Raw genomic sequence first — 72,089 nt, forward strand, 5'->3', positions numbered from 1 at the left:
GGGTATATTCTATCATATAGACCCCTCAAAATGACTTCAAATGAGATGTGGTCCCTAAAAAAAAATGGTGTTGTAAAAATGAGAAATTGCTGGTCAACTTTTAACCCTTATAACTCCCTAACAAAAAAAAATTTTGGTTCCAAAATTGTGCTGATGTAAAGTAGACATGTGGGAAATGTTACTTATTAAGTATTTTGTGTGACATATCTCTGTGATTTAAGGGCATAAAAATTCAAAGTTGGAAAATTGCAAAATTTTCAAAATTTTCGCCAAATTTCCATTTTTTTTGCAAATAAACGCAGGTAATATCAAAGAAATTTTACCACTATCATGAAGTACAATATGTCACGAGAAAACAATGTCAGAATCGCCAAGATCCGTTGAAGCGTTCCAGAGTTATAACCTCATAAAGGGACAGTGGTCAGAATTGTAAAAATTGTCCCGTCATTAACGTGCAAACCACCCTTGGGGGTGAAGGGGTTAAGGTCATGAATGTGTGCATATTCATGACCTAATGAGCGGTATCACATGACCGCTCACCCAGGAAGAAGGTGTGGAGCCGGGAGTCGGGACACAGCGAGAGGGATGACCGCGCGGTGAGGAACAGGTAAGTATGAGGGACGGGGAGGGGGGATGAAGGAGGACGGTAAGCCGCGCCGTCGCCATTCAAGATGGGAGTGGGGGGAGGGGGGGAATATGAGCCATGCATACAGGAGGGGGAAATATGAGCCATGCATCCAGGAGGGGGGGGGAATATGAGCCTTGCATACAGGAGGGGGGGGGGGAATATGAGCCATACATACAGGAGGGGAAATATGAGCCATGCATACAGGAGGGGGGGGGGAAATATGAGCCATGCATACAGGAGGGGGGGGGAAATATGGGCCATGCATACAGGAGGGGGGGAATATGAGCCATGCATACAGGAGGGGAAATATGAGCCATGCATACAGGGGGGGGAGAATATGAGCCTTACATACAGGAGGGGGAAATATGAGCCATGCATACAGGAGGGGGGGGGAATATGAGCCATGCATACAGGAGGGGGGGGAAATATGAGCCATACATACAGGAGGGGGGTCAGTATACAGTATTAAGCATCATGTGGGATCATTTTACAGTATGGAGAACTGTGTGGCCATTATACAGTATGGAGCATCATGTGCAGTCATTATACAGTATTGAGCATCATGTGGGGTCATTATACTGTATGCAGCATCATGTGCGGTCATTATACAGTATGGAGCATCATGTGTGGCCATTATACAGTATGGAGCATCATGTGTGGTCATTATACAGTATGGAGCATCATGTGCAGCCAATATACAGTATGGAGCATCATGTGCAGTCATTATACAGTATGGAGCATCATGTGCGGTCATTATACAGTATGGAGCATCATGTGCGGTCATTATACAGTATGGAGCATCATGTGCGGTCATTATACAATATGGAGCATCATGTGCAGTCATTATACAGTATGGAGCATCATGTGCAGTAATTATATGGTATGGAGCATCATGTGCGGTCATTATACAGTATGGAGCATCATGTGCGGTCATTATACAGTATGGAGCATCATGTGTGGTCATTATACAGTATGGAGCATCATGTGTGGTCATCATACAGTATGGAGCATCATGTGTGGCCATTATACAGTATTGAGCATCATGTGTGGCCATTATACGGTATGGAGCATCATGTGTGGCCATTATACGGTATGGAGCACTGTATGGCCATTATACGGTATGGAGCATCATGTGTGGCCATTATACGGTATGGAGCACTGTGTGGCCATATTTTTTTGTTTATAATTATTGTATATGAAAGAGTGTGATCAGCAGTACTAAATAGGTGTGGTTGGGACGTGGATATGGGTGTGACTAATTATGAATGGGTGTAATCAGAGGCGTGGCCTAAAATTTGCCGCGGCGCAAACTTTGTCCCTTTTTCCCATCTTCAAAAGTTGGGAGGTATGGTAAAATGCCTCCTTTGTACCCTCTAGAATGGTAAAATTGCCCCTAGGATATGATAAGCCCTGTGCAAATGACCTAGAAAACAGTGCTCACTTTTTGCTCCTATTAAGAAATAATGTCCCATGTGCACATTTGACAGCCCCCTGATACACGGTATGGTGGGTACACAGCTCCCTTATACAGAGTATGTTGAGCCCACAGCTATCTTATACACAGTACGCTGGGTCCACAACTCCCATATACAAAGTATCATGTTTCCACAGGTCCCCTGAACACAATACAAGGGGGTCAACTGCTCCCCGTTACACAGTATAATGCCCCCAAAGCTCCTCTATACACAGTATGGTGTGCCCACAGCTCCCTTATCACGGTATAATGCGCCCACAGGTTACCCTATACACAGTATAATTTGACCACAGCTACCCCTAAACACAGTAAAATAGACCCACAGCTCTTTAATACACCATATGATGGACCCACAGCTCCTGTACACACTTTGTGATGTCCCCATGGCTCTCCTATACACAGTGTGATTGGCCCACAGTTCCTCTATATACAGTATAGTATTCCCTCTGCTGCCTCTATACTCAGTATAATGAATGCCACAGTAGTCATCACACTGTATAATGGCACTCACACTATATAATAGCACCCACAGTGTAGAATAGCCTTCACAGTAGGCCACACACTGTTTAATAGTCCCCACAGTAGCCCCCACACTGTTTAATGGCTCCCACAGGAGCCCTACACTGTATAGTGGCTCCCACACTGTATAATGGACCTCCACACTGCAAAATGGCTCCCACAGTAGCCCTCCAACTGTGTAATGCCTACAACATTAGTCCTGAAATTCGATAATGGCATCTGTATTAGGTCTTACAATTTATAATGGCCCCCACAGTAGTCCCCATACTGTATGATGGTCCCCACGGTATGCCCCAAACTTTAGAATTCACCCCCTTGCTGTATAGTGGTCACTCTACACTTTATTGAGGTCTCACACAGTATGATTCCCCCCACAGCAGTCCCTATGATATATGAGGGGCCACTCACAGTACACCCACACTGCATGAGGTCCACAGTAGTCCCCTGTATGAGGGCTCTCACAGTAGCACCCACACTTTATGAGGTCCCCCCACAGTATCCCCCCTCACTGTATGAGTGCCTCCCACAGTAGCTCCCACACTGTATAAGGTCTCCCTACAGGGACCCTCACTCTGTAAGAGGGCCCCACCCAGAGGCGTAGCTAAGGGTTCAGCTCAGGGGGGGCGAACCATCTGAGTGGGCCCCTAACCCTTGATTACAACTATGGTGGCACACTTTAATCATGGGTATAAGGGGAACCTCAGCAGATGATCCTGCTGTAATCGAAAATGTATAATGGCCCCCGCATTAGCCCCCACGTTGTATCTCCCTTGGATTCTGGTCTCTGTCCCTTTCTGTGGGCTGCAAATTGCAGAAAATAAAAACAACTAAGGCTACGTTCACATTTGCGTTGTGCTCCGCAGCGTCGGCGACGCAACGCACAACGCAAACAAAAACGCAACAAAACGCACGCTAAAACGCTGCGTTTTGCGACGCATGCGTCCTTTTTTGCCGAAAGTTGGACGCAAAAAAAATGCAACTTGCTGCGTTATCTGCGCCCAACGCTTGCGGCCAAAAAAACGCATGCGTCGCAAAACGCAGCACAACGCATGTCCATGTGCCCCCATGTTAAATATAGGGGCGCATGACGCATGCGGCGACGCTGCGGCGCCGAACGCTAATGTGAACGTAGACTAAATGCGCATAGAGTCCATCATATGGGAATAGGTCCCTGAATGAATCCAGGTAACCCTAAAAGGAATACTCTTGTCTGGACAAGACCCTAAAGAGGTGAATGGAAAGAAAGAGGAAAGCAGAAGAAAGGGGGGAGATAAAATATCACACAATGAAAGAAGAAAGTGCACCCCCCTGTATGTCATCTCTTCTTTTTTTCCCTTCTCCCCATTTGCGGGCCATGTTATTCAGACTGAGTATACATATGCATCTATATGTGATTGTGATTATCTATACTCAACTACTGGCTGTTCCCATTTTTATTCTATTTGGCTCTTCATCATATACAGTATATTTGTCCCCAACTTTATGGGGATTCTTATTGTTTATATAAATGGCATTTTCATGTTTGTTACCTTGCATTTACTGATATGAGATCACACACACTGAACTGCTAGGACCCTGACCCCAGCTACAGGACCACATTACAAGAGAGAGTCTCTCTCTGTCTCTCTCTCTCTCTCTCTGAGAGACAGAGATAGACAGAGAGAAAGACAGAGACTGACAGAGAGACTGAGAGAGACAGAAACAGACTAAGAGACAGAGACAGTCAGAGAGAGACAGAGAGACTGAGGCAGAGAGAGACTGAGGCAGAGAGAGACTAACAGAGACAGAGAGACTGACACAGAGACTGAGATCGAGACTGAGAGAGAGCAAGACAGAGAGAGAGTGAGACTGAGACAAACTGAGAGAGTGAGACAGAGACAGAGAGACTGCCAGAGTGACAGAGACTGAGAGTGACAGAGACTGAGAGAGACAGAGACAGAGACTCAGAGAGAGACTAAGACAGAGACACAGAGCGAGAGAGAGGGCGAAACCTTGACTGAGAGAGACAAAGAGACAGAGACTGAAGAGAGACTGACAGAGAGAGAATGACAGAGAGACAGAGAGATTGAGAGACAGACAGAGAGACGGAGAGACTGACAGAGACTGAGAACGAGACAGAGAGAGAGCGAGACAAACTGAGAGGGAGACAAAGACTGGGCCAGAGAGAGACTGCCAGAGAGTGACAGAGAGACTGACAGAGACAGGGACTGAGAGAGACAGAGACTGAGAGACAAACAGAGAGAGAGCGAGACAAAGACTGAGACAGAGAGAGACTGACAAGAGACAGAGACTGAGAGACAAACAGAGAGAGAGACAAAAACTGAGACAGAGACTGACAGACACAGAGAGACTGACCCTGAGAGACAGACTCAGAGACTGAGAGAGAGCGAGACAGAGCTAGATAGAGCGAGACTGAGAGAGCAAGATAGAGAGTGAGACTGAGAGACAGAGAGTGAGCGAGACTGAGAGAGACAGAGAGCGAGGGAGACAGAGAGACTGACAGAGACAGAGCAAAACGGATGCAAGAAACCTCAGGGACATGTCAGGAGGGGACCAGTGTCCTGCCTCCTCCTCACTGCACAGTGCAGTCACCTCCAGCCCCCTGCAGCCTGAGCTCCTACTCCGTCCTATCTCCTGTCCTGCTCCTGTATGCAGGGCTCAGGGAAGAAGCAGCGTCCTGAAGTCTCTTCAGCAGACACCACACAGCCGGCAATGTGTGCGTCTGCAGTATGCTCTGCTGGAGGCAGCAGGTACAGTGCCGGCACCCAGCGTCCCCGGGTACATGCTCCTCTACAGGACAGACCGCGGCAGTGCAGGGAGATTCTGTCCCTGCTCTACCGCAGAGCTCAACTATATTGGCGTGCACAGCAGGCTAATGTAGTTAAGGGTAGCGACTAGCGAGGCTCCAGGTGGGCCCCCTCTGAGCTCCGGGCCCGGGGCGACCGCACCCTCTGCCCCCCTGGTAGCTACGCTACTGGCCCCACCACAGCAGCCTTCATACTGTATGAGGGTCCACGCACAGTAGTCCCTACAATGTATGAGGGGCCTACATACTTTATGATATCCCCACAGTTACATCACACATTTTAATTAATATAAAAAACATTATATACTCATATAGTCCAGGATCCTGACGAGTCTACCTGCAAAGCGCAGGTGCACGCACTGAATATCAGAGTCAGAGATTATGTCACCGCGCATGGACTCTGATGTATTGTTTGTGCGCTACCCCTTGTTTCACACTACCGTTCTTCATAAAGTGACCTGTGGTTTACAGAACGGAGAGCGATAATGCAGGGTAGATCATGTCTCCATGCTCTACCATAGAGCTCAATTGTATGGGCGTGCTGCCCATGCCGGTATAGTTAAAAGTAGTGTTAGCCCAGTGTGGGCTCCTGTAAGTGCAGGGCCCAAGGCCAGGGCTGCCACTAGAAATTTTATACCACATACAAGGAACAAATACCACCGCACCATGACCAGATCACATATTACCACCACATAGTGACTGAATACTAAAATACTGATCATTAATAAAAAAAAACACAATACTATACTGTATTTAGTATGCAGTGTCTGTGTACAGGTAACACACTGACTCACCAATGACGTCTCTGGGTGAAGTCCTTCAGCTTCACTATTCATCTTCATCCAGCACAGACCGCCATCACGTTTTCCAGCCAGGACTCGTCTCTGCAGGAAATAACACAGTTATGTAGAGCTCCGCTTGCAGAACACATTGCTTAATTTTTTCCCAACTTCTACACTACACCAGATGAAAAAAAAAAGGCGACATAGTGTCGCTCTGCACAGTAACAGGACCGTCCCCCATTTAAAAAGTATCCTCAAAAAATAAAATAAATACATCACTGCAGTAATAATACCCCTTAATTAGCCCTTATGGTAATAATATCCCCCATCCTGGCCAGCTGTATCTCATTCCTGGCTCCAGCCATTTGTTCTCCCATCCTGCCCTCATGAGTATCCATTCTGCCCCCATATGATCTCCCCATGATCCTGAGCCATCTGTCCCATGATCCTGCCACCCCATCTGTCTCCATCGTATCATTCCTGTCCCATGATCCTGCACCATATGTCTCCATCCTGCCCCCTGTGTCTCACATTCTGCCCCCTGTGTCTCACTGTTAGGTGTTGAGTTCCCGCCTCTGCACAGGAGGAATCTTGAACCATGTCCGCTGCAGTCTCCCATTCTCCTCCAGCCTCAGTGGAGCCTGCTCAGCAGAGACGTTGGTCCCAGCTTCTGGCTCAAGCTGATACTCTGCGCTTGGTTACTGCTGCTTTTCCAGGTCCTGCCTTTGTAGCCAGCACTGATCAGCAGCGAGCAGGTGTTTCAGGGACTAATTCCTGCTTTTCCCATACTGAGCATGCCCACGGGTCAACCTCTCATTGGAGGTCGGGGGTCACATGTGACTCCTATTGGACAAACAGGATAGTCCCGGAGTGCAACTACTATAAAAGGTTTGCATGGCCGCTCCGCCATGCGCTAGTATAAACTTGCTAATGTGTGTGTGTGTGTGGATGTATGCCTTTCGTTGGATGAAAGCTTCGAATCATTCCCATCTCTAGAGTTGTTGACTGCTCGTGAATGGTGGAAGATGCCTAGCGCCTGACAGTGCTTTTCCGCACATCTAGCACATGATACTGCGTCTGTTTGCAGTGGCCGCCAGTGTGGCGCTGTGTGCAATCAGTGCGCTTTCCTAGCCCTAGTTAGGGTGGTTAGTGGCGTCCGCCAGAGCGGCGCTGTATGCACTGTAGCGTAGCGCCTACTATTTGTCTTGGGGGACACTCGCTTGGCACGGGATAAATGCACTCAGGCACGGTTTTCTATCAAAAACACAGTCTCTTAGGTTTATTTCGGACAACATAAACCACATCCACAGGAACTTAGTAACAGTTTGAACACCATCTGGACATATTCAACTTCACCACAGTTCGTCTCTGACCCCGGTCAGCATTACAAAAAATACATACAATGAGATACAGCCTTCCCAAAACCCTGTCTGATGACAAATGCACACTTAGCAGGATGCAGCAGGCCTCCACTGATAAAGGCTAGGAGCGGCACAAGTGCAAACTACTTGATAAAAACAACCACCCCCACCCTCCAAACACTGCAGGGGTTGGCTGCCTAGTAGAAAAAATGCACATTGATATAACTCACATAGGACGCCGGTCACACTGATAAGTGTGGTGCACAGTGTCTGGTATGCAACCTATTAATGACGCCCCTTGTATTAACAGGCGGGCTGCCCAGCACTATAATATGCAGCACACAGTGACAGATGCCCCAGAAAAACCTAACCAACATAAAGAGGCCTGGCCACATCCTGCAAAAAAGGATATGATATAGTGCAAAAAAATGTATATATATGATAAACACATACACTATATGAGGTAATGGTTTAATATTTTGGCCAAAATAAAGTAAGCCCGCAACCCAACGTCAAGGGTCCTCATAATATTGCGGGTCCTACCACTAATATCAAAAAACAGCTAACATAGAAAAAAACTCAGAAAAAATACATACAATGAGATACGGCCTTCCAAAAACCCTGTCTGATGACAAATGCACACTTAGCAGGATGCAGCAGGCCTCCACTGATAAAGGCTAGGAGCGGCACAAGTGCAAACTACTTGATAAAAACAATCACCCCCACCCTCCAAACACTGCAGGGGTTGGCTGCCTAGTAGAAAAAATGCACATTGATATAACTCACATAGGACGCCAGTCACACTGATAAATGTGGTGCACAGTGTCTGGTATGCAACCTATTAATGACGCCCCTTGTATTAACAGGCTGGCTGCCCAGCACTATAATATGCAGCACACAGTGACAGACGCCCCAGAAAAACCTAACCAACATAAAGAGGCCTGGCCACATCCTGCAAAAAAGGATATGATATAGTGCAAAAAAATGTATGTATATGATAAACACATACACTATATGAGGTCAGCATTACACACGGTTTTCAGACCGTTACCCGTTGGCAACCTTCACGGGTTCCTGGACACCTCTTGGCCTCAGAGGTGCCCCATACACATAGTCTCTCTCTTCCTTTCACTCTGACTCCGGTCAGTACAACATGGTTCCTTCCCGTTACCTGTGGGTGCCGCACAGGTCCTCGGATACCTCTCTTCCTTAGAGGCATCCTGTAGACATTCACACTCTGTCTTTCCTTTTCTCTGACCCCGGTCAGTACAACACGAATCTCCATTCGTTACCTGCCATTGCCGCACAGGTTCTCGGATACCTCTCCTCCTCAGAGGCATCCTTCCGACATTATCACTCTGACCCCGGTCAGTACAACACGGATCTCCATCCATTCCACAGTCTGGTCTGTGCGAGGTCCAGAGCCCCCGCCATGTGCTCTTCAGGGAGCCGACACACCCAACACATGGGGCTCTCTCCAGGACCTTCCAGCACAGACCATTCAGGTCCACACTCAGAGCCCATGTGACCATCCCTCAGTCACATTATATAGTACTAACCACTCCCACAGGTGGGAGTGTGGATGTGTGGCTAGTTTGTCCCACCCATCTCACACAACTAGCCTAATAAGTCTCCATTACAACTACACCATATATATACACAGAGACTACAGGTCCCAGAACAACAACATTGCATCAGACTTACCACGCAGACTCCCTCTGCGACACATATCGGCCATTCACAACACTGCCAGTCACTGTTTCACCACCATTATCATAACAAATATGCCTCCATGCATATCCCAAGGAGCACACACAGCACCCCCTAGCTGCCACAGGGGTCACTACACCACAGCACTCTGTGCAGTAATCTTTAATCAGTCCTGACAACAGGTCGGTTTTGGGGCGGGAACTCCCGCTTGATCTCAGCATCTGACTCAGGGCGTCCTCAGGCGTGGGCTCAAAAGCCACCGAGGGTCAGAGCGAGATCAATCACCAGCGTAGTGGGGGTGAGTTTCAGGGATCCCACTAGCGTACATCTGCTGCACCCTGTGACTGCTAACAGGGCACAGCGTTTCCTTTGTTTCCCTGTGACTCTGCGAACCAACAGAGTTCGCATCAGTTCATACCAGGTGACGAAACCCATGTCTATTCTGGTGTAGTACCGCCATATAGTGCCACCATTACCTAGCAGCAGGTTCCATCTCTGCTTGGTGGACCCCAGGCTGCGAACGCACCTTATTACTATCTTTATATTTATTCGGTGCATTTCGCCAGCCCTAACACTCACATCCTGCTCTGTGTCTCACATTCTGCCCCCTGTGTCTCACATTCTTCCCCGTGTCTCCATCCTGCCCTCTGTGTCTCACATACTGCCCCCGTGTCTCACATACTATCCCCTGTGTTGTTTCCATTCCTGCCCCCCTGTATCTCATTCTGCCCCTGTGTCCCACATTCTGCCCCTGTGTTGTTTCCATTCTTGCCCCCCTGTGTCTCACATCCTGCCCCTTTTGCCTTACATTCTACCTCCGTGTCTCCATCCTGCCTCATGTGTCTCACATACTGCCCCCGTGTTTCACATACTGCCCCCTGTGTTGTTTCCATTCCTTCCCGTGTCTCACATTCTGCCCGTGTCTCACATTCTGCCCCTGTGTCCCACATTCTGCCCCCTGTTTGGTTTCCATTCCTGCCATCTGTGTTTCCATTCCTGCCCCTGTATCTCCATCAAGCCCCCGTGTCTCCATTCTGCCCCAGGCTTGCCGCATTCAGGAAGATAAAAAAAACACCTTTCTCCTTACCTGGCAGCTGTCCAGCGCCAACGTCCATCCCAAGAATTTCAGCGCGGACTCGCTGGCAAATAGCAATGACGTCATATGCCGGCGACATGCACGCTGACATCAGCTGCCAGCCTCCAATTGGCTGGTGGCTTTAACTACTGCCTTGCGGGCCCGCAAGGCAATAGAGTAACTGAACCTGCGTCTCAGATGCAGGTTCAGTGTACCATCAGAAGCCTGCCGCTGGGGCCCGGGCCCGAAGGGCAAATGAGATGGTGCCCGATGCGGGCCCCCTCTGCCCACTGGTCCCCAGATGCCAGTTAGGGCAGTAATGCCCTGATGGCGGCCCTGCCCAAGGCAACCACCCAATCTGTCCCCTGGTAGCTACATTACTAGAAATGACAGTAAAAGGGACAGTGGCGAGTAAAACCTGCCCAGGACCTGGTAAGGTCTAGTCATCTGAGATTCATGGTCCCCAGCTGGCTTTTCAAAGAATGTGAAGCAAACACTGCTGCAATATTGCCGCAGGTTTTATTCATGAAGCCCATGGCTCAACATAGTAATAGCTGCTTTTTTCAAGAACGCTCTGCTATTGTTCTCTATAAGCCAGTAAGTTTTGTGCTCTGTAAATTGCTAAAAATTCCACACCGCGCAGACAAGTTATATAAATTGTTATGAGGCTGCTTGAGCTTGAATTAGGTGCATCTTCATCAAAATGAGATATTTCATACAGTACACAAGATTGTTTATCACAAAGAATTGTATGATTATTTGCACAGTTTTCACATTTCATCTGACTTAACAATACATTGTTTTATATTTCTTGACATATTCATTACTGGTAACTCATTTATGACTTAGACAAAAAAACAAATAAAAAATCATGAAAATATAGCCAGTTGACAAAAGAGAATTAAAGGGTTAGTCTGAAGTTTTGTGCTGAGCAGCGCACAGCTTTCAAGTCTCCTTACTTTCTTGTTGTTGGGGGCAGGTACTATTCATTAAGTAACAGTTCTCATTCAGTAGCTTTGTCCTACTGCTACTTTGATAGATTAATGGTCTGTCACTGCTTGCTATGGAATGTAGCTACTGCGCACACTCTGCCAGGTTCTGGTGGCCGATCTCCTTGACAACAAGCTGAACATTATGTAGGATAAAAGCTCTCACTAATTGTACCAATTTCATACTATGAGAATACCCTTTTAAAGATGAACTTGTTTAGGATTGTGCTACATGTAGATTCACACCTACATTGCAGCTATCTATATGAATCCATTGCTTTTTAGTCCATAACTAAGAGTTGACGATTACAACAAACCTCATCATAGCAAGAAGAATATTATGGTGATCTCCTTATAATCTAATAATAATTATGATGACACTTAAAAGGCTAAACATTACATGTCATCGGGAGTAATGGCTACATGTTTCCATAGACTTTGTTGATATAATAATCATCTTTATTTGATCTATATGTGTTAGTTGTGGTTAAAAGATAGGGAAAACCTGAAGTGCTATCAATAGTATGTTCCAATATGCAGCTGGTGAGCCTAAAATAGTAAGTGTGAGAGGCCATGGCAGAAAAATGCAGAATGATACAATGAAATGTGATGTGTAGTGTCCGATGGATAGGTAGCATTTTATACTGAGTTCTTTAGACCGATGTAATTAGCAGATGAGAGAGGCAGTATAGCTTAGACATGCGAAGACACACGGATTAGAACTTAGATTACTTATTTAATTGTAGTGATCATCTGATTGCTGCAGGTCTAACTCTCAGCAGCCCTAGCAAAGAACTAATGATGCCAATTAATATTTTGGCCAGGCAGCCATTTCTGTGTGTACATGGATGGATCAAGTTTGGCACAATGGGAGCTTTTCTTATAATGCATCTCTCTTATTGTTCATATAAGGGCTCCTGATCCTCTCACCTGGAGAGCTATAGACCCACAATTCGCTCATGTCATGAGGAGGTGGCACATCTACATTTTTAGCTCTTTGTATTATTACTTCATGTATATTTAAGGGTCATTCCTCTATCGGTTTATTTAACTTCCCCTGCTCCAATGAATGGTTTCGGCTTCTCTGCTGGAAAACTTGTGAAACTTTTCGTAAACTTCCTGCCTCAGAACCAGTTGCTTCAAATAGTTTGGCCATGAATCCCACGCCAGCAGTCCTAATGAAGTTGCCACCAGCAAACGCATATAGAATAGGGTTAATGCTGCTACTGAGGAATACAAGGGCTGTGGCATTAGGCCTGAGGAAGTCGGTCGCCTCTTTGAGTTTTCTCGAAGAAGATAGTTCTCCTACAACTTGAACTATATTCACCACATGGTATGGAATCCAGAAGAAAGCAAAAGTTGCTATGATCATGATGACCAGACGGCTTGTCTTATGTTTGGTCTGAAACTTTACAGTCCTCAACCTTAGCCCAATGAAGACATAGCAAAACACTATGATGGTGAAAGGTATAACAAATCCCATTATGGTTTCAAAAGTGTACTGGAAGACGATGTGCTGGGAATTCCCGTCTACTGCTTCGACGGTAATACATGTTATTACATCACCTCTACTTACTGTGCGATTAATTGCTATGGGAATTGCAAGCAACGATGCTACTACCCATACTGCAAGAACTATAATCCTGGCTGCCAGCTTTGTCCTGATTTTCTGAGACATGTAGGGTTTAGCAACAGCTAGAAAACGGTCCATGCTCATGAAGGTAATTAAGAATATACTGGCATACATACTTAAACAGCCAATGTAATGACACAATTTACACATTAAGTTCCCAAAAATCCAGCTTCCAGAGGAAAGTAGATGGAGGAAAAACGGTGCTGTAAGAAGGACAATGATGTCTGCCATGGCCAGATGTAAAATAAGGATGCAAGTCACTGTGCGTTTCTTCATTCTTGTCAATATTGTCCAAATGACAAAGGCATTTCCTGGGAATCCAAGGATGAAGGCAAATGAAAGAATTGCAATGCCAAGACTGGGGGATGACTTAGATGGTGCTGAACTGGAATTTGTAGAGGCAGTAGCGGTAATAATGGAAACATTGACAGTGGTCATCTGTTCTGTCACAGTGTGCTAGAAAAGAAAGAAGCAATGAACTGTAATAATTATATTAATTGTGACCTTACTTAAAGTACGCAGGTAAGAACATACTATATCTAGAACCTGTGCAGCGGCCCAGGGGCTCGGCAGGCAAAGGGGCCACTGATACTGAAAGGGAACCTCAGTTAGTGATCAGCATGCTCTGAAAAGGTGTTATCTGAGCATGTCTTCTGCGTGGTCTAATACTATTTTCAAGTCTCTGTGGCTGAATGTCTCTCTGCTGTTAGACAGATGCAACACAGGTGGGGATTGTCTGTTTATTAGGCAATTCCTGCATGTGTTGCGGCTGTCGAGCATGCCGAATACTCTATTAGCACTCGAGCATGCTCGAATAATACCTTATCTGAGCATGCTCATCACTACGAACCTGTCTTCTCGCTTATGCTGCACTATTGGAGAGCAATGTAAAGTAGTGAGTAACATACTGATTAAATTTCTGAGTCCCCCACATTTTGTCTTGTAGTACCTTTCATGAAATCACTGTGTATTAGCTGCACAGTCCTCCTTACTAGTGAGTGACAAGTTAGCCCCACTTTCCTGATGCCAACTGACATCTTTGCCCTAATATATGCCGATGGATGGGAGAGCCAGCAAGCAACTCGTGAATATCGGGGGCCCCTTCATGATTTTATGAAAAGTACTGCAAGAAATAATGTAAGTGATCCAGCAATGGAATCAGGGTCTCGGCCACTACTTTATGCTTCCCACAGATAAACATGGCAGCCTAAACTTGGTGAAACATTCCCCCCAAGAATCAACACATTGCTCCTGTCATCTCAGCTTCATATTGTGATTTTATTCTGAAAACTCTTCTGGTACAAAAAAAATCACATTAAACACTTTTCAGCCCCTGAATAAAGAATTAAGGCTTTTTCACGCACATTGGCTTTGCCAACACTTCTTTGCTGCAGTGTAATGTGTCGCAGATTGACATTCAGTGGGGCGAACGCACTGCATTGCTGTTTGTGCAATTTGCAAAAATGAGCCGCATTATACTTATTCTGTTGGATTTTCTTCAAAATAGATTTTCCCGAATGACAAAAACTTTATTCACATGCATTAGCCGCAGAGTGTGACCTTAACATTCTTTTACATAATAAATATCGGTACATGACTAATATTGGCTGTGTGGGTAGAGACTCCTAAATCGAAATATTTCATTTAGATCTTCATTAGTCATTACAGATCTTTTTTGCTTTTTTTTCCTAGTTTACTATTTCTCTGGGAACGGTAGAAAAAAATTGTTGCTGTCTGCAAACTGTTCACATGCTGAACAATCTATGACCGTAAGTTTTCTAAAGGTTTTTCTTTTATTTCATTCATATGACGTGGTTACTTTATGTAAATCAGATAAGTAACATAATGGTCCAAGTAACCTAATTAAGCAGTATTGCACATGATGTAATTATGGGTCCAATATGTAGAGAGCTGTAATAATGCTCCAATAGAGGTGTATTGGTCTTTACTCTGCTTCCATATGCCAATGATTTCCTACCAAATACTGGGATATTGTTACGGTAGAATAGCTCTGTACATGGTGCTAGCTGGTGCCCGTATGGCAGCACACGGAGGCATTGCGGTATACGCGTCACACATTGGCCCTGCTGTGTGCACTAATTATAATATAAACCTGCATTGTGTATGTATGTGCTAGATGAAGGGATATAGGGGGCTTACAAGCCACTCAGACCCGCAGTTTATTTGTATATGGGCTTGCTCATATGACTGAAGATTCTTTCATCCAAGAAAATCAGGTCGATCATACTAATGACACTCTTATAAACTTGTATCAGAGTTTGATCTGAGTGTCAGCATGTGATACGATTCTCTCGGATGAGTGAACCGGGACACAGTGTGATGAGACAATGGAGAACTAGATTCTCCATCTTCTCCATCGCGTGAGTCTGCGGAAATCAAACTGCACACATATGTCATCCGAGTGCAGTCCGATGTTTTACACGTGCCCATAGACTTGAATGGGTGAGTGACAGCAGTGTGCTGAGATTGTCTTCACTGACAGATCCTGTAAGTGATAGAATCATGCATCACCCTGCCTCATTGATGCGAGTCCTATCCGATAAAAAATCAGATAGCACTCGTCCGATGTATACGCTCGTGTGAGCGAGCCCTATGAGACATAAAATAACAGATCCATCAACAGCAACTTGTTTCCATTTAGTGTATTTTTCTATCATATAAAAATGAAAATTAACTACGTATAAGTGAAACATCAAGCAAGCATCAATATTCCAAATACGTTATAAATATATATATATATATTTGATAACTAAATAGCCAAAGTCATCTTTAGCAATCAAATATTGACGCTGTACTTACATTTTCAGCCATCATGTACAAATCTTTAAGAGTCGACATTGATCAGCTCAAGTAAAAGACTGCAGACACCACTTCTCCAAAGTGTGCAGATGAGGATCTATGTGGTATATTTCAACTGCATCCTTCAAGTATTGCAAGTAAAGCTTCCTGCTGTCACAATCTTCTCTGCTAGAATACGATAGTGCCACTGCAGCACCCCAGAGTCCTGGTCGTTGCAGTACTGATGCTCCGCCGCTAAGGGGAGTGATGGTACGTCTGATGGCACTTAAGGAGTTCACCTGACCAGGTATCACAGACACCAATACACTTCATAGTCTGGCCTCCAGGGGGAGCTAAGGGTGCTATGTATTAGGCCACTCTTCACAATCCGGTAAAACTGGGGGTTGGATAGAAAGTTAGAGAGAAGCTGACTGGGTTGGAACCAGGCAACATCCTGTGGCAGAGGGTGTTGCAGGGGAAGATTCAGGGGGGTCCCTGTCAGGGGTGGGATCCTGACAGAGGCCTAGCGAAAAGGACAGAACGAACGTTAAGGAACCGCGCCTGCACTACATCGCGGCGGTATCTCATGAAAGGACAAGAAGCGAGGTTTATTGTGGAGAGTGAGAAACGAGATCAAAGCAAAAAGGAGATAACACCAGTAGGAGTCGTGCTGTAAGACCGAGGCAACATCCTACTGAGGTGCGTAGCCGGTGGCCGGAACGCCGAGGAAGTATTGGGCTCCAAGCATTACTTCAAACCAACGGCAGGACAGTTAATTATAGGTTGGCTGTCTCACCTAAATCACCTAAGCAGACATAGGGGGCAACTGCGGGAGAGAGGCGTCACTAGGGTCCTGGAAGAACTCCAGGCCTACCCGTCATACGGGTGCGTCCTATCCATATCATCTGGGGGACGCAGAAGAACATCAGAACAGACATAAGTTGTGGGAAAGAACATCAGAAACAGACACAACAGTTGTGAGGACTATCCCGTGGTGCTCAGCAGGGAAGTACTACAACGCACAGGCACTAGAAGGTAGGCACAGATTTCCACCTGCAAAGGGAACTCTGGAGGTGCCATCGGACCGGCCGGTCTCAGCCAGCCCTGTTAACCGTACTCTGGATTGAGGATCTTGAAGCCTTCAGTAAAGAGGTAAAGAGACTGCAATCCTGTGTCCTCGTTATTCATTACGACCTGCACCACGCACCACCACCTACACCTTTCATTGGACGCCCCTTAGCAGGGTCACGGACCGGGTCTAGCCACCGTGACAACCCCAGAACTGAGACAGAGAGGCCCGGTACTGAGTACCTTGTGGCCCTGCATCTGGGGGCGCTCCAAACTTGGCGTCACGAACAGGATCTACTTAAGCCTGAAGAATCAGGTCATGTGTGCCGTGGAACTGTGATTTATTGTGCTTGAACTGTGACTTATTGCAAAGACTGTGGACTGCCACTTGCCGCCAAAGGTTCCCGCCAAAACCACCGCCATTACAGCGCAACAAGGAGCGCAGGAGAAGAAGAGGGGCGTGAAAGTGGGCGAAGACAAGTTGGAGAGCGCGAAAGACAATGGCCGCCCAATCTAAGTATTGCTGTATCCTGAGGACGTGTCCGTCAGCTGCAGAGGTCCGCCTCCTCATCCTCTATGGAGGGTGGAGACCATGGAGACGGGGCCACCCCCGAAAAAGAGCGCGGGAAGAGGACTCAGAAGAGGGGACAAAGATGGCGACGTCCGAAGCACCGCATGGGGACGACCCGACCCAGCGTGAGGCTGCATCACCCGTAGCAGACTCGGAGTCGCCGTCGCTGCAAGGACTGGCCCTCACGGAGCTGCCGATGAGAAGACCCGGCTGGCAGCCATCTGAGGAATGGGTGGCTGCGGCCGAGGCCCGGCAGTTTGCATGCCGTCGGGAGGCCGACGACCGTGTGACCTCCCGGCTGGGCCAGCCTACGGAGGTCCGCCTGTCCCCAGTGTCCCCCGTCCTATCCATCCCGACCGCGGCGGAGTGTGAGCTGCAGATGCCGGACCTGAGGATCCTGCCGGCGGCGGAACATCTATGACGTCTGGCAGCAGCCTGGAAGAACAGGCCCCAACCCGCGGCCTTGGTCGACCTGATGGGTGCTGCGGAGGTCCCACCGTCACACTGGAGCGTAGTGGTTTTCTTCAACTCCCGGGAAGGAAGGGGAGTTATTCAGGAGATCGGAGAGCCGCTGCAGGTCCGCGTCGACCGGAGGCAAGTGGAGCCTTGTGGTGGAAATTTTGATGAGGGCCGCTTGCCAGGTAAGGCCCAGAAGGAGGCCACCTCCTGATCAGTCAGCCTGAAGCCCTAAAGTTCTACAAATTGTAAATAGTTAACTGTTCGTCTTTTGTGTCTTCTGCTGCTAGTACCCGACCAGGGTTGTTCTTAAAGGGATCCCTTTGTTTACCCGGGATCCCTATTGCTTTTTATTTTTGCTTTTGGTTTTTCTTTTTACTCCTTTATACCCCCTATTTGGAAAAGACTGCCGAATCATGGACGGTGAATGGTTCACAAACTGTGTTGTAAATAGTTTGCACCCTATTAAGGGTGCCCTCTACTGGCTTTACAAGAAAGAGAACTCTTTGCGAAGACACTGTTCCTGGAAACAGTATAGGAGTTCCTGCCTTACACGGACTTGCAACTTGAGCAGTTGCACTACCTCGAAGAGACTTGGTCCCCTCTTAAAGGGGAAGTTCACCAGTTGCACTTAATATACAATGTTGCCTTAAGAGAAAGTGAATAATGTTTTACATAACAAGTTATATGCAGCCAGTTAGTTAGTTATAGAAAACTAGACTGTGGCCCGATTCTAACGCATCGGGTATTCTAGAATATGCATGTCCCCGTAGTATATGGACAATGATGATTCCAGAATTCGCGGCAGACTGTGCCCGTCGCTGATTGGTCGAGGCAACCTTTATGACATCATCGTCGCCATGGCAACCATTATGACATCTACGTCGATACTGTGCCCGTCGCTGATTGGTCGAGGCGAATTCGCGGCAGACTGTGCCCGTCGCTGATTGGTCGAGGCAACCTTTATGACATCATCGTCACCACGCTGTGCCCTTCGCTGATTGGTCGAGGCCTGGTGGCCTCGACCAATCAGGGACGCGGGATTTCCAGGACAGACAGACAGACAGAAAAACCCTTAGACAATTATATATATAGATGTTTGATAATGTTGCTAGAAATTGAGGACAGGAAGTGAACCAGTAGGGGTTAGTGGGTGAGTCCTCCTAGGAGCCATAGAGAGATGGCTCAGTAGTCCTGTGCTAAGAAAAGAGGCAGTAGGCCTGGGCAGATAGACAGGCGGTCCTGCATAAGACAAATCAAGAAATTAAGAAGAAGGTGTTGCACTTAGAAGAGAGAAATGAAGAAAAGTTAATTTATATTTTAGGAGTTTTATAGTAAGCCTTTAGTGGATCCAGCTTATACGTCCTTAGAGGCAAAGTTAAATTATTGTTCAGAATTTGCACTTAGTAGAATACCCGGCTGGGTAGTAAAAGTTATTTATAGTGTGTTATTTAAAATATTTAACTATGTTTGTTTGTAACGTTTAAGAGTCCTCACCTCCCATAAAGGGAAGCACTGTTATTATTTCCTATTACTTGTTTATTGCATTCCAAAATTTGTATGTCTTTTGCTGACATGTATTGTTGTTTTCTTCCCAGTCCGGGAGTTCTGGATTTAACCGGGGGGGAGTGCAGCGCCCCAGAGTCCTGGTCGTTGCAGTACTGATGCTCCGCCGCTAAGAGGAGTGATGGTACGTCTGATGGCACTTAAGGAGTTCACCTGACCAGGTATCACAGACACCAATACACTTCATAGTCTGGCCTCCAGGGGGAGCTAAGGGTGCTATGTATTAGGCCACTCCTCACAATCTGGTAAAACTGGGGGTTGGATAGAAAGTTAGGGAGAAGCTGACTGGGTTGGATCCAGGCAACATCCTGTGGCAGAGGGTGTTGCAGGGAGAGATTCAGGGGGGTCCCTGTCAGGGGTGGGATCCTGTCAGAGGCCTAGCGAAAAGGACAGAACATTAAGGAACCGCGCCTGCACTACATCGCGGCGGTATCTGTTATGGTTTCCAATGGCAAGGAAACATCAGAAGCATAGAATAAACGGACAAGTTCTCGGGTGATGGAAACTAGAGCTGACCGCGATGCTAAACCTACACACCACACTAGAAGTAGCCAGGGGGCATTCCTGCATTGTCTCTAGATGCCGTGCGCCAGCCGGAGAACTAACTACCCCTGGTAGAAGAAAACACAGTCCTGGCTTGCCTCCAGAGAATGTCCCCACAGGAGATAGCAGCCCCCCACATATAATAACGGTGAGAGCAGATGAAAAGACACACGTAGTATGAAAGCAGATTTAGCACAGAGAGGCCCGCTAACTAAATAGCAGAAAGATACAACAGAGGACTTCGCGGTCAGCTGCAAAACCCTTCAAAACACCATCCTGAAATTACCTTAACTCATGTGACAACTCATGACACCGGAGTGGTAATTTCAGCCCAACAAGAGCTTCCAGCTGCAGAGATTCACATAAATGCAAACTGGACAAAACATACAAAAATAGACTTAAGGACTAAAGTGTCCAACTTAGCTGAGCAGGAAACTGGGAGCAGGAACATGCAACAGAATCACTCTGGATACATTGATGGCCAGCATTAGAATGACTGAGGAGCAAGGTTAAATAGGATACTCCCACATCCTGATAGGAACAGGTGAACTGAGAAGGCAAAGCTTGCAGGACACCAGTACCACAAGAGACCACCGGGGGAGCCCACGAACCGAATCACAACAGTACCCCCCCCTTAAGGAGGGGGCACCGAACCCTCACAAGAACCACCAGGGCGATCTGGATGAGCCCTATGAAAGGCACGGACCAAATTAGAAGCATGAACATCAGAAGCTGTAACCCAAGAATTATCCTCTTGACCGTAGCCCTTCCATTTCACCAGATACTGAAGTCTCCGTCTGGAAACACGGGAGTCCAAGATCTTCTCCACCACGCACTCCAATTCACCCTCAACCAGCACAGGAGCAGGAGGCTCAACAGAAGGCACAAGTGGTACCTCATACCTCCGCAATAATGACCGATGGAAGACATTATGGATAGCAAAGGATGCTGGGAGGTCCAAACGAAAAGACACAGGGTTAAGAATTTCCAAAATCTTATAAGGACCGATGAACCGAGGCTTAAACTTAGGAGAAGAGACCCTCATAGGGACAAAACGGGAGGACAACCACACCAAGTCCCCAACACGAAGACGAGGACCAACATGACGATGGCGATTAGCAAAACGTTGAGTCCTCTCCTGGGACAACTCCAAATTGTCCACCACCTGCCCCCAAATACGATGCAACCTATCCACCATGGTATCCACTCCAGGACAATCCGAAGACTCCACCTGACCAGATGAAAAACGAGGATGGAACCCTGAATTGCAAAAGAAAGGGGAGACCAAAGTGGCAGAACTGGCCCGATTATTAAGGGCAAACTCAGCCAACGGCAAAAAGGAGACCCAGTCATCCTGATCAGCAGACACGAAACACCTCAAATAAGTCTCCAAGGTCTGATTAGTACGTTCCGTCTGGCCATTTGTCTGGGGATGAAATGCAGACGAAAAAGACAAATCAATGCCCATCATGGCACAAAACGCCCGCCAAAATCTGGACACAAACTGGGATCCCCTGTCGGAAACGATATTCTCCGGAATACCATGCAGCCGAACCACATTCTGAAAAAACAGGGGCACCAACTCAGATGAGGAAGGCAGCTTGGGCAAGGGCACCAAATGAACCATCTTAGAAAAGCGGTCACACACCACCCAAATGACGGACATCTTCTGAGAAACAGGGAGATCAGAAATAAAATCCATAGAGATGTGTGTCCAAGGCCTCTTAGGAACAGGCAAGGGCAACAACAACCCACTAGCCCGAGAACAACAAGGCTTGGCCCGAGCACAAACATCGCAAGACTGCACAAAAGTACGCACGTCCCGAGACAGGGAAGGCCACCAGAAGGACCTAGCCACCAAATCTCTGGTACCAAAAATTCCCGGATGACCTGCCAACGCAGAAGAATGAACCTCCGAGATGACTCTATTGGTCCACTCATCCGGCACAAACAATCTACCAGGCGGACAACGATCAGGCCGATCTGCCTGAAACTCTTGTAAAGCACGTCGCAGGTCTGGGAAGACAGCAGACAATATCACCCCATCCTTAAGTATACCCGTAGGTTTAGAATCACCAGGGGAATCAGGTTCAAAACTCCTAGAAAGGGCATCCGCCTTCACATTCTTAGTACCTGGCAGATACGAAACCACAAAATTAAACCGGGAGAAAAACAACGACCAGCGCGCCTGTCTAGGATTCAGACGTCTGGCCGACTCAAGATAAATCAAATTTTTGTGATCAGTCAAGACCACCACCTGATGTTTAGCACCCTCAAGCCAATGACGCCACTCCTCGAATGCCCACTTCATCGCCAAAAGCTCCCGATTACCGACGTCATAATTTCGCTCGGCGGGCGAAAATTTTTGAGAAAAGAACGCACAAGGTCTCATCACTGAACAATCTGAACTTTTCTGCGACAAAACCGCCCCCGCTCCGATCTCGGAAGCATCAACTTCCACCTGAAAAGGAAGAGAAACATCAGGCTGGCACAACACCGGAGCAGAAGAAAAACGGCGCTTAAGCTCCCGAAAGGCCTCCACAGCAGCAGGAGACCAATCTGCAACATCAGCACCCTTTTTAGTCAAATCAGTCAAAGGCCTGACAACGCTAGAAAAACCAGTTATGAATCGACGATAAAAGTTAGCAAAGCCCAAAAATTTCTGAAGGCCCTTAAGAGAAGTCGGTTGCGTCCAGTCACAAATAGCCCGAACCTTCACAGGATCCATCTCAATAGAAGAAGGGGAAAAAATGTACCCCAAAAAAGAAATCTTCTGAACCCCAAAAACACACTTTGAACCTTTAACAAACAGAGAATTGGTCCGCAAAACCTGAAAAACCCTCCTAACTTGTTGAACATGAGATTCCCAGTCATCCGAAAAAATCAAGATATCGTCCAAATACACAATCATAAATTTATCCAGATATTCACGGAAAATATTGTGCATAAAAGACTGAAAGACCAAAGGGGCATTTGACAGACCAAAAGGCATCACCAAATACTCAAAATGGCCCTCGGGCGTATTAAATGCGGTTTTCCACTCATCCCCCTGCTTAATTCGCACCAAATTATACGCACCGCGAAGATCAATCTTAGAGAACCACTTCGCCCCCTCAATGCGAGCAAATAAATCTGTCAGCAATGGCAAAGGATACTGATACTTGACTGTGATCTTATTCAAGAGTCTATAATCAATACAAGGTCTCAAAGAACCATCGCTTTTAGCTACGAAAAAGAACCCCGCTCCAAGAGGAGACGAAGAAGGACGAATATGTCCCTTTTCCAAGGACTCCCTAATATGCTCTCGCATGGCAGCATGTTCAGGTACAGACAGATTGAATAGACGACCCTTAGGAAATTTACTGCCAGGGATCAAATCTATGGCGCAATCGCAATCTCTGTGAGGAGGAAGAGAATTAAGAGTAGGTTCCTCAAAAACCTCACGATAATCGGACAAAAACTCAGGAATTTCAGAGGGAATAGATGAAGCAATGGAGACCAAAGATGTGTCCCCATGATTTCCCTGACATCCCCAGCTTAGTACAGACATTGTTTTCCAGTCAAGGACTGGGTTATGAGTTTGCAACCATGGCAATCCCAGCACCAACACATCATGTAGATTATACAGTACAAGGAAGCAAATCACCTCTTGATGGTCTGGAGTCATACGCATAGTCACTTGTGTCCAGTATTGTGGTTTATTACTAGCCAATGGTGTAGAATCAATACCCTTTAAAGGTATAGGAACTTCCAGAGGCTCTAGATCAAACCCACAGCGCCTGGCAAAGGACCAATCCATAAGACTCAAAGCGGCGCCAGAATCCACATACGCATCCGCAACAATAGAAGATAACGAACAAATTAGAGTTGCAGACAAAATAAACTTGGACTGCAAAGTGCCAATAGCAGAGGATTTATCAACTTTCTTTGTTCGTTTAGAGCATGCTGATATAACATGAGTAGAATTTCCACAATAGAAGCACAAATGATTTTTGCGCCTATAAATCTGTCGTTCGCTTCTGGACAGAAAGCTATCACATTGCATACTCTGTGGTGCCTCTTCAGAAGACACCGCCAACTGGTGCACAGGTTTGCGTTCCCGTAAACGCCGATCAATCTGAATTGCCATTGTCATGGACTCATTCAGACCAGTAGGCGCAGGAAACCCCACCATGACGTCTTTTACAGCATCAGAGAGACCTTCCCTGAAAATTGCCGCCAGAGCGCACTCATTCCACTGGGTAAGCACAGACCATTTTCGAAATTTTTGGCAATATATTTCGGCTTCATCTTGCCCCTGAGAGAGGGCTATTAGGGCTTTCTCAGCCTGAATCTCCAAATTTGGTTCCTCATAAAGCAACCCCAAAGCCAGAAAAAACGCATCCACATTGAGCAACGCAGGATCCCCTGGTGCCAATGAAAATGCCCAATTTTGGGGGTCACCCCGCAGTAAAGAAATAACAATTTTTACTTGCTGGGCAGGATCTCCAGCAGAATGAAATCTCAGCGAAAGAAACAATTTACAATTGTATTTAAAATTTAGAAAACAAGATCGATCTCCAGAAAAAAACTCCGGTATAGGAATTTTAGGTTCAGACCGAGGAGCATGTAACAAAAAATCTTGTATATTCTGAACTTTAGAGGCAAGATTATTCAAATTGGTAGCCAGACTCTGGGGATCCATATTTCAACAGATAAAGTCTGAGCCATTCAGGGGTTAAGAGGAGAGGAAAACAGGAGACTGCAATTAGAGCTGGAGTGCAACTTCAGAGGAAGGAAAAAAAAAAAAAAAAAGATTTCACACAGTTCCTTTTCTCTCCTGCTTCAGCCTATAGATTAAACATTTTGGCTGGCCATACTGTTATGGTTTCCAATGGCAAGGAAACATCAGAAGCATAGAATAAACGGACAAGCTCTCGGGTGATGGAAACTAGAGCTGACCGCGATGCTAAACCTACAAACCACACTAGAAGTAGCCAGGGGGCATTCCTGCGTTGTCTCTAGATGCCGCGCGCCAGCCGGAGAACTAACTACCCCTGGTAGAAGAAAACACAGTCCTGGCTTGCCTCCAGAGAATGTCCCCACAGGAGATAGCAGCCCCCCACATATAATAACGGTGAGAGCAGATGAAAAGACACACGTAGTATGAAAGCAGATTTAGCACAGAGAGGCCCGCTAACTAAATAGCAGAAAGATACAACAGAGGACTTCGCGGTCAGCTGCAAAACCCTTCAAAACACCATCCTGAAATTACCTTAACTCATGTGACAACTCATGACACCGGAGTGGTAATTTCAGCCCAACAAGAGCTTCCAGCTGCAGAGATTCACATAAGTGCAAACTGGACAAAACATACAAAAATAGACTTAAGGACTAAAGTGTCCAACTTAGCTGAGCAGGAAACTGGGAGCAGGAACATGCAACAGAATCACTCTGGATACATTGATGGCCAGCATTAGAATGACTGAGGAGCAAGGTTAAATAGGATACTCCCACATCCTGATAGGAACAGGTGAACTGAGAAGGCAAAGCTTGCAGGACACCAGTACCACAAGAGACCACCGGGGGAGCCCACGAACCGAATCACAACAGGTATCTCAAGAAAGGACAAGAAGCGAGGTTTATTGTGGAGAGTGAGAAACGACATCAAAGCAAAAAGGAGATAACACCAGTAGGAGTCGTGCTGTAAGACCGAGGCAACATCCTACTGAGGCGCGTAGCCGGTGGCCGGAACGCCGAGGAAGTATTGGGCTCCAAGCATTACTTCAAACCAACGGCAGGACAGTTAATTATTGGTTGGCTGTCTCACCTAAATCACCTAAGCAGACATAGGGGGCAACTGTGGGAGAGGGGCGTCACTAGGGTCCCGGAAGAACTCCAGGCCTACCCGTCATACGGGTGCGTCCTATCCATATCATCTGGGGGACGGAGAAGAACATCAGAACAGACATAAGTTATGGGAAAGAACATCAGAAACAGACACAACAGTTGTGAGGACTATCCCGTGGTGCTCAGCAGGGAAGTACTGCAACACACAGGCGCTAGAAGGTAGGCACAGATTTCCACCTGCAAAGGGAACTCTGGAGGTGCCATCGGACCGGCCGGTCTCAGCCAGCCCTGTTAACCGTACTCTGGATTGAGGATCTTGAAGCCTTCAGTAAAGAGGTAAAGAAACTGCAACCCTGTGTCCTCGTTATTCATTGCGACCTGCACCACACACCACCACCTACACCTTTCATTGGACGCCCCTTAGCAGGGTCACGGACCGGGTCTAGCCACCGTGACAACCCCAGAACTGAGACAGAGAGGCCCGGTACCGAGTACCCCGCGGCCCTACGTCTGAGGGCGCTCCACCACCAGGTAGCATTTCTATCATTTTAGAATCCAAATCCATAGTGAGACACTTCCTATATATGCGCTGATTATTATGTAAGTTCGTTTAGAAGCACTATTCATTGATATGTCCCTCAATAGTCCCTTCAGTGCAGGGCATATTCAGGAATATACTGTAAAGATCAAAATAATGTCATGAAATCAGCATTAACAATTATTTGATTTATTACAATGAAAGTTTTCTGTTTTACAGAATTAATTTTCGAATACTATCATGTGGACAGACAAACAGAGGAATTTGCCATGAATTAATTGATTTAAAGCAGTGAAGGAACAACTTAAAGGGGTTGTCCTCTACTTAACCTAAATGTTTGGCAAATGTTCACCCCCCTATAAAATAATAAAGCCTATACTCACCTCCTGTCCCGGCACCGTTCCCGCGTTGTAGACACTTGCTCTCACTCACTTGTTATACGGTATTGTGATACGTGATGCCGATGCCCAATCAGCGCTGGCATCACTGTCTCCACCTTTGGACAAACTGAACATGAAGAGAAAATGAGTCGCCCTACCAGGGCAGCGGGGTACTCGGTACTTAAAGGGGATTTCACGGTGGCTGCGACCCGGTCTGTGGCCCTGGGTGCCCAATTACAGGGAAAGGTCTTTAAGAGGATTAGTGAATAAAGACTATTGTTCGTGACGCCACCTGTGGTGTTCAGTCAGTGGGGACCGACGCTGCTTAAAGGGGTCCTCTGGGGTGATGGTATGCAGCAAGATGGTGACGCTTCCCACAGGTGAAGCGGGGTCCCCAGGGCTTCCCAAGTGTAGGGCACCGATTGTGTGGTGGATGGTATAGCAAAGAACGAGGACACAGGTTTGCAGTCTTTACCTGGTTTACTGATTGTAGCAGTCAGCCTCAGTCCAGGGTACCAAGTGCAGGGGTAGCTGTGGTCCGGCCGGCTTGGAAGCAATAGGAGATCCCTCTCCCAGGTGAGGTCCGTAAGCCTTTCCTACTAGCTGTTTAGTTGGTTAGGTCGCTGCCACTTGATGCTTAGTGCAAGTCCCCTCTCTCCTGTCCTAAGACAGATGTCTGTACGATAGGCAGTTTGAGCCTGTTTATAGGGTCTCTATCATGACCCGGCTCTAAGGTTACTGCCTCACCTCAGACTTGATGCAGGCAATTGACATACAGTCCAGTTCTGCCGTGTGTCCAGGAGACAAACACAACCTCGGGCTCCCAGTACCCGGCTTCTGTGCTCTGGCTCCTAGGGTGTCCTTTCGCTGTTCCCCTCCTGAGCCTCTTCCTCCTCTGTGCTTCTTTCCTCTAAGCTCCTCCACAATTCAACTCTCCTTCTGCTTCTCACTCTTTCCAGGGGTAGCTACTCCCTCATGGCTGCTCTGCTCCTACGTCTGCTCTAGACGTCCTTCTGCTCTCCTCTCCTCTCCTCTCTCAGACTGGCTAACTCCTCCTCCAGACCAGGATACATAAAGTGTAAGGAAGCTCCCCTGAATCCGGGTCCTGAGCTCCCTCTCCTGGCCAAGATTTAGATGTGTTGAATGTGAATGCCTTACCTCATAGAGAAAATCTCCCTTGCCTCCAAGCGTGACATCACCCTCCCCGAAAGGAAGGCAACATCACTGCAACAACCGGTTACCTGGGGTGTTGCAAAAGCCAGGGATCAGCTGCAGCCCAGATGCCCGCCTCATGTTTGATTTTTCCGAAGGCAGAGACAGTGACGCCAGCCCCGATTTGGCGCCTGGCATCATGTGTCATTTCACCGTATCACAGCCCTGGGACCACGAGTGCCGACACCGCTGGACTGGAGCCGGCACGGAAGGTGAGTATAGGCTTTATTATTTTATTGGGGAAGAACATTCAGTTTAAGAAGGGGTTGTCCTCAACCCTCCACCACCCATAATACTATTCTTTTCAAATGTTCACATTAAATATGGATGTGGAGGATTGCTTTCATGAAATAAGTCAGAATCACAAGGGAAATGGAAACCAAGTATAATTTTTCTGTTCAAATAATTTTTATTATAACTTTGAAATTTAAAGGGCCACTGTCACCCCCCCCCCCAGCCGTTATAAACTAAAAGAGCCACCTTGTGCAGCAGTAATGCTGCAGTCTAACAAGGTGGCTCTTTTAGTTTTTGATTCATTTATTACCTCAAAAAAGCGTTTTAAAAATTGGCCACACATACCAGATATTGTACCAGGAGGCGGTCCGAAGCGTCCTGTATGAATCCCCCAACTGCCGTCACTCTTCTCTTCAGGGCCGATGGTACCCGCCCCCTGAGCGCTGTTATCTTCTGAAATCCGGCGCCTGCGCTGTGCGTGCCTGCCTCGGGCCTGCGCAGTGTTCATTGTCAGTGCGGCCACCCTGTTGCTGAATCCCCCGCCCCGCACTGTTATTCATTATGCACAGTGCGGGGCTGGGGTTCCTGGGAAGGCGGGGGAGCTGGGGAGCGTCTAAACAGCGCAGTGCGCATGCCCAGGAACCCCAGCCCCGCACTGTGCATAATGAATAACAGTGCGGGGCGGGGGATTCAGCAACAGGGTGGCCGCACTGACAATGAACACTGCGCAGGCCCGAGGCAGGCACGCACAGCGCAGGCGCCGGATTTCAGACGATAACAGCGCTCAGGGGGCAGGTACCATCGCCCCTGAAGAGAAGAGTGACGGCAGTTGGGGGATTCAAACAGGACGCTTCGGACCGCCTCCTGGTACAATATCTGGTATGTGTGGCCAATTTTTAAAACTCTTTTTTGAGGTAATAAATGAATCAAAAACTAAAAGAGCCACCTTGTTAGACTGCAGCATTACTGCTGCACAAGGTGGCTCTTTTAGTTTATAACGGCTGGGGGGGGGGGGGGGTGACAGTGGCCCTTTAATATTAGCATGTGGAAATAATCATATAGTCAGCTCGCAAGGGAATAGGGGTAAGGAGAGGGAGGGAGGTAGGGGGGATGGGTTTGGGGAAAGGTAACCTGTAATCATACTTATTCAAATAATTTTATTATATCTTTGAAATTTAATATTAGCATGTGGAGTCAGCTCACAAGGGAATAGGGGAAGGAGAGGGAGGGAGGTAGGGGGGTGGGTTTGGGGAAAGGTAAGAACAACATTGTGGACACGCTGTCCATTTTAAACAAAATTTGATAATGATTAACAATTGTTTAACAGATTAACATATAGTAACATATAATAGCATATAATAATAGCATATAGCATATAATAAATCGTAATATCCTCACAGGTATGTAGAAGCCATCATCTTTCCTTTTAATGCGATAGGTTAGCGTTTACCTCAACCCATTTCTTCCATTTCCTATCATGTTTCGTATAGTAATTATTTGCTATTGCGAAGTTTTCTTTGTGTTTCTTGTGTAAGTTAATTTGGTCTATAATTTCAGTAAAAGCCGGTAAAATCGGATTCTTCCAATGGAAAGCTATGATTTGTTTGACCACAAGGCAGATATGGATGATAAGAGATCTTACATTTGTGTCTATTTTTTCCCAGTTCAGGGACAACAAGGCCATTGCAGGGGTAACTATAATATTACCTGTTAATAATTTGTTAATTAATTTTATGGCTTGCCTCCATAAGGGTTTTACCCGGGGGCATGACCAAAACACATGTAGCAAACTTCCACGCTCTCCACATTCTCTCCAGCATAATGGAGATCCTCCTGACGGCAGATGAGAGAGGCGAGCCGGAGTATAGTACCATCTTGTTATTATTTTATAGTAGGCCTCTTTCAGTGTCATGCAGATGTTTGATGCATAAGTAAAGTGGATTGCATTTTCCCACTATTCTAGAGTGAACGTTACATTCAGATCCCCTTCCCATTTTATCATATGAGCTAACTTATTAAATTGTGTGTCATTGTTAAACCACCGATATATTTACTTGTTGCTCCAAAATAAATTGTGTGTGGGGTTTTTTAGTAAATAATAGTTGCTTCAGATATTTTTGGTTTGTTTGTAATGAATTTTTGAGCTTGGTCCTTTAGTATCATGTAAGGGAAAAAGGCTGAGGAGGGTATTTTAAAGTTTTGTTTAATAGAGCTGAAGGTGAGAAATTTAACCCCATCATGGATATCATTTAATTTTTGAATCCCATTGTCTCTCCATATGGGGGAGGGGTTAATATTTTGGGTAAGCATGATAATCTCTATAGGGGTATTTTGGAGGAGGACTTTCCTGTTGGATCCTCTCTTTCGTTTGGACAATTTATTCCAGGCATATATAATGGGAGAAAAGATAGGGTGATGGGCGTAGGCCTTATAAGGTCTGTTGAGAATATGGTCAAAAACCAATTCTTTGGGAGATTTCCTATTGTTAAGTTCAATTTCAAGGTCAAGCCAATTCGGAGGGTCTTCTTTCATGAACCAATACTGGCTTTGTTTTATTAAATTCGATAGATATAAAGCTGTAATGTTTGGTAAGCCTATGCCCCCAAATTCCTTGCATTTATATAGAATGTTTGTGGAAATGCGGGCCCTTTTTTTATTCCAAATAAACGTATTTATTGTTGATTGGAAGCTAGTCAGGTAGGAAGTGTTGATTTTTAGGGGAAGTGTTCTCAGTATATAAGAGATTTTTGGGACTATAAAAATTTTAGTTGCCAATACTCTGCCCCACCATGAGAGGTCTTTAGTACCGAGGAAACCCAGGTCTTTGTTTACATTTTCCAAGAGTTTGTTCAAGTTTTTCTTCATTAATGTGTCTAAGTTTTTTGAAATGATTGTACCTAGATAGTCTAGGTCTCCTTCCGACCAACTGAATGAAACTATATCTTTTATTTTCTTTGTTTCTAATTCCGTCAAGTAAAATGGCAATATTTTGGATTTATTTTCGTTTATCTTAAAAAAGGTAATAGTTGAAAAAAATTGAAGGGTTTTTTGTAGCTCCGAAACTGATTCATAGGGGTCCGTCAGGGTAAACATCATATCGTCGGCAAAGAGCCCTATCTTATAATGGCGTGTTCGCGTTTGTAGACCTTTTATGGAATTATTTTGCCTAATTGATTGCGCCAGTGGTTCCATTGATAAAATAAAAAGCAGCGGAGATAAAGGGCACCCTTGTTGTGTACCATTTGAAATGTTAAATGGTGTAGAGGAGTAATTGTTTGCATAAATTTTGGCTGTTGGTTTTGAATAGAGTGCCATTACGCTGTTGATATATTTTTCATTAAACCCAAATTTTTGAAGTACTGATGTTAAATAAAGCCAATTTAATCGGTCAAAAGCCTTTTCGGCTTGTAATAATTACAGATGTCACTTTAGAGGAATGAATCAATTTAATTGAGTTGATAAGTCTTCTAGTACCATCTGGCGCTTGACGACCTGTTATAAAACCCATTTGGTCCCCATGAACCAATAAGGGCAAATAGGATTTGAGCCTATTTGCCAGGTATAATTTTTCAAGAAAAAAACATTCTTTTGGTAAAATCCAGTATCTGGTATTTTAATACATACACACATTAGATCAAAGTCAGCCAAAACTGCCTATTTCAGCAGGATTAGTCACCTTTTAATGTGTTTGGGGGCCATCTCATAGTCTCCCGACAGATTATTTCAAAGGATGTAAAGATCAGGTAGTTGGACTTCAGTCCTTTTGTCTGTCTTCAGTGCTTTTGCCTGTCTTCAGTCCTTTTGTCTTTCTGGCATTGGCTCTCCCATAGATAATACAGGAGCTCCAGCCTGAGCCAAGCCCTTGTGTATATGTAGGAGTGGAGAAAAATAGCTGTCGGTCCAACTATGCAATGTGTATGTCCAACTTTAGATGCAATATGGAGAACAGCCATCTATGTGGAAGCAAGGTGACTACCATGTCTGTAGACATGGCTGCCCACTGTTGCAACCTCACTAATTCACACAGCACTATGGAAGGAAACAGTAGCTTTGTAATGCTGCATATAAGAGCAGGGCTTTGGTAATTAAGTTTTGGTAATTATGTAGGAAATATTATTTTCTTTAGCTACAACATTGGCATAAAAGTCTTGGTATGAAAACCCTGGTATGTGAATGGGGTTCTGTTCTGAAAATGGCTGCTGGTTAATGTGCTGGTATTAGTGTGGGTCCCCTCACTAGTCCCACACTGACCACAAGAATAGGAGCCAATGCTCTCAGTAGAGGGGCTATGAACTGTGGGTTTTACCAGTCACATTCTCAGTTTTCTCAATGTATTGCGTTTTCATACTTGTGATCAATGTAGTTCATAGTGGTCACAAAGCAACTCAGATCCAACAAAAAAAACCCTGGAGCCTTCTCACAATACTATAGCTAGAAAGAATCCTAAAAATAAGCTGATTACAGGACCCCAAATGACCAGCATTAATCTGCTGGTAGCAAGTGTTCAGTTCTGCTGCAGTGAAAACTGAAACATTAGAATTAGATCAGACGGTGCGGATGTCGGTGTGGTGAAAATTTCACTCAACCGCGGTGGCTTATTACTGCATAATTTAGTCTAAACATCATGTTTTCATTGTTCCCCTTGGTTGGACAGAATTTCAGCAGCATAGTCGGCATTAGTGATGAGCGAGTATACTCGTTGCTTGGGTTTTCCGGAGCATGCTTGGGAGGTCTAGTTGCTTGGCTTTTTTTCTTCACTAAATAGCTATGCTTGTTTAAAAGGCAATAGAAAGCCCCTTGGAAGTTGGCATGTTTTTACTAAAATTTACCCCTAAGGCTACTTTCATACTAGCGTCGTGCACTGCACGTCGCAATGCGTCGTTGTGGAGAAAAAACGCATCCTGCAAAGTTGTCTGCAGGATGTGTTTTTTTCCCCATAGACTAACATTACCGATGCATTGCGACGCAATGCCACACGTCGCAACCGTCGTGCGACGGTTGCATCGTGTTTTGGCGCACCGCCGCTACAAAAAAAGTTACATGTAACTTTTTTGTGCATCGGGACCGCCATTTTCGGCAAAGCATGCGCGGCCGAAACTCCGCCCCCTCCTCCCCGTACCTTACAATGAAGCAGCGGAAGCGTCTTAAGACTGCTTCCGCTGCCCACGTCGGGCATTTTCTTCACAGTATGCGTCGGTACGTCGGGCCGACGCAGCGCAACGGCCCCATACCGACACTAGTGTGAAAGCAGCCTAAGGGCTCTTTCACACGTCCTGATATTTCCGGTACCGGGAAAAACCGGTACCGGAGATATCCGTGTCCGTATGTCCGTGTGCTCAAGTGGCACATACGTGCGGCATCCGTGTGCCGCCCGTGTGCCCCCTGAGGACCACACGGACCGTGCAGGAGAGACAGCGCTACACTAAGCGCTGTCCCCCCGCATGTGGTGCTGAAGGCAGAATTCATCTCTTCTTCCCCGCCGGAGAGAAGAGATGAAAGATCTTTTTTTTTTTTTCTGGGGGGGGGGGGGGTGAAAAATAAAGTTTGCATGTGCCCCCGCGTCCCCCCCCCCCCCCCAGTGCGCCGCCTGGCCTCTTGCCGCAGAAATACTCACCCGGCCAGCTCCTGCGATGTCTCCTGTGTCCTCTCCGCGCTGCCAGCTTCTCCTGTGCGAGCGGTCCCTGACTGTAATGAGCGGTCCCACGTGACCGCTCACACAGGAGAAGCTGGCAGCGCGGAGAGGACACAGGAGACATCGCAGGAGCTGGCCGGGTGAGTATTTCTGCGGCAAGAGGCCAGGCGGCGCACTGGGGGGGGGGGGACGCGGGGGCACATGCAAACTTTATTTTTCACCCCCCCCCCAAAAAAAAACAAAAAACAAAAAACAAGAAAAAAAACCTTTCATTTCTTCTCTCCGGCGGGGAAGAAGAGATGAATTCCGCCTTCAGCACCACACGCGGGGGGGACAGCGCTTAGTGTAGCGCTGTCTCTCCTGCGGGCGGTACGTGCACACGGAGGAGAGTGCACACTGTTCTCCGTGTGCACGTGTGCTGTCCGTATTGTGGTCCGTGCTGCCGGTGGAAAACGGACATGTCGACGTGTTTTCAGCACGGACATACGGTCCGTGTGAAAACACGCACATGTGCATAGACCCATTCATTTGAATGGGTCTACGTGTGTCAGTGTCTCCGGTACGTGAGGAAACTGTCACTACACGTACCGGAGACACTGACGTGTGAAAGAGGCCTAAGTCACAGATCTGTCAGACACACAAGTGAATAGGAGGCCTGTTTTCTCTTGCCATCTAGTGACGTTGTGAAGCACTGCTACTTTTTAGGACTTTTTTCTGTGTCATATTGCGATTATTTTATTGAATACTTATTTATTCATCCTTCTTGTGTGAACAGATGCTATTTAGGTTTTCATCTACTTTACCTCTGATTTATTTTGGCACCTCATCGTGCGCTCGCCTCCAGCTTATTGCACCTCATTCTCTGTTCCATATAATCATGTGAACAAATTGCATCCTCTGTTTCGTTCTCCTCGGATGCTTCCTACCAAGTCATCAATTTCTGTTGGTTATAATATCATGTGTATGACTCAATAAAGATACATTTCTGTTTTTTTTTCAATCAAGATGGGGTGAAGAGTGTACATTAATGAGAAAATTTACCAAATGGCTGCAATGGAACAAAGAGTGAAAAATTTGAAGGGGTCCGAATACTTTCCGTACCCACTGTAAGTCTATGAGAGCCTCGTTCTAGCCTTGTTTTAACTCTCATAGACTTACATTAGGATGTGACCTTTGGATCACCCAGCAACACAGGAGCAATCTGGTAGGTCAAAATCTTCAGGAGACTGACCAGAGCAGCTCTGATAAAAGATGAAGATGGTGGCTGATAAATATGAGACTAAGTGCAGGGAACTTAGATTGGTAGCACCACTCCAGCACCAAAATAAAAAATGCTGGAATGGTGCTTTAATACAGTAATGCAATAGCTAAATACAGTAAAACTACACTAAAGAAAACTATCATCAGTTCAGATCATGTAAAATAGCTGACAGGATAGAAGTCCTGGAGACCGGCCAGATCTGTGTATTGGATTTTACTCACAGCATGACTCTTGGAATAAAGTTCCACTCCGATGCCCTCCACTCCCGCAAGTCAAGCACACATGTTTGAGGAGGTCAATGACCGTTTCCATTTATTGTAAAACTTGAGGGTCCAGAATTATGTTTAGTTTGGGCTTTCACAAAGTTGTTTCATTGTTGGATTGTCAGGTTTTTACTAGATGCCTTCATTTACTGTCCGTGGATTACAGTGAAATGAAAATAGGTATTGTGCAATATACAGTATGATTTTCATAATGTCTATTAAAGTGTATCTGTGACTCTGGTGAAATTTGACATTTCTCATCACATTGTCAGTGTCTTTTGTTTTTCAGCGGTGTTCCTCCTCTCCACACCACTTCTCTGCTTGGCAGAGTTTTATAAGCTGAGCTCTGTCCTAGAGCAGGACAATTACATTACCTACTATGAGATTGTCCTATACTCAGGATCTCACAATGTCTGCAGTTTCTCCTCACAAAGAGACAGCAACAGAGTGTTTAGTGTTCAAAGTTTCCAGGAAGGGACTAGGTTTTCATTTGAGGTCAACTTCATCAATAGTCCCATGGCGATGGGTAAAGTAAAAGAATATCTCTACCTATCTCCCAGGCTAGCGCCAATGCTCCCCTCTTAACCCTGTATTTTTCATTGATTTTGCGACATAAACAGTGTCACATGACCACAGCAACCAATAACATGACCAATGCAGATGATTGGCTGCAGCCTTCACAGTTTTGTCAGAGCAGAATAACAGTGCAGTGGTCACATGGCATTATTAACTTAAATGACACTGACTGGCTACAGCGGTTTTGTGACATTGTCTTTGTCATCATGACACACAGGGCTAAAAGCAAAAAAAGGTCCAGTAGGTAAATATAGATTTTTTTTTCTAGCCCTCTATAACCGTTGTTGAGGAGGTGGCACCACCATTAAATAAAATATATGTTTTTGGTGCCCAAAATTTGTTTTTCTAAACATTTCTCAGCTTCAGAGCCCAACATTTTATCAGAAAGAATTTTATCAGTTATAGATTACTGATCAAATGTAATTTTTATTTTACTATTTGTTGGACACATTGCCAAATATTTTCTCCTATTGTCATTTTTTCCTCCATAAATTATAAGCATAGCGTTCTGTCAAAGTTAATACCCACTTACTGCAGGTAGCAAATCTGTAGCCACTTTGTAGTTGTATTATGACATTAAAAACTCAGTTTTTATTATTTCATGTTAGTTCCATATATAGTGGAAAATTAAAGTGGAAAGATCACATTATTATTGTCCTAGAACTGCTGTTTTTCAATTTTCTGATATTTAGAGCCTGGAATTGTATCAAGCCAGATCAAGGTCTTTGGAGGATTTTTTAGTGAGCTACTGTATTTGTCTTTATTTACCCATAAATTATAACTATACTGAAAGCACTAATCTGTATTATTTGAACATATGTTTTAAGCCATTTTATGTTTTCTAAAAATTTCCAAGTAAAGCTTCATGCATATGATGATATTTCAGATAGCACATAAATTCTTCAAGGGAACCTATAAGCTGATACATGCTGCCCAATTCACAGGCAGCATGTATCAGACACTGACGCTATGACTTCAGCTATTTGTTTAAAGACGTTGTTCACTGGCTATTAGGAGCAGTGCCTAGTGAAATAGCCAGTTTCCTACTCCACACTGATGAGGGGCAAATACCGCGAAAGAGCTGTCTGTGGATGGATACCATGTTTTGGCATAGGTGGTTTTCCTTTATTGGATGCTGCCCTTCCCGTGGTTGTTCCTTCCCGGTGGAAGACCTGGCTATTCATTGCTTGTGTTGAGAAACACGTGATGGTGTCTCCGCTGCTTTTCTACATGCTGTCCTAAGGATAGGTCATGAATGTCAGATCAGTCAGGGTCCAACACCCAGCCAATCAGCTGTTAACAGCGTTGGCGCCAGCTTCCGCCAGCCAGAAGTACTTACGGAGCTGCTCTGTCTTCTGGTAGTGGCTGAGGTTTGGTACTGAACATTAGCCTCCTAGTGGGGGTGGGCCACTAACAGAAGACGGATCAGCTCCGCGAGTGAGTATGTCTGGAGAGCGGCCCCCGCCGCTGACAGTGACAACAGCTGATCAGCAGGGTTGACGGGTGCATGTAAGACTAATCCAACAGGTGGGTTCCAAGCAACTTCTCTCCACCCGCTGCCCTGGAGTGTCAGGTCTACATCCCTTTATAGGGAGAGACCTATCACTCAAGGAAAACAGCAGCTTGGTGGCTATGAAACTTTATTTTCCTCTGAAACACCGCAGAGTTAAACATATACTGTATGTTTGAAATCTTACAGAAATGGCCTGTGGCATGGGCAGCAAGTATTAGGGCAATTATCAGTTTACGGGAACCTGACAGCTAATGAGCATTCCTAAAACCTATCATAAGCTGAATTGACATATCATTGACCAGCCAACGAACCAGCAAAATAATTGCTCTTTGGCTGATTGGATTATCTATACATCTATAAATCATTCTTTCAGGCATAATGCGTCCCATATAAACAGGGGATGTGTTGCCGATAACATGCAAATTATATGAAGATCAAGCAATCAGACTAACAGTCATACCGAAGAAAGCTTGGTTGCCATGCAATTTGCATTGACCCATGTAAAGAGCAATAAACGAGTACCAGTCGACTTGATTTATTGTAGATCAATGCTATTTATGAACAAAAATCTGTCTATGCAATCCCAGCTCTAGCAAGGGATTTTAGGGGCACAGAAATGAATAGTAAGATCTTGTAGATTATTATATTTTAGACATACAATATTTTAGTAAACTGCCTGAACACACAGCACAGCATCGAGCAGCACATGGTGTGCTTATGGAATAACAATGAAATAAGCAATACAAAACAATGAAAACTTTTCTTGTCGTCACACACAGACTCTGTACATATGTGTAATTTACCAAAGCTCTACAAGTTAATACATGCTGGGGAATCTCTTAAGAAATACTTTGTAAATATCCTGTAGAGCGTTAAATTGCAAAATCTAATTATGTTGTAGTATTTATGCATTATTATTGGGATAACAATATGAAATAAATGTTTAAACAGAAACCATATCAAACACCCTAGGAGAACCAATATAAAAATGTATTTACAATGCATGTTTTGTACAATTTAATTCAAGCAAAGTCACGCCATAGCATACTCGCTAGAGATAAGCAGATCGATCCCGCAGCTCATTTAACATAGCGATAGAAAAAAGACCTAAATCTGACAGTGATGTATCATGTAGTGCTGAAACCCATTGAAAATGTAGTGGTAGTCTCAGTCTGTGAATATTAATCCAAAGATTCAAGTGATAGGCAGGTGCTGAACCTGCATAGTCGGTGTCACTGTGAATTGATTGATCTGTGACGTAGTGGAATAACGGCACCTTAATAACAGCCTTTTTTTTATTTTTCCACAAACTGCAAACAAGAGGGGCAGTTTAGTAGCCCTCTGTCATAATGGTGCTACTGAAGAAAAATTCCGAAACCAAGACTTGTGCCAGAGAAAATGTGCTTCCCATCTTGTGAGATGAACAAGTCATAAGTAATAAAAGAAAACTCTCCATATTCCATACATTTAATCAGAACTGTTTATCTCATAAAGAATATGTGTTATATGAAAAAAGATAATGCCTTTGCACACTTTGTTATTTTAATAGTCCAATATTAGACCTGTACATGCGTTAAAAGTCTGATATCGGAGTGTGTTGTTAAATAGGCTGTTATTATCAGTTACCATCCATTTTTCCCTAGCCAGCCAGGTTGAAGTCACTTGGTCACTAACAAGGCTGAATTTGCGTAAAAGAGCTCAAAAGAGACCTCAGTGCAATGAGAAGTTTTGCATTATTGAGATTCACCGCAAATCAAATTGTTTGGCAAAATTCTGCAAAACTGGAGAATCTGAATGTCAAAACGTCCACTTAGGCTACTTTCACATATCAGTTTTTTGCCGTCAGGCACAATCCGGCAAATTTTGAAAAAAAAAGATCTGATACAAATTGTGAAAAACTGATGTGAGTAATCCGTTTTTTTGCTGGATCCGTTTTTTTCGTTTTTTTTTTTACACACCCCAATAGAGTTTGGACTTAGAGAGAGAGAGAGCAAGAGAGAGAGCAAGAGAGAGAGAGACCGAGACCAGAAAGGAAAATGCATGATTTGAATGGAAAAATGCATGAAAAACCGGAATCGGTCACTGGATTCATCATTTCACCACACGTTTCATCCGTTTCTCGCCGGAACTGTCACTGCGCGTTCAGAAAAGACGTTCCTATGTATGTTTTCTCCGGCTGCCGGAAAACTAATTTTCGATGGATCTGGCAAAAAACTGATAAAATGTGAGGCCATCCGTTGAAATCCGGTGCTAATACAAGTCTATGGGAAAAAAAACGGATCCGGCGACAACTTTTGCCGGATCCGTTTTTTTTTGAAAATTCACCGGATTGTGCCTGGCGGCAAAAACTTGACGTGTGAAAGTAGCCTTATCTGTAATATTTGCACTGCGTAACATCACTTCATAAAAATACTGTTCTGTTATATTTAGTAACATAACTGAAATGTGTTTAATTCTGACAAGTTACATAAATATATATACGTATGTATGCTGCAATTATATGTGAGAAAATTATTATTGCTTTTTCCAAGCAAAATAAAAACTTCATTTGTTCATACTGTCCAACTCCACAGATTCCCCCCGACTCTTCTGGTGAATCCTGCGGGAGACTTTGCGTAAAGTATGGGAATCAGCGCCAATACCTTCAAAGAGCTTGGCCATAAATTCTGCTCCAGCAGTCTTTATGAAGTTGCCAGCTGCAAATACATATAAAATAGGGTTAACACTGCTACTAAAAAATGCAAAAGCTGTAGCAGTGGGCCTTGCAGTTTTGGCCGCTTTTATAAGTTTTTCTGCCGAAAATAATTCTCCTGTTACTTGGATAAAATTCATTACTTGATATGGAAGCCAGAAGAGGGCAAAAGTTACTACGATTATGATGACCAAGCGGCTTGTCCTATGTTTGGTCTGAAACTTTGCAGTACGTAACCTCAGTCCAATGCAGACATAGCAGGATATTATGATGGAGAATGGAAATGCAAAACCTGTAATAAACTCAAAAAGATATTGGAAGATCACATGTCTTGAAGAACCATGAGAAGCTATACACAGCAGCTTATTTTTATAGGGCATTACCTCCCGGTAAAGTGGCATGGGAATGGCCAAGAGAGATGCTAACAACCATAGTGCAAAAATCATATGGTTAGGAGTTGATCTAGTTCTTATGGTTAGAGAAGCTAATGGTTTTGCGACAGCAAGAAATCGGTCTATGCTCATTGAGGTGATGAGGAGGATGCTGGCGTACATACTCAAGCAGCTGATGTAATGGCACAACTTACAGATAATATTCCCAAATATCCAACTACCAGTAGCTAGTAAATGGATAAACACTGGTGCTGTGAGAATGACAAAGAGGTCTGCAATGGCTAAATGTAAAATGAGATTGCAGGTGACAGTCCGCTTCTTCATACAGGTCAGCACAGTCCAGATGACAAAGGCATTTCCCGGAAATCCAATAATCAAAGCAATTGAGAGGATAGCAATGCCAAGGCTAGATCCGGTGTCAAGTTCCTTAGTGAAGTTTGTAGGGGTTATATTGCCAGTTGCTATCAGTCCAAGATTTACAGTCTGGTAATAAAAAGATAAATGTCAGTTAATAATTTACCCACTTATATAGCTCTAATATATTCTATAGTGAAAACCACTGAGCCACCGTGCTGTCTGCTATTATATTAGTAGCTATATTATTTACCATGACATAATATTTCACTGGTGAACGCATTCTTAATAAATATTAGATGGCATCAGAAAATGTCTTTACTTGAATGAATATAGATTCTATCTATCTATCAATTATCTATCTATCCATCAATAGATCTATCTACCTACCTACCTATCTTTTATCTATCTATTTATCTATCAAGAGATCCGATCTGCTTCAGAACACACTTGTGCTTCTTGCCTAGGAAGCTGGCCACCTCTGATATTTTGCAGATGTGGCTGGTAAATAAGACAATGAGCTGTATGCTAAAAAAAATTAAAATTCTTCTGTTCTTGAATATGGAGTGGATTTTTAATACGAAGTAAATTAGAAAGTTGCTTGTTTTGTGAAGTTTGTGCTATGTCAATAATCCCTTGTCTGAATGGGATGCTGATCCAGCAGTTGAAACATCCAGAAGTTTCACGTGTGCTCATTGCTCATTAAAAAAGGTTTAAAACATGTCACCTTATAAAATTAGCATTACATTTCTGTCTGGCAGCCTTATAGAAAGTGCAGCTACCAGGAGAAAAAGAACTGATTTCCTCCCAGAAGCCACCAGCTTTCAGTTATGGGAGTGTGCACAGAGCAGCTTCAGTCACCGCTCACAGCACAGTTCACTATACTGTGAGTGGCATCGGTAAGTATACAAATGTGCTGCAGAACGAGCTGTCAATCAAAGTGCTGGAGCAGGCTGATAGCCATCACTCACAATATAGTGAGTGGTACTATGAGCGATGACTGTTGCCACTCCATGCACGCCCCCAAGGAAAACAGTGGCTCCCTGTACGAAGGGTAGCCGCACTTTCAGTAAGGCAGCATTGTATTGTAATGCTATTTATCTGCAGCTTAACCCTTGTGGTGAAAGCGCTACCTGAGTGGGTTGGGGGACACTCGCTTGGCATGGGATTAAGCACTCAGTTTATTAAACGTCATAAACCGCATCACAAACAGTTCATTACAGTTCATTGTATACATCAACGGAACACATTAACCACCGACAGTCTGTTCCAATGGCATATACGTCTCTGCCTGTAACCCCCCTGTTATCTGGAGTTCCCTTACAGGAGCTCCGGCTTTACACACTGACTCCTGTCAGTGCTGGTTCCCAGGGGAAAGCTGCCTCACTGGGATCACTGTCCTTGTGACCAGGGCACCTCAGATAGTCCAGACCCGCAGTAGGAACTGTAGCTTCCCCAACACAGTAGCCGTCACAGGCTCTGTAGATGCGGCCTCTCTGTGCGCTTTCCAGGAAGTTCAGTCCCAGGCACTTCCAACACACAGGTTATCAGTCCATGGTCTCACCAGGTACTTCCAGGACTCCAGTCCACTCCAGGACAATCCAACACATTGACCATTCCAGGACTCACACTCTCAGCAGGTGCTTTCAGGAATCTAGTCCATCCCCTGACATTCTAACACACTGACCATTTAGTCCATAGTCTCAGCAGGTGCTTTCAGGAATCCAGTCCATCCCAGGACATTCCAACGCACAGGCTATTCCAGGACTCACACTCTGTACCTTCCAGGTCCATACTCTCTCAACCATGTGACCCACACCCTGGTCACATTATGTAGCTGTAACCACTCCCATAGGTGGGTGGTGTGTGTGTGGCTGGTTTGACCCGCCCAGCTCTTCAAACTAGCCCTATAAGCCCTCCCTTATAAGTAAACACAACAAACACTTGTGGAACTATAAGTCCCAGCATAACCATATCATTTTGGGCTTACAGTGCAATGCAGAGCACCTCTGCGACACATACCGGCCATTTACAACAATGCCAGTCCCTAATTCACCATCATAATTATGCCTCCAAGTGCATCCTGAAGTGCACACACAGAGCCCCCTGGCTGTAACATGGGTCACTGCACCACACCCTATATCAGCAGATAAATAGCATTTTCCAAGGTGACAGGTTCCCCTTAAGCCATCTCTGGGTACGAGTCACTCGTTGAAGTTTTTCATTGCTTTTACTGATACATGGTCACAAGTCTAATGAGTCTAAAGGCTCTAATACTGCATGTGGGCAGGGAGTCTCTTCAAGTTCTCTTTTATATACAGTATTATACAGTACACATTCAAGATGACAAATGACTAGCAAAAAAATAACTAACACAAAAATTGCACAACTTTTCAGGCAATCATTCCATTTTTACAGGAATTCTAATTATTTGGCAATGTTGGATTGTTCCATAGAATTTTAATACAAATATCCTTTTATTGCCAAAGTTACAGTGTTCATAAGTCAGTCAGAGGTTTGTGAAGCACGTAATGACGATTTGTTGTGAAATCTAGCAAATAAGCTTATAAAGTATTGTTACTTACTGCCTCCGGCATGATGATGTAGTCTTCTGTCAGGTAGTTGTAAACTGGAGAATAAATGTCAGAAAACATTATCAGAAACTGAGGTGCTGTATATAGGTCTGTGTATAGTAATCAATCCATAAATTATGAAATAATAATTTGTTATTTTTTTATAGTGTTTTATTATAAATAATACTATACGTTACATAGATCTGAAAAATAAAGTCGTTTCCTAAATACTAGTGTTGAGCGATACCGTCCGATACTTGAAAGTATCGGTATCGGAAAGTATCGGCCGATACGGCAAAGTATCGGATCTAATCCGATACCGATACCCGATACCAATACAAGTCAATGGGACTCAAGTATCGGACGGTATCCCTGATGGTTCCCAGGGTCTGAAGGAGAGGAAACTCTCCTTCAGGCCCTGGGAACCATATTAATGTGTAAAATAAAGAATTAAAATAAAAAATATTGATATACTCACCTCTCCGACGCAGCCTGCACCTTTCCAAGGGAATCGGCAGCCTTCTTTGCTTAAAATGCGCGCGTTTACTGCCTTCCGTGACGTCATGGCTTCTGATTGGTCGCGTGCCGCCCATGTGACCGCAACGCGACCAATCACAAGCCGTGACGTAATTTTCAGGTCCTGAATGCCTAGAATTAGGCATTTAGGACCAGAGAATTACGTCACGGCTTGTGATTGGTCGCGTCGCGGTCACATGGGCGGCACGCGACCAATCAGAAGCCGTGACGTCACGGAAGGCAGTAAACGCGCGCATTTTAAGCAAAGAAGGCTGCCGGTTCCCTCGGTAAGGTGCAGGCTGCGTCGGAGAGGTGAGTATATCAATATTTTTTAATTTAATTCTTTATTTTACATATTATATCGATCCCGATACCGATTCCCGATACAACAAAAGTATCGGATCTCGGTATCGGATTTCCGATACCGCAAATATCGGCCGATACCCGATACTTGCGGTATCGGAATGCTCAACACTACTAAATACAGTATATCTGATCACTGGAACTTTGAGCCAAGGACAAAGACAGAAGACACTTTACCTCACCTGCTGTAGAGAATATGCGCAACAGACAACAGCCAGAAAACAAAATCCTTGTCCCCGGGTGAATTAAAGCCCAGCTTCGACTCTGTCCTAAGCTACTTATAAAGTGAATGAGTTTTACAGTTATTATAAAGAAACTTCCAGGCTTGGCTACCAAAAGGGAATATATTAGATTACTCAGAAACTCCCAGTGAGTGGGAAGCACAGATAGTTCTGATAGTTATCAAACTTCTTGAAAAGGAGTAGCTCAAGTTCTAAAGGTATTTCAGGCCACCAAGTCAGCTTGAGATATAAGTTATTGCCTCTGAGAGATCATGTATGGATGCGACCATCTCCTGCTGTGAACATAGTAGTCAAAGACCAGATGACTGGCAAACATAGCCAAATGTTGAAAAAGACAGTGAAAAGACTGCTGTACTAGTTTTTTTTAATTTATGTTGGTAAAATTTACATGAAGATTTATAATGCCTAGTACAACAAATATAACTTAAGTGTAAACAAAAAGTCAGAGAGTCAGAGATGCTGACCAGAAACGGACACACTGTTGGTTTTCATTGCCGGCATCAGAGCATTACTGCCCTTACTGGTGTATGGGGCCTGGTGAGCAGATGCAAGGGGGGGGGCCGGTCCCACCTCCTTCTTTTTGCTTCTGCTCACTGGGCAACAGGGGCAGGATTCAGCTTGCATAGCGCATCCGGGCATCAAATGGATGAGGATGAGGACGCCGCTGAACTGCGGAGAAACTTTAAAAAAAATAATGTTTGTACTGAAAGACGCGATATGAGACCAGGAATGAGACACTGGGGCCAGGATGGGATGACATATTGGTCCAGGAATGAGACACAGGGGGCAAGGAATGAGACACTGAGGGCTAGGTTGGGATGACATATGGGGCCAGGATCAAGACACTCTATACAGAACTCCAAGTGATCACTGTATTACCTGTACATTGACATTATATGCAGAGCTCCTGTGTATAATGTCACTGCTGATCCCTGTTTTACCTGTACACTGACACTGCATACTATGTACAGAGCTCCTGTGTATAATGGCACTATGTGGTGGTAATATGTGGCCTGGCCATGGTGAGGTGGTATTTGTTCGTTGTATGTGGTATTAATCAGTCACTATGTCGTGGTAATATGTGGTCTGACCATGGTGTGATGTTATTTGTCTGTTGTATGTGGTATTATTGGTCATTTTAAAAAAATTAATGACACAATCCTTTATAGAATAATAAATGAAAATATACCTAAATAGAGGATTTGGTATTTTAAGAAATTCTTAATAGGTTAGAGTAGAGTAGGGCTCGGCCATAAAGTCTACCTTGTCCTGGTGGAAGACTTATAAAATCCTTTGGCCAAAACAAAAGCTGATGGCTATGTATGTGATATGGTGTTCCATGGGAACTGTTAATGTGTCATTGATGAGGACATTGTACAGAAGTGGAGTTTTTCCAAAATTGGGCGGTGGGACTGTGGAAGGTTTGAGGTGTGGAGGCATTGCTGGCGTGGAGCCTGGGCGCAGTATCAAGGGGACTCAAAAATTTTGCCAGTATGGGGCCTTGAAATTCCTGGTGGTAGCCATGGTTGCTACCTATGTAGTCGCACAGGAGCTCAAGAGATAAGTGGGTCCATTTCCATAGCAATAAGCAACTTCTGTCACAGACACATAATGGGGTACATTATGATGAGCTACTCAATTGTGGAGAGCCCATATATTCATCTTGCACAAGGGCCAACTGCTGTCTGTGTTTACCTCTGTTCCCCACCTACTGTATGTGTATTAGAAAATATAATATTTTGAAACTTGTCACATCTAAATGGTTATTTTTGTGGAAAAGATCATAAAAATGGGGAAACATGCTGTACTTGGGGATAACAGGAATCAGTGCAGGGGCAAGGATTATCTCTTAGGCTAGTTTTACACTAGCGTTTATCCAGGCTGTGGAGGGATGCGGACTTCCTCATCCCTTCCTGCACAAAAATGCAACATGTTGCATTCGGCACAGGTCGTCACACCGTCAAAACGACACATGCGGTGGCATCCGCATACAACGGCATGGTTTGTGTACCCAATGTTAAAGATAGGGTGCGCACGCCGCATGCAGCCGTAGGCAGAGCTGAACAAAGAGGCGTGGAAGTGGGTGGGGCTTCACGGAGGAAGTCCGCATCCCTCCGCAGCCCTGATAAACACTAGTGTGTAACAAGCTTTAGTGTAGAGAAAGTGTTATTCTTGTCACCTATGGTAGGTTGGTGCAAACTTCAAAAAAATGGACACATGGACATAGGATTATCCAAACTGTTTTGATATCTTGCATCCTCTATGGTTTGTGGAGGGGGATACAAGAATGTGAACTATTTAGTATTCATTCTACTTGCCCAATTATTAACTCATGGTCCAGTCTGAGACCCCACTTGTTTTGGGAGTGGAGAGATGTATGGGACACTATGCTTTCACGCTGCCTAAATTGTAAAATATCCTTGAAATATGTACTACATGGTTGTTGTGACTGTTTGAACCTGTGCCCAATGGATACAGTGCACAATGCACAACTTTACAATATCAGTACTGCAGATCTGTAGATCTGGTAGATATGTAACCTGAAGTGAACCCAATTATGCAGACTACAAGAAATGTCTATTGTGAGTATTTAGGCAAGGCTGTCTGCTCAGCAGAGACCAAAACTGGGTTTCATCTCATACCTTTAGAAATACATAGATGGCTGGACATCTAGCCTTCTCTCCGTTCCCTTATAAGGGGCCCACCCGTGGAGGCACAAGTTGGGGCTCCTTTCTTGAGAAACAGTAGGCTCAAGTCCCTGGAGGTGCAATGTATGTTTTTCTCATGGATAGATGATTAACCGAGGAAAAAAAAATCAACTGCCAAAATTACAATTTTAACTTTTTATGGCACCGGTATTCCACATTAATCTAGTAGCCCCATTTTACCTTTGTCTAAATCAATTTTACAATAAAGGAAATGTGTCACCAGATAATAACCTGGCATTTAAATCAGATGTTTGGGCATTTAAAATAATTTTGGCCAACATTTATCATTCAAAAATATACAATTTTTAATCTTGCAATTTTCATACTGGCCACTGGGGATTTTTAGACTCATACTTCCAGTTCTTTCAGGAACAGTTTTCAGAAAGGCTCCATGTTATCAGAGGCAGGATTACAATGACCGGTAATTACTCAATACACGACTGATGACACACTCCACAAATAAGAGCATTTATAAATGGATGAAATGACAGCTATTCATTTGTTCTATTTTATGAATTCAAGTTAGAAGAGGCCATGAACCATTAGTGGATTTTTTTCTACAAACTACTCAATTAATAGAGTAGAGGGGTTGCTATACTATGGTGGTAAGATATATGGATGAGGATGTTGAAGAAACCTTTATAAAAAAAAACCCTACCTCATAAAAACATTATTTTAGGAGATATGCTTTAAAAATATATATATAGTCCAACAAGAAAAGGAGTAAAAATCAAATAAAAATGGATATTGGAGACAAACAAGTATAATGGGTCTGTTATGATGGGGTGTACACAAATAGGCTCCCATGTAGAGGGCATAGTCCTGTGAACAGGGTTTATAAGGCTAATCCTATAGTATTTAGATAGTACTGCATGAACAATTACCATCGTTCCCCAGCTATGTCAATAGAAACATAGAAACATTGTCATCACTCAGGAATCACATAAACCTGATCAGAAGAACATGGTTATTATGGATATATACCGACAATACAAAAGGCAAACATTCACCCATGCACTTAGGAATGGAAACATAATGGCTCATCGTTAACTGAACTATCTCCTAAACAACATCACTGTGTTAATTAGGGTACATGCCCACGATCAAGAATAGCAGAGTTTTGGATGCGTTCTAGATTACAAGTGCAGCACCCCAGGTGACCGGTTGCTGCAGTGATGTTGCTTTTCCTTCGGGGAAGGTGATGTCATGCTCAGAGGCAAAGGAGTTCTCTTCACCAGGTAAGGCATTTACATGCAACACATTCTGAATCCAGGCCAGGAGGGGGAGCTCAAGACCCGGATTCAGGGGAGCTTCCCTAGGCTTTATGTTTCCTGGTTTGGAGGAGGAGCTAGGTTAGTTGTAGGGAGACACTGAGTAGTATATGTGAGGTAGACCATCATACTATGTGGAAATCTGTGGGGAAACATCATATTATATATGCACCTTTGGAGGGGTCCATCATACTATATAGGCACCTGTGGGGGGCATCACACTACATAGGGGCCTTTGGGGGACATCCTACTATTTAGGAGCCTGTGGGGGTACATAATATATAGGGACCTGTGGAGGGACCGTTATACTACATAGAGGCCTGTGGGAGGACCATCATGCTATATAGTGGATTGTGGGGGTTAGTCATACTACATGTAAAACTGTGGCAAGCCATCATACTGTACTTTGGCTGTGGGGCACCATTATACTATAAAGGGACTATTACTATATGGAAAGCTGTGGGAGACAATCATACTATAAAGGGACTAGTACTATATGTAAAGCTGTGGGAGACAATCATACTATATAGCGGCTTGTAGGGGACCATCATACTATATGGAAGGCTGTGGGTTTCATCATATTATATAGGAGCATTTGGGAGTTCTAGCACACCATAAAGTTGCCTGTGAAGGGGCCATTATACTATATGGGGGTTTTGGGGAACCATCACAAAATAAAGGTGCCTGTGGAGGACTTTTATACTATACAAGGGCCTGTGGGGGATCATAATATTGTATTAGGGCTGTGGGAGGTCCATCATACTGTGTGGGGGGACAACATACTATATGAGAGACTGTGGAGGGATCATCATACTGTATTGGAATTGCTGGGGACCGTGATACCATATTAGGCGGGATGTTGGGGGACCGTTATACCATATTAGGGTTTTGGGATGACCATCATACTTTATTGAGATTGTGTAGGACCATTACACTATATGGGGGGCTGTGGGGAACCATGATACTGTATTGGGGATGTATGGGACCATTTCGCATGACTTAGGATAATAGCCAAACCAGAATCTCAATTTGCAGACACTGTGTTTTGGGGTACTGCCCCTCATCAGTGCAAAGCGGAGATCTGGTTTGCCTGTGTTAGAGGCATCTGACCGAGATCCAAGAAGTATCGTTTCTCCTTGTGGAAAGTGACATGCCAAGCATGCCGAGATGAGGAGACTTAAACCGCAATGCTCCTCAGGGAAATATGCAAAATGTCTCCTCAGAGAGGAAGAGGACTAGAACTCTAGTGCCACCTATTAGGAGTAGCAATCTTCCAATCATGTCACTCTCCACAAGGAGAAATATATCTTCTTTTATCCCGGTCATATGCCTCTCACACAGCCAAACCAGATATCACACTTTGCACTGTCGAAGGGCAGTACCCCGATACACAGTCTGCAAATTGAGATTCTAGTTTGGCTTTTATCCTAAGTCATGTGACAAGGCTCATAAAAGGGTCGACATTGACTTTTAGGATTTCTACTTCCAATAGGTGGCTCTAGAGTTCTAGTCCTCTTCCTCTCTGAAGAGGCAATTTGCATATTTCCCAGATGAGCATTGTGGCTATAAGTCTCCTAATCTCGGCATGCTTAACATGTCACTCTCCGCAAGGAGAAGCGATGCTTCTGAATGTTGGGGAGTGTAATTATAATAGTTATAAAGATGGGAAAACATTATTTATTGATTGCTCAATTTGGTTTATGAAATTAAATTAACAGAGAAGAAGGTAAACTTTGTGTAGACCTCTATGAGGCTAATAGAAGAAACCCTTATAGAAGTATTCCCATTAACTTTTTATCTCCTAAACCTGTGTAAATGTTAGTATAGTGTACTGTCAGTGTGTTAATATGCTCACAGATTGTCATCTTCTACGGTATTCGGCGCCTTTCCACTCCTTTTCTGAGTCATGTGATGGCCATTCAAATTCTCTGAATCACACTGCGCTCTGTGCGTGATCTTGAACTCTCTTTGAGGGTACTCTCACACTAGTGTACGACATCTATGATTCTCTTGTGCGAGAGAATCAGATGCTACATGTATATAACCCTTGGCTCAAACTCTACTGTGAGCATGATAAGAGTGTCACTTTACAGAGAACTTAATTTCTCCATCTTCTCCATTCTGTGAGTTGATGTAAATTAGACTGCAATCTTGCCTTGCGCAGGCGTGTACTACGGAGGACACAGCATGAACTTCAATCCAATATTGCAGCCAGCATGCAGCCAGCGGGTAAGGAAAGGGTGAATCAAACACCCGAAAACCCCGCCCATATGACCACAAACCTGTCCCGCCAAATTCAGGTGACAGGTTCCCTTTAATAATATATCTTTATTTAGCTCTATGGATTCACAAAAACGCATGAAAATCCACACAGAATTTCCACTGTGTTTTCTGTGACGAGATGCAGAAACCGCACAGAGAATTCCACAAGCAAATCCGCAACGTGCGCACATAGCCTAATAGTTCTTATGGTAAAGAAGCCTTTTCTCCTATGGAGATTGAACCTTTTTTTTTCTTCAGAGGGAGTGCCCCATTTGTCTTTTGAGGGAATTTCACATATTGTTTCAGCTTTTTACCATACGTTTTGTATGGACTATTTATGTAGTACCTTTATTTTTATATAGCACTAACATATTTCACAGCACTTTACAGTTTTGCACACATCATCATCACTGTCCCCGATGGGGCTCACAATCTAAATACATACATACAAACTCCTTGCAGATGTTGTCCTTGGTGGAATTTGAACCCAGGACTCCAGCGCTGCAGTGCTAACCACTGAGCCACCGTGCTGCCCATGTAATTATACATGTAAATGTTAATCGTCTTCTTTAGCCTAAATACATTTTTATGCTCATTATACTAAAAAGAGTGCACTTTAGATGGTATTTTTAACTAACGGTCCGTTTCCATGTACCGACCAGCGGCATGATATGACCGCTGATCGATCATTTATTAGCTTGTTTACACAGGCAGACAGTGGTAAAGGATGCACATTGAATCGATAATCGATTGCTCAGTGCACATAGGCTGCCATTGCTCTCGGCAGTGTGAGTCCTGTTTACACAAGACGATGCCCCTCCAAGAACGTTGATCTTTTGCGCTGCACAATAGGTCATTTCACCTGATGAACGAACATTTTTCTAGTTCATCGGGTGATCAGTAGCCTGTTTACAATGCAAGATAATTGTGAAACAACCGTTTTTAAGAGCTCAATTCACAAATATCTGTCAGTGTAAATGCTGCTGAACTGCGTCTCTTCAGTCTCGTTGATTTCACACAGTGCGTTTTTTTTTAAATCACATAAGTGATTGAAAACAAGGAATAATGCGTGTTATGTCATATTAGTTTCAGGGATTAATCTGCTTGTGGTTTTCTATGATCTGACATATCTATGGAATAGGATAGAGGGAAAACATCTATCTGATTTTTGAGCTTGATAAAAGTTAGTCGGGCTCTACCATAAAAGGTTCTGTTTGTATATTTCTCTCTATGCATGAAAAATATGAGGATTTTTCAAAAGAAGAACACCGAGTTATAGTATCAATATTTCATTACAAATGTCTCTTATCTAATTATACCTTTCTCTTTTGGTATCGTACAAGCATTATTTGACAAATGTTATGGTTTTTGTGCTACCTGATATTGAAAAGTATCAGGCAGCGAAAAATAGTTGCAAAATAAATTGTGAAATCTACGGAAATAAAGAGTAGCTACTTACTCAAGACCTCATTACAAAACTTGCAATTACTGTAACAACGGTCAGTAATCCACATATAGGAACTGAAAGTACAGAACAACATTACATAGATACTCACTTTTACTGTAATTTGCCCATAATGTGTTGTAGTGCCAGAAGGTATCCGAGCAGTCATACGCAGCTCTCCCATGTCTGCCTGCGATATCTCGGAATCAGACTCCAACACATTGCGTTCTACCCCACCCACCTCTAATGCATAAGATGACTAATACTGGTGCACCTAAAATGTTCTAGTTCCGCTGCAATCCATGCCTCACAAGTGTCCCTGACTAATGCACGGCAAATAACCCCAATGAATTTTGCTTCAATATTACTCCATAGCTCGCTCAACCCTATGATAAGTTCTCCATGAAGGATACAGTAGCTGCAGTATTTTTTTTTCCAACTATTTACATTTCTAGGTGAACTTTTACAGCCCTCAGGCAATGTGCATCCTCATTTAGGCCCACAGCACCCCCTACTGACTATTGCGTTAAATATAGAATAATAATCAGAAGAACTTTTTTTAAAAAAACAGAAATGGAACAAGTTGGCTTAATGATTCATTTACGAGCAGGGAGGTTAGTGCAAATAGAAACAGATCTAAGTGCAATTATGGACATAAACTAAGCGTAATACCAATGCACGATGCCAAATATTTGCTTTTAAGACAACATGCTATTGATGTGTTTTTAAAAGAGGTAATAAATTTGCAGAGTCACAAAGCATTAGTGAGGCTTCTTGAATCTACAGTTCAGTGCTGGAAAATAATTCTTAAACATACAAACACAAAAATGCAGCAGCATTATTTATATATACACGTAATATATGCAAATGTGCAATACATTTAATATTTTAACTTTCATTTCTGTTATATTTACTATACTTTTGGAAAGGTAGGAGGAGTGCACAACTATGACGGAGGCAAGCACAGTGCTATATACTGTATATATTGCAAAATGGAAAATAAGCCAGGGCCTCCTAACAACGATAAATCAAAATCCCCTATGACTGAAATGTAAAGTAAATGAACTCAAAGATTGTTATTGTAGTAAAGATGAGCAATTTGATTTTTAATGAATTTTTAGAAATTTGCAGGGCCTGGCTAATATAAAGAATATGCCATTCTTTTCGCTGAATCACCTAATATGTACTTGGCACTTTATCCATCAGTCAGAGAAAGATCATATCAACTCTGGTGAACTTCATCATAATGTGTTGCTGATATCATACCATGTGTTGCAACACAGCCAATTAGGAAAGATTTTTAATAGTCTATATAAAATCAGAGGCAGGAAAAGCAGCAGCCATTTTTGGTTGATCTGGATAGTGAGAAGACATTGCAACACCCCAGGTAACCGGTTGTTGCAGTGATGTCACGCTTGGAGGGAAGGGAGATTCTCTCTATTAGGTAAGACACTCACATTCAACACATCTGAATCTAGGCCAGGAGGGGGAGCTCAGGACCCGGATTCAGGGGAGCTTCCTTACACTTTATGTATCCTGGTCTGGAGGAGGAGCCAGTTAGTCTAGAGGAGAGAGTGAGAGAAGGACGTAGGGGCCGAGCAGCCATGAAGGAGCTGCAACCCCTGGATAGAGTGATATCGTGAGGAGTTGAATTGTGGAGGAGCTTAGAGGGAAGAAGCACAGAGGAGGAAGAGGCTCAGGAGGGGAACAGGGGAAGGACACCCTAGGAGCCAGAGCGCGGAAACCGGGTACCGAGAGCCCGAGGTCGTGTTGTTCTCCAGGACGCGTGACAGAACAGGAGGACATAGGATTGTATTTCAACTGCCTGCATCAAGTCTGAGCTGAAGCAGTAACCTTAGAGCCCGGGTCATGATAGAGACCCTATAAACAGGCTCGAACTGCCTATCGTACAGACATCTGTCTTAGGACAGGAGATAGGGGACTTGCAACAAGCTTCAGGGACCTAATCAACTAAATAGTGCAAGTAGGAAAGGCTTTCAAACCTCACCTGGGAAAGGGATCTCCTATTGCCTTCAAGCCGGCCGGACCACAGGTTCCCTGCACTTGGTACCCTGGACTGAGGACTGCTTTCACCAGTAAACCAGGTAAAGACTGAAAACCTGTGTCCTCGTTCTTTGCCACACCATTCACCACATCATCGGTACCTTACACCTGGGAAGCTCTGGGGACCCCGCTTCACCTGTGGGAGGCGTCACCATCTTGCTGCATACCATCACCCCAGAGGACCCCTTTGAGCAGCGTCGGTCCTTACTGACCGAAAACCACAGGTGGCGTCACGAACATAGACATTATAATATCTCTTAATGACCTTTTCCCTTTAATTGGGCTCCCAGGGCCATGGACTGGGTCGCAGCCACCATGACATCCCCTTTAAGACCGGACCCGGTACCGAGTACCCCACCACCCTGGCGGGCGTTCCAACGTCACTAGTGATGAGAGGGTGTGTTCGTTACTATTCATTACTTGCTCGAGAATCAGTGAACTCGTAATGCTCGTTACTAGTATTTTTTGATTACTCGATCAGGAGCTTTAGTCTCCACCCCGCATGTTTGGCACTTTTTAGACAATCAAGAAATATGTGAGGATTAACTGCCAGTCAGTGTAATGCCATTGCCATCTAGGTTTTGACATTACTGTGATTGGCTGGCTGCATAGCACTATCAGGTCTATATAAGCACTGTAACCTGGAAACAGGCAGAGCAGGGAGAAGTGCTGCTGAAAGAGGGACAGAATTGTAGCTGCGTATAGACAGGGATTAAACCACATTTATATTTTTTCAACTACTACAACAACAACCCTTCTTAGGGGTAATTATAATCAATAATATTACTGCTGTTAGTAGCACTTAGGGAGAGATTGTGCTGAAGGGATCATGTAGGACAGGATAGGGTGAAGTGTACGTCCTTTATGCTGCAGCCTACAAGTCACACCAAATCCCCTTCTCAGGGCTAATATTCCTTTTGCTCTTAATTCTGCAAATTGTTCTGAGCAGGCAAATATTATACATCATTTTTACTGCAGCAGTTGTGTATCAAAAGCATACTGCCAGACTTGGTTGGATCTCAATAGCACTGGTATATTGCTCCTACAGTATAACCAGTCCATCTGAGGTGTGCAAATTTTGCAGCTACTGTAAGCAGTTCATGCTCAGTGAGAACACCACAGTTCACTGTGAGCTTAACTGCGGTGAAGTCTCTGAGCTTCAACTGCGATGAATTCACTTACGTTTTCTCATGGTGCAGAGGTCACCGCAGTTCAGGGCAGAACGCAGCCTCAGTGACCGAAGTTAACCACAATGACGTCAATGCCAGTCACTAACGCTGAGCTCGCAGCAGCTTATTCCTCAGTGGTTCTTAGCCTGGATGGTCACATCTTGGCACCGTCCTGGTTGAAAACTGTTTATCCCCAGACATGGATTATGGAATTGGACAGAGCAACAGACAGGTGAGAGATATGGTTGGTTTTTATTTTTGTTTTATTAAAGTAGACAAGGACTTCAATGGAATGAGCGTTAGGTGACTATACTGTAACTGTGTTTGTTATTTTTTAACCCCTTAATGACAGCCAATATGTCTTTTAACTGACCTGAGATATAAGAGAATAGCCTCCCCATACAGGTGACAATCCAGCAGCTGTTGACTGTACACTATAGCTGACAACTTGCTGCATCAGCCACGATCAATGTTGGAACCATCCATATCTGTTTAACCCCTTAGATGCTGCTGTCAATATTGACTACATCATTATAAATGGTTAACAGAGTGTGGGGGCTTCCTCGTTATCCCAATTGGTGCCCTCAGATCATGATTTTTTGGTCCTGATGTTTGCGATGGCAATTCACGACCAAATAGCGGCCTTAGAGTCTGGCGGCTGTAGTAATCTGTTCAGAAGTTAGAGGCATTTAGGTGGTAAAAATACACATTTTCATTTGTCATACCACTTTGCATTAATTCCTGTAAAGCACCTGAAGGGTTAATAAACTACCTGACAACAGTTTTCAATATGTCAGGGGGTGCTGTTTTTAAAATGGTATCACGTTTGGGGGTTTCCCAATATATGGGACCCCTAAAGTCACTTCCAACATGGATAAGTCCCTAAAAAAATAAATTTTGTAAATTTCCTTGAAAAAATGAAAAATTGCTGCTACATTTTTAAACCTCCTAAAATGCTAACAAAATAAAATAACATTTTACAAATGGTGCTAATGTAAAGCAGACATGTGGGAAATATTATTTATTAATGGTTGGCTGTGGTATGACCATCTGGATTAAAGGGATAATCATTCAAATTTAGAAAATTGCTAATTTTTTAACATTTTTCTCAAATTATTTATATTTTTTATAAATAAACACTAAGCATATTGACTTAAATTTACCATTATCATAAAGTATAATGTGTCACGAAAAAACAATCTCAAAATCACTGGGATTTGTTAAAGCGTTGCAGAGTTATTACCACATAAAGTGATACTGGTCAGATTTCAAAAATTTCGCTCCGTCACTAAGGGTTAAATAAACAAGGAAAAGTGTGTTTTGTTTTTATTTCAAATTAAGGACTTTATTCTGGCTGTGTGTTTAATTACAATATAACTTTAGGATTAGTAAAGGACAGATGTCTTATAGATGCCTCTCCATTATTAACCCTTAAGCCCCGAGGGTTGTTTGCACGTTAATGACCGGGCCACTTTTTACAATTCTGACCACTGTCCTTTTATGAGGTTATAACTCTGGAACGCTTTAACGGATCTTGGCGATTATGACAATGTTTTCTCGTGACATATTGTCCTTCATGTTAGTGGTAAAATTTATTCGATATAACGTGCGTTTATTTGTAAAAAAAATGGAAACTTGGCGAAAATTTTGAAAATTTCGCAATTTTCCAACTTTGAATTTTTATGCCCTTAAATCACAGAGATATGTCACGCAAAATACTTAATAAGTAACATTTCCCACATGTCTACTTTACATCAGCACAATTTTGGAACCAACATTTTTTTTTGTTAGGGAATTATAAGGGTTAAAAATTGACCAGAAATTTTTTGACCATTTTTTTTTAGGGACCACATCTCATTTGAAGTCATTTTGAGGGGTCTATATGATAGAAAAAACCCAAGTGTGACACCATTCTAAAAACTGCACCCCTTAAGGTGCTCAAAACCACATTCAAGAAGTTTATTAACCCTTCAGGTTTTTCACAGGACTTTTTGGAATGTTTAAATAAAAATAAACATTTAACTTTTTTTCACACAAAATATATGTCAGCTCCAATTTGTCTTATTTTACCAAGGGTAACAGGAGAAAATGGACCACCAAAGTTGTTGCACAATTTGTCCTGAGTACGCTGATACCCCATATGTGGGGGTAAACCACTGTTTGGGCGCATGGCAGAGCTCGGAAGGAAAGGAGCGCCATTTGACTTTTCAATGCAAAATTGACTGGAATTGAGATGGGACGCCATGTTGCGTTTGGAGAACCCCTGATGTGCCTAAACATTGAAACCCCCCACAAGTGACACCATTTTGGAAAGTAGACCACCTACGGAACTTATCTAGATGTGTGGTGACCACTTTGACCCACCAAGTGCTTCACAGAAGTTTATAATGCAGAGCGGTAAAAATAAAAAAAATCATATTTTTTCACAAAAATGATCTTTTCGCCCCCAATTTTTTATTTTCCCAAGGGTAAGAGAAGAAATTGGACCTCAAAAATTGTTGTGCAATTTGTCCTGAGTACGCTGATACCCCATATGTGGGTGTAAACCATTGTTTGGGTGCATGGCAGAGCTTGGAAGGGAAGGAGCGCCATTTGACTTTTCAATGCAAAATTGACTGGAATTGAGATGGGAAGCCATGTTGCGTTTGGAGAGCCCCTGATGTGCCTAAACATTAAAAACCCCCACAAGTGACACCATTTTGGAAAGTAGACCCCCTAAGGAACTTATCTAGATGTGTTTTGAGAGCTTTGAACCCCCAAGTGTTTCACTACAGTTTATAACGCAGAACCGTCAAAATAAAAATTATTTATTTTTTTCACAAAAATGATTTTTTAGCCCCCAGTTTTGTATTTTCACAAGGGTAACAGGATAAATTGGACCCCAAAATTTGTTGACCAATTTGTCCTGAGTAGGCTGATGCCCCATATGTGGGAGGGAACCACTGTTTGGGCGCATGGGAGAGCTCGGAAGGGAAGGAGCGCCATTTGGAATACAGACTTAGATGGATTGGTCTGCAGGCGTCACGTTGCATTTGCAGAGCCCCTGATGTACCCAAACAGTACAAACCCCCCACAATTGACCCCATATTGGAAACTAGACCTCCCAAGGAACTTATCTAGATGTGTTGTGAGAACTTTGAACCCCCAAGTGTTTCACTACAGTTTATAACGCAGAGCCGTGAAAATAAAAATTCTTTTTTTTTCACAAAAATGATTTTTTAGCCCCCAGTTTTGTATTTTCACAAGGGTAACAGGATAAATTGGACCCCAAAATTTGTTGACCAATTTGTCCTGAGTACGCTGATGCCCCATATGTGGGAGGGAACCACTGTTTGGGCGCATGGGAGAGCTCGGAAGGGAAGGAGCGCCATTTGGAATACAGACTTAGATGGATTGGTCTGCAGGCGTCACGTTGCATTTGCAGAGCCCCTGATGTACCCAAACAGTAGAAACCCCCCACAAGTGACCCCATATTGGAAACTAGACCTCCCAAGGAACTTATCTAGATGTGTTGTGAGAACTTTGAACCCCCAAGTGTTTCACTACAGTTTATAACGCAGAGCCGTGAAAATAAAAATTCTTTTTTTTTCACAAAAATGATTTTTTAGCCCCCAGTTTTGTATTTTCACAAGGGTAACAGGATAAATTGGACCCCAAAATTTGTTGTCCAATTTGTCCTGAGTACGATGATACCCCATATGTGGAGGGGAACCACTGTTTGGGCGCATGGCAGAGCTCGGAAGGGAAGGAGCGCCATTTGGAAAGCAGACATAGATGGATTGGTCTGCAGGCGTCACATTGCATTTGCAGAGCCCCTGATGTACCCAAACAGTAGAAACCCCCCACAAGTGACCCCATATTGGAAACTAGACCTCCCAAGGAACTTATCTAGATGTGTTGTGAGAACTTTGAACCCCCAAGTGTTTCACTACAGTTTATAACGCAGAGCCGTGAAAATAAAAATTCTTTTTTTTTCACAAAAATGATTTTTTAGCCCCCAGTTTTGTATTTTCACAAGGGTAACAGGATAAATTGGACCCCAAAACTTGTTGTCCAATTTGTCCTGAGTACGCTGATTCCCCATATGTGGGGGGGAACCACTGTTTGGGCGCATGGCAGAGCTCGGAAGGGAAGGAGCGCCATTTGGAAAGCAGACTTAGATGGATTGGTCTGCAGGCGTCACATTGCATTTGCAGAGCCCCTGATGTACCCAAACAGTACAAACCCCCCACAAGTGACCCCATATTGGAAACTAGACCTCCCAAGGAACTTATCTAGATGTGTTTTGAGAACTTTGAACCCCCAAGTGTTTCACTACAGTTTATAACGCAGAGCCGTGAAAATAAAAATTCTTTTTTTTTCACAAAAATGATTTTTTAGCCCCCAGTTTTGTATTTTCACAAGGGTAACAGGATAAATTGGACCCCAAAATTTGTTGTCCAATTTGTCCTGAATACGATGATACCCCATATGTGGGGGGGAACCACTGTTTGGGCGCATGGCAGAGCTCGGAAGGGAAGGAGCGCCATTTGGAAAGCAGACATAGATGGATTGGTCTGCAGGCGTCACATTGCATTTGCAGAGCCCCTGATGTACCCAAACAGTAGAAACTTCCCACAAGTGACCCCATATTGGAAACTAGACCTCCCAAGGAACTTATCTAGATGTGTTGTGAGAACTTTGAACCCCCAAATGTTTCACTACAGTTTATAACGCAGAGCCGTGAAAATAAAAATTCTTTTTTTTTCACAAAAATGATTTTTTAGCCCCCAGTTTTGTATTTTCACAAGGGTAACAGGATAAATTGGACCCCAAAACTTGTTGTCCAATTTGTCCTGAGTACGCTGATTCCCCATATGTGGGGGGAACCACTGTTTGGGCGCATGGCAGAGCTCGGAAGGGAAGGAGCGCCATTTGGAAAGCAGACTTAGATGGATTGGTCTGCAGGCGTCACATTGCATTTGCAGAGCCCCTGATGTACCCAAACAGTACAAACCCCCCACAAGTGACCCCATATTGGAAACTAGACCTCCCAAGGAACTTATCTAGATGTGTTGTGAGAACTTTGAACCCCCAAGTGTTTCACTACAGTTTATAACGCAGAGCCGTGAAAATAAAAATTATTTTTTTTTCACAAAAATGATTTATTAGCCCCCAGTTTTGTATTTTCACAAGGGTAACAGGATAAATTGGACCCCAAAACTTGTTGTCCAATTTGTCCTGAGTACGCTGATTCCCCATATGTGGGGGGGAACCACTGTTTGGGCGCATGGCAGAGCTCGGAAGGGAAGGAGCGCCATTTGGAAAGCAGACATAGATGGATTGGTCTGCAGGCGTCACATTGCATTTGCAGAGCCCCTGATGTACCCAAACAGTAGAAACCCCCCACAAGTGACCCCATATTGGAAACTAGACCTCCCAAGGAACTTATCTAGATGTGTTGTGAGAACTTTGAACCCCCAAGTGTTTCACTACAGTTTATAACGCAGAGCCGTGAAAATAAAAATTCTTTTTTTTTCACAAAAATGATTTTTTAGCCCTCAGTTTTGTATTTTCACAAGGGTAACAGGATAAATTGGACCCCAAAACTTGTTGTCCAATTTGTCCTGAGTACGCTGATTCCCCATATGTGGGGGGAACCACTGTTTGGGCGCATGGCAGAGCTCGGAAGGGAAGGAGCGCCATTTGGAAAGCAGACTTAGATGGATTGGTCTGCAGGCGTCACATTGCATTTGCAGAGCCCCTGATGTACCCAAACAGTAGAAACCCCCACAAGTGACCCCATATTGGAAACTAGACCTCCCAAGGAACTTATCTAGATGTGTTTTGAGAACTTTGAACCCCCAAGTGTTTCACTACATTTTATAATGCAGAGCCGTGAAAATAAAAAAATCTTATTTTTCCCACAAAAATGATATTTAGCCCCCCAAATTTTTATTTTTCCAAGGATAAAAAGAGAACTTGGACCCCAAAAGTTGTTGTCCAATTTGTCCCGAGTACGCTGATACCCCATATGTTGGGGTAAACCCCTGTTTGGGCGCACAGGAGAGCTCGGAAGGGAAGGAGCACTGTTTTACTTTTTCAACACAGAATTGGCTGGAATTGAGATCGGACACCATGTCACGTTTGGAGAGCCCCTGATGTGCCTGAACAGTGGAAACTCCCCAATTCTACCTGAAACCCTAATCCAACAACACCCCTAACCCTAATCCCAACGGTAACCCTAACCACACCCCTAACCCTGACACACCCCTAATTCTAATCCCAACCCTAATCCCAACTGTAAATGTAATCCAAACCCCTAACTTTAGCCCCAACCCTAACCCTAACTTTAGCCCCAACCCTAACCTTAGCCCCAACCCTAACCCTAACTTTAGCCCCAAACCCTAACTTTAGCTCCAACCCTAGCCCCAACCCTAACCCTAGCCCTAACCCTAGCCCCAACCCTAATCCTAGCCCCAACCCTAACCCTAGCCCTAACCCTAGCCCCAACCCTAATCCTAGCCCCAACCCTAACCCTAGCCCTAACCCTAGCCCCAACCCTAATCCTAGCCCCAACCCTAACCCTAGCCCTAGCCCCAACCCTAACCCTAGCCCTAACCGTAGCCCTAACCATAGCCCCAACCCTAACCCTAACCCTAACCCTAGCCCCAACCCTAACCCTAGCCCTAACCCTAGCCCTAACCCTAGCCCCAACCCTAACCCTAACCCTAGCCCCAACCCTAACCCTAGCCCTAACCCTAGCCCTAACCCTAACCCTAGCCCTAATGGAAAAATGGAAATAAATACATTTTTTAAATTTTATTATTTTTCCCTATCTAAGGGGGTGATGAAGGGGGGTTTGATTTACTTTTATATTGTTTTTTATATCAGATTTTTATGATTGACAGCTGTCACACACTAAAAGACGCTTTTTTATAGCAAAAAAGTTTTGCGTCTCCACATTTTGAGAACTATAATTTTTCCATATTTTGGTCCACAGAGTCATGTGAGGTCTTGTTTTTTGCGGGACAAGTTGATGTTTTTATTGGTAACATTTTCGGACACGTGACAGTTTTTGATCACTTTTTATTCCAATTTTTGTGCGGCAGAATGACCAAAAACCAGCTATTCATGAGTTTCTTTTGGGGGAGGCGTTTATACCGTTCCGTGTTTGGTAAAATTGATAAAGCAGTTTTATTTGTCGGGTCAGTACGATTACAGTGATACCTTATTTATATCATTTTTTTATGTTTTGGCGCTTTTATACGATAAATGCTATTTTATAGAAAAAATAATTATTTTTGCATTTGCTTTATTTTGAGGGATATAACTTTTTTATTTTTTGCTGATGATGCCGTGTGGCAGCTCGTTTTTTTGCGGGACAAGATGACGTTTGCAGCGGTACCATGGTTATTTATATCCGTCTTTTTGATCGTGTGTTATTCCACTTTTTGTTCAGCGGTATGATAATAAAACGTTGTTTTTTGGCTCGTTTAGTAGGACAGTTTTATAGGTTGGGTCGTTACGGACGCGGTGACACTAAATATGTGTACTTTTATTGTTTTTTTTTTTTTTATAAAGAAATGTACCTATGGGAATAATATTTTTTTTCTTCATTTAGGAATTTTTTTTTTTTTTTTTTTACACATGTGGAAATTTTTTTTTCTACTTTTTTACTTTGTCCCAGGGGGGGACATCACAGATCGCCGATCTCACAGTTTGCACAGCACTCAGTGAGATCGGCTATCTCATTCATTGCTGCAGGCTTACAGCGCTACAGCTGCAGCCTGCTCCTGACCCAGAAGTTCTCCCTGCAGGCCCCGGATGCAGCCCCGCGGCCATTTTGGATCCGGGGCCTGCAGGGAGAAGACGCTCTGTACAAGGTGAGTACATTCCCTTGTACCGATCGTCTCAGGGAAGCCCGCAGGGAGCCCCCTCCCTGCGCGATGCTTCCCTGTACCGCCGGCACACTGCGATCATGTTTGATCGCGGTGTGCCAGGGGTTAATGTGCCGGGAGCGGTCCGTGACCGCTCCTGGCACATAGTGCAGGATGTCAGCTGCGATAGGCAGCTGACACCCGGCCGCGATCGGCCGCGCTCCCCCCGTGAGCGCGGCCGATCGCGTATGACGTACTATCCCGTCACTGGGAATTAAGTCCCAGGTCACCTTGACGGGATAGTACATCATATGGGATTAAGGGGTTAAGCCATACAATACAAAGGTGACATCAACCCCACAAATATAAATCCCACTTGTCACAACCACAGGGAGGGAGAGCCAGGGAAAGCACCAACAAAAGCATAACAACTTTTCCCACAGCGCTTGCGCTGACATCAGTGAGTTGAACCTAGTTCATTGGCTGTGAACTCCCAGGACCTTTCTGAAGGCACTGCAAGAGTGAGGACTTTCTCATGCTCACGGTGACGTCAGGTCATAAGAGTTCACCACTAGACACTGAGCAGTGCTAGCACTGTGTGCAAGGTGAAACTGTGCCTGCTGTGGGAACACAACAAACACACACGTATTATAGCAATCTAGCTTCCTATTCCACTTTCTAGGGCGCAGCGGAATACCACTCTTGAAGCCAGGCCAGTGTGAAAAGGTTGTTGAATGTATAGCAGATAATGATTCCAGTCACTTTGCCAGCACCACTCTGTCTTCCACACGGTTCAGTCTCAGTAGCCGTGCTTCTGGACGACATAATCACCACCCTGATGCTTCTTCCTTCCACCATGTCGAGTGCCCGGACACAAATGATCCCACACTTGGACACTCCGAAGAGTTCACATTTTCATTCATAGATTCTGGTCTCTCACGATGCTCAAATATTTGATCAGACACACTCACAAGAAGGGGACGGTGGGAAGATGCAATTACTGTTTCAAGTGGTGGATGATGATGAGAAACAATTGTGAACAAGTGATGTTGTTACATCAGCAAGTCAGGGCGAGTCAGGAAGAGGACCAAAGTGCAGAAGTGGAAGACGAGGTGGTGGACGATGAAGTCACTGACCAAACCTGGGAAGGTGGCATGCATTGTGAGGACAGCAGTGCACAGGGGTACGGATCCACAGGAACACAACAGGCAGTGGGGTAGCCAGATACAAAAGGCGGGCAACTGTTCCTCAGAGCACCAACATAGGTAAAGTTGCCAGGCCAAGGTTTAAGTATTCCCAAGTCTATCGCAATTTTAAAGAAAGTGCAATTAACCCAAGAAAGGCCATTTGCAACATCTGCCATGCCAGCATCAGGATAGGCATCACAACTATCAGCCTGACCATCGCCAGCATGCTCAGGCACATGCAAGCAAAGCACCCGACTACTTGGCCGACTTCAAGGGTACAGAAACAATGCCTGCACTGTGCCCGTCGCTGGCGGCCTCGACCAATCAGAGACGCGGGATTTCCATTATGACATCTACGTCGATACTGATTGTGGCCTGATTCTAACGCATCGGGTACTCTAGAATATGCATGTCCCCGAAGTATATGGACAATGATGATTCCAGAATTCGCGGCAGACTGTGCCCGTCGCTGATTGGTTGAGGCAACCTTTATGACATCATCGTCACCATGGCAACCATTATGACATCTACGTCGATACTGTGCCCGTCGCTGATTGGTCTAGGTGAATTTGCGGCAGACTGTGCCCGTTGCTGATTGGTCGAGGCAACCTTTATGATATCATCGTCGCCATGCTGTGCCCGTCGCTGATTGGTCGAGGCCTGGCGGACTCGACCAATCAGAGACGCGGGATTTCCAGGACAGACAGACAGAAAAACCCTTAGACAATTATATATATAGATATATATATTCTTTCACTTTAAAGTTCACTATTTGAGCATCATGCCTCTAACAGTTTAAGGAAAATTTTCCTTTTTCAAGGTAAGCTGGAGAGATTTTTTTGAATATAAGTTATTTTTAATAAATAAATATATATGAATATAGACCAATCAGAAATATCGCTTGAAAACTGACAGCATTCTAAAAGTTTCAGCATTCAAACCAATGCAATTTGTAAAGATAACTGAATGTATCACGATTTTACCCTGTGATGTGGTATATTTTAGGGTCCTATAATATCTCATGAACATACAAATTCTGGTGCCTGCACAATTTCTTTTTATTACTCAAAATAAAGATAAAAGGCATATCAGTTTCTCACAAATAATAGACTCAGTTTTTTTAATTTAAAAAAGAATACAATTTTGTTATTACAGTCTCATGGAGAATAACAAATGTTTACTAGATGGGTATTTCCTGAAGGAACTACAGATAGTGCTTTGGAATGGTGCCCGGGCTGCCCCTGCAAGACTTTCACACTTGGGTGCCCCTCAGATGCTGGTTTGGTAGTTGTAGCTCCTTAGGGTTGAGGATTTGGTGGGCGGGGCCACTCTGGGTCCGATTTGGTGGGCTGGGTCACTCTGGGTCCGATTTGGTGGGCCGGGCCACTATGGGTCCGATTTGGTGGCCCGGGCCACTCTGGGTCCGATTTGGTGGCCCGGGCCACTCTGGGTCCGATTTGGTGGCCCGGGCCACTCTGGGTCCGATTTGGTGGCCCGGGCCACTCTGGGTCCGATTTGGTGGCCCGGGCCACTCTGGGTCCGATTTGGTGGCCCAGGCCACTCTGGGTCCGATTTGGTGGGCCGGGCCACTCTGGGTCCGATTTGGTGGCCCGGGCCACTCTGGGTCCGATTTGGTGGCCCGGGCCACTCTGGGTCCGATTTGGTGGCCCGGGCCACTCTGGGTCCGATTTGGTGGCCCGGGTCACTCTGGGTCCGATTTGGTGGCCCGGGTCACTCTGAGTCCGATTTGGTGGCCCGGGTCACTCTGGGTCCGATTTGGTGGCCCGGGTCACTCTGGGTCCGATTTGGTGGCCCGGGTCACTCTGGGTCCGATTTGGTGGCCCGGGTCACTCTGGGTCGGATTTGGTGGCCCGGGTCACTCTGGGTCCGATTTGGTGGCCCGGGTCACTCTGGGTCCGATTTGGTGGGCCGGGTCACTCTGGGTCCGATTTGGTGGCCCGGGTCACTCTGGGTCCGATTTGGTGGGCCGGGTCACTCTGGGTCCGATTTGGTGGGCCGGGTCACTCTGGGTCTGATTTGGTGGGCCGGGTCACTCTGGGTCCGATTTGGTGGGCCGGGTCACTCTGACTGACAGCAGGATAAGGGAATGGCTGATAACAGAGAATAGACTGACAGCAGGACAAGGGAATGGCTGATAACAGAGAGAATAGACTGACAGCAGGACAGGGGAATGGCTGATAACAGAGAGAAATAGACTGACAGCAGGACGGGGAATGGCTGATAACAGAGAGAAATAGACTGACAGCAGGACGCGGAATGGCTGATAACAGAGAGAAATAGACTGACAGCAGGACAGGGGAATGGCTGATAACAGAAAGAAATAGACTGACAGCAGGACAGGGGAATGGCTGATAACAGAGAGAAATAGACTGACAGCAGTACGGGGAATGGCTGATAACAGAGAGAAAACGATGGGTATTTCCTGAAGGAACTACAGATAGTGCTTTGGAATGGTGCCCGGGTTGCCCCAGCAAGACTTTCACACTTGGGTGCCCCTCAGGCGCTGGTTTGGTAGTTGTAGCCACTCTGGGTCCGATTTGGTGGGCGCTGTATACTGCGCGGCTCTGCGCTGTATGCTGCGCGGCTCTGCGCTGTATGCTGCGCGGCTCTGCGCTGTATGCTGCGCGGCTCCGCGCTGTATGCTGCGCGGCTCCGCGCTGTATGCTGCGCGGCTCCGCGCTGTATGCTGCGCGGCTCCGCGCTGTATGCTGCGCGGCTCCGCGCTGTATAATGCGCGGCTCTGCGCTGTATGCTGCGGGGCTCCGCGCTGTATGGTGCGGGGCTCCGCGCTGTATGCTGCGCGGCTCCGCGCTGTATGCTGCGCGGCTCCGCGCTGTATGCTGCGCGGCTCCGCGCTGTATAATGCGCGGCTCCGCGCTGTATGCTGCGGGGCTCCGCGCTGTATGCTGCGCGGCTCCGCGCTGTATGCTGCGCGGTTCCGCGCTGTATGCTGCGCTGCTCCGCGCTGTATGCTGCGCGGCTCCGCGCTGTATACTGCGCGGCTCCGCGCTGTATAATGCGGAGCTCTGCGCTTTATGCTGCGGGGCTCTGCGCTGTATAATGCGGAGCTCCGCGCTGTATACTGCGGGGCTCCGTGCTGTATGCTGCGCGGCTCCGCTCTGTATGCTGCGCGGCTCCGCGCTGTATGCTGCGCGGCTCCGCGCTGTATGCTGCGCGGCTCCGCGCTGTATAATGCGGAGCTCTGCGCTGTATACTGCGGGGCTCTGCGCTATATGCTGCGCGGCTCTGCGCTGTATGCTGCGGGGCTCTGCGCTTTATACTGTAATAATAATAAGACTACAGATAGTCCTTTTGAATTGTGCTGTGCTGTCACTTTAAGAGCTGATATTATCTGACAAAACGGTGACCTGGTGGAGTTGGTTGGCGTTGGCATAGTAAGGCCATGTTCACACGCTGCGGTTTTTACCGCGGAACCGCCGCGATTTTGATGCTGCGGGTCCGCAGCAGTTTCCATAGCGTTTACATTAACATGTAAACCCTATGGAAACCGCAAACCGCAGTGCACATGCTGCGGGAAAAACCGCGCATAAACGCAGCGGTTTACAACCCGCAGCATGTCACTTCTTTGTGCAGAATCGCTGCGATTCTGCACCCATAGAAATGCATTGAACCGCTTACTTCCCGCATGGGGCTGTGCCCACGTTGCGGGAAGTAAGCGGATAATGTGCGGGTGGTACCCGGGGTGGAGGAGAGGAGACTCTCCTCCAGGCCCTGGGAACCATAAAATAGTGTAAAAAAAAGAATTAAAATAAAAAATGAAGCTATACTCACCTCTCAGCGCTGCCCGCGGCCGTCCGGTCTCAGTTGCTGTGCCGAACAGGACCTGTGGTGACGTCGCGGTCACATGACCGTGATGACGCCGCGGTCACATGACCGTGACGTCACGAAGGTCCTTGTCGGCACAGCCGCTTGCAGCGCCGAGGAGATCGCGACGTCAGAGGGTGAGTATAGCCAATTTTTATTATTATAGTGCTTTGGAACAAAGCACTATACTGTTATTCCACCGTGGTAAACTTCTTCTTATTCTTATTATTCAGTCCGCACGTAATGCGGCCCGAACCGCTAAACTCACAGACTCCAGTGAGGTGTCATTTCGAAGCCAGCGTCCCCAAGAGGTGTGCTAAGTATTTTTCGTGCCGATCGGATTTGTAGTTTTTGCGCAATTTGTGTTTGAAAAAAGTCTTTCAATGCGTTTCAATAGGGAAATTGTCCCATACGTTTATAATGGGCTGGTTTCTGAGGCAATTTCTGAAAATAACTGCCACCTGGCTGATTAGCTCATTGATATGCGCAGTCAGACACAGTTACTATGCCAACGCCTATGAAGTCTACATCAGCTCACCAGGTCACAAGTTTTGTCAGATAATATCAGCTCTTAAAGTGACAGTACAGCACAATTCCAAACCACTATCTGTAGTCTTATGATTATTAGACTGTGGCCCGATTCTAACTCATCGGGTATTCTAGAATATGCATGTCCACGTAGTATATTGCACAGCCATGCAGTATACAGCGCAGAGCCGCGCAGTACACAGCGCAGAGCCGCGCAGTACACAGCGCAGAGCCGCGCAGTACACAGCGCAGAGCCGCGCAGTACACAGCGCAGAGCCGCGCAGTACACAGCGCAGAGCCGCGCAGTACACAGCGCAGAGCCGCGCAGTACACAGCGCAGAGCCGCGCAGTACACAGCGCAGAGCCGCGCAGTACACAGCGCAGAGCCGCGCAGTACAAAGCGCAGAGTCGCGCAGTACAAAGCGCAGAGCCGCGCAGTACACAGCGCAGAGCCGCGCAGTACACAGCGCAGAGCCGCGCAGTACACAGAGCAGAGCCGCGCAGTACACAGCGCAGAGCCGCGCAGTACACAGCGCAGAGCCGCGCAGTACACAGCGCAGAGCCGCGCAGTACACAGCGCAGAGCCGCGCAGTACACAGCGCAGAGCCGCGCAGTACAAAGCGCAGAGTCGCGCAGTATAAAGCGCAGAGCCGCGCAGTACACAGCGCAGAGCCGCGCAGTACACAGCGCAGAGCCGCGCAGTACACAGCGCAGAGCCGCGCAGTACAAAGCGCAGAGTCGCGCAGTATAAAGCGCAGAGCCGCGCAGTACACAGCGCAGAGCCGCGCAGTACACAGCGCAGAGCCGCGCAGTACACAGCGCAGAGCCGCGCAGTACACAGCGCAGAGCCGCGCAGTACACAGCGCAGAGCCGCGCAGTACACAGCGCAGAGCCGCGCAGTACAAAGCGCAGAGCCGCGCAGTACAAAGCGCAGAGCCGCGCAGTACACAGCGCAGAGCCGCGCAGTACACAGCGCAGAGCCGCGCAGTACACAGCGCAGAGCCGCGCAGTATACAGCGCAGAGCCGCGCAGTACACAGCGCAGAGCCGCGCAGTACACAGCGCAGAGCCGCGCAGTACACAGCGCAGAGCCGCGCAGTACACAGCGCAGAGCCGCGCAGTACACAGCGCAGAGTCGCGCAGTATAAAGCGCAGAGCCGCGCAGTACACAGCGCAGAGCCGCGCAGTACACAGCGCAGAGCCGCGCAGTACACAGCGCAGAGCCGCGCAGTATACAGCGCAGAGCCGCGCAGTACACAGCGCAGAGCCGCGCAGTACACAGCGCAGAGCCGCGCAGTACACAGCGCAGAGCCGCGCAGTACACAGCGCAGACCCGCGCAGTACACAGCGCAGAGCCGCGCAGTATAAAGCGCAGAGCCGCGCAGTACACAGCGCAGAGCCGCGCAGTACACAGCGCAGAGCCGCGCAGTATAAAGCGGAGAGCCGCGCAGTACACAGCGCAGAGCCGCGCAGTACACAGCGCAGAGCCGCGCAGTACACAGCGCAGAGCCGCGCAGTACACAGCGCAGAGCCGCGCAGTATACAGCGCAGAGCCGCGCAGTACACAGCGCAGAGCCGCGCAGTACAGAGCGCAGTATACCGCGCAGAGCCGTGCAGTGCACAGCGCAGAGCCGCGCAGTACACAGCGCAGAGCCGCGCAGTATAAAGCGCAGAGCCGCGCAGTGTAAAGAGCAGAGCCGCGCAGTACACAGCGCAGAGCCGCGCAGTACACAGCGCAGAGCCGCGCAGTACACAGCGCAGAGCCGCGCAGTACACAGCGCAGAGCCGCGCAGTACACAGCGCAGAGCCGCGCAGTATACAGCGCAGAGCCGCGCAGTATACAGCGCAGAGCCGCGCAGTACACAGCGCAGAGCCGCGCAGTACACAGCGCAGAGCTGCGTAGTATACAGCGAAGAGCCACGCAGTATATAGCGCAGAGCCGCGCAGTACAAAGCGCTGAGCCGCGCAGTATACAGCGCAGAGCCGCGTAGTATACAGCGCAGAGCCGCGTAGTATACAGCGCAGAGCCACGCAGTATACAGCGCAGAGCCACGCAGTATACAGCGCAGAGCCACGTAGTTATACTGCCCAGTCACGTAGTATATTGTCCAGTCACATAGTATACTGCATATCCCTGTTAAAAAAAAAAAAAAGAATTAAAATAAAAAAGTTACATACTCACCTCCTGGAGCGGCCGGTATCTGATGGTTGTTGCACCTCCTAGAGCGGCCGGTACACGATGCTTGTTGCACCTGGAGTGGCCGGTACCCGATGCTTGTTGCGCGCTCCGGTCCCAAGAGTGCATTGCGGTCTCATGAGATGATGACGTAGCGGTGTTGTGAGACAGAAAGACGGAAGTGCCCTTAGACAATTATATAGTAGATTACCCCGCTCACCAAATCGGACCCCGAGGGGCCCGGCTCACCAAATCGGACCCAGAGTGACCCCGCCCACCAAATCGGACCCAGAGTGACCCCGCCCACCAAATCGGACCCAGAGTGGCTCCGCCCACCAAATCGAACCCAGAGTGACCCCTTCCACCAAATCAGACCCAGAGTGACCCCTTCCACCAAATCGGACCCAGAGTGACCCCACCCACCAAATCGGACCCTGAGGTGCCCAGCCCACCAAATGAGACCCTGAGGTGCCCAGCCCACCAAATCGGACCGAGTGACCCCACCCACCAAATTGGTCCCTAAGGTGCCCCGCCCACCAAATCGGACCCAGAGTGGCTCCGCCCACCGAATCGGACCCAGAGTGGCCGCGCCCACAGAATCGGACCAAAAGTGACCCCGCCCACCGAATCGGACCTAGATTTACCCCGCCCACAAAATCAGACCCAGATTGACCCAACCCACCAAATCGGACCGCCTGAGGGGCACCCAAGTGTGAAAGTCTTGCAGGGGCAGCCCGGGCACCATTCCAAAGCACTATCTGTAGTTCCTTCAGGAAATACCCATCTAGTTTTTTACATTACTATTGATGCTGCATATTGCTGCATATGCAGCATCAATAGTACAGCAGTAATCCCGCAGCGGAAACCGCGGAACAAACCGCGATAAATCTGCAGGGATAACCACAGCGGTTTTGCCCTGCAGATTTTCAATTCCGCTGCGGGATTAACCCGCAGAGGAACCCGCAGCGTGTGAACATGGCCCAACTGTGTCTGACTGCGCATATCAATGAGCTAATCAGCCAGGTG

General features: G+C 45.5%; 2 protein-coding genes across 2 annotated transcripts; both read right to left on the minus strand.

Moving 5' to 3' along the window:
• Nucleotides 1-10,909: 10,909 nt before the first annotated feature.
• LOC143793976 (leukotriene B4 receptor 1-like) lies at nucleotides 10,910-15,893 on the minus strand. The gene is made up of 2 exons (XM_077280895.1): nucleotides 15,798-15,893; nucleotides 10,910-13,433 (listed from the first exon to the last, which is right to left on the minus strand). Exons 1-2 carry the CDS (start codon nucleotides 15,834-15,836, stop codon nucleotides 12,372-12,374), a joined length of 1,101 nt encoding a protein of 366 aa, XP_077137010.1. The 5' UTR covers nucleotides 15,837-15,893; the 3' UTR covers nucleotides 10,910-12,371.
• A 22,055-nt stretch (nucleotides 15,894-37,948) lies between these two features.
• Nucleotides 37,949-52,663, minus strand: LOC143817123 (leukotriene B4 receptor 1-like). The gene is made up of 3 exons (XM_077298276.1): nucleotides 52,348-52,663; nucleotides 43,442-43,485; nucleotides 37,949-40,985 (listed from the first exon to the last, which is right to left on the minus strand). Exons 2-3 carry the CDS (start codon nucleotides 43,451-43,453, stop codon nucleotides 39,963-39,965), a joined length of 1,035 nt encoding a protein of 344 aa, XP_077154391.1. The 5' UTR covers nucleotides 43,454-43,485; nucleotides 52,348-52,663; the 3' UTR covers nucleotides 37,949-39,962.
• Nucleotides 52,664-72,089: the final 19,426 nt, after the last annotated feature.

This window comes from Ranitomeya variabilis, chromosome 1 (assembly GCF_051348905.1).
Source record: "Ranitomeya variabilis isolate aRanVar5 chromosome 1, aRanVar5.hap1, whole genome shotgun sequence".
NCBI lineage: Eukaryota > Metazoa > Chordata > Amphibia > Anura > Dendrobatidae > Ranitomeya > Ranitomeya variabilis.

Coding starts and splice junctions, on each gene's coding strand:
- LOC143793976 (XM_077280895.1), bottom strand. CDS start 15,836: ATGTCGACTCTTAAAGATTTGTACATGATGGCTGAAAAT. Junction 13,434..15,797: donor TGTACATGATGGCTGAAAAT/GTAAGTACAGCG, acceptor TTTCTTTTCTAG/CACACTGTGACAGAACAGAT.